At 35.1% G+C, this 72,089-nt stretch overlaps 3 protein-coding genes across 3 annotated transcripts; all 3 read left to right on the top strand.

Annotated features, from left to right (window-relative positions):
- Window positions 1-3,076: 3,076 nt before the first annotated feature.
- LOC132562435 (D-beta-hydroxybutyrate dehydrogenase-like) lies at window positions 3,077-7,556 on the top strand. The gene is made up of 6 exons (XM_060227176.1): window positions 3,077-3,225; window positions 3,806-3,930; window positions 4,561-4,683; window positions 5,996-6,006; window positions 6,292-6,345; window positions 7,464-7,556. Exons 1-6 carry the CDS (start codon window positions 3,077-3,079, stop codon window positions 7,554-7,556), a joined length of 555 nt encoding a protein of 184 aa, XP_060083159.1.
- Window positions 7,557-11,902: 4,346 nt separating this feature from the next.
- Window positions 11,903-17,348, top strand: LOC132562443 (D-beta-hydroxybutyrate dehydrogenase-like). The gene is made up of 8 exons (XM_060227185.1): window positions 11,903-12,051; window positions 12,625-12,749; window positions 13,368-13,490; window positions 14,159-14,262; window positions 14,461-14,533; window positions 15,483-15,544; window positions 15,831-15,884; window positions 17,256-17,348. Exons 1-8 carry the CDS (start codon window positions 11,903-11,905, stop codon window positions 17,346-17,348), a joined length of 783 nt encoding a protein of 260 aa, XP_060083168.1.
- Window positions 17,349-25,569: 8,221 nt separating this feature from the next.
- Window positions 25,570-36,839, top strand: LOC132562434 (glutamate receptor 4-like). Its single transcript, XM_060227175.1, has 7 exons — window positions 25,570-25,662; window positions 32,153-32,185; window positions 33,471-33,668; window positions 33,997-34,229; window positions 34,819-34,889; window positions 35,648-36,393; window positions 36,699-36,839. The coding sequence occupies exons 1-7, from the start codon at window positions 25,570-25,572 to the stop codon at window positions 36,774-36,776; spliced, it is 1,452 nt and encodes a 483-aa protein (XP_060083158.1). The 3' UTR covers window positions 36,777-36,839.
- The last annotated feature ends 35,250 nt before the right edge of the window (window positions 36,840-72,089 follow it).

Below are 72,089 nucleotides of genomic sequence, written 5' to 3'. Positions count from 1 at the left end.
TCAATGCACATGTACAGAGTACAATGTAGTTCTCTAGGGTTCTACAGATATCTATAGGCTAAAGAAACTCAATACACATGTACAGAGTACAATGTAGTTCCCTAGGGTTTTACAGATATCTATAGGCTAAAGAAACAATGCACATGTACATAGTACAATGTAGTTCTCTAGGGTTCTACAGATATCTATAGGCTAAAGAAACTCAATGCACATGTACAGAGTACAATGTAGTTCCCTAGGGTTTTACAGATATCTATAGGCTAAAGAAACTCAATGCACATGTACAGAGTACAATGTAGTTCTCTAGGGTTCTACAGATATCTATATGCTAAAGAAACTCAATGCACATGTACAGAGTACAATGTAGTTCTCTAGGGTTCTACAGATATCTATAGGCTACAGAAACTCAATGCACATGTACAGAGTACAATGTAGTTCCCTACGGTTCTACAGATATCTATAGGCTAAAGAAACTCAATGCACATGTACAGAGTACAATGTAGTTCCCTAGGGTTCTACAGATATCTATAGGCTAAAGAAACTCAATGCACAGAGTACAATGTAGTTCTCTAGGGTTCTACAGATATCTATATGCTAAAGAAACTCAATGCACATGTACAGAGTACAATGTAGTTCCCTAGGGTTCTACAGATATCTATAGGCTAAAGAAACTCAATGCACATGTACAGAGTACAATGTAGTTCTCTAGGGTTCTACAGATATCTATATGCTAAAGAAACTCAATGCACATGTACAGAGTACAATGTAGTTCCCTAGGGTTCTACAGATATCTATAGGCTAAAGAAACTCAATGCACATGTACAGAGTACAATGTAGTTCTCTAGGGTTCTACAGATATCTATAGGCTAAAGAAACTCAATGCACATGTACAGAGTACAATGTAGTTCTCTAGGGTTCTACAGATATCTATAGGCTAAAGAAACTCAATGTACTATAGACAGCTACTATTTCTTACTGAACTCGCCTGAGATTTATAAAGGTCCACAAAGATCTTCAGGGGCTGCACAAAATTTTCCATGTGCTCGAGTGAAATCTATAAGGGCTACTCACATCATATTTTTCAGAGAATCACGGTATACTCATAGTTTTTTAGGGACACAACAGATGATAATAAGCTAAACTACAGAGACTATATGCAGCACATTATTTAGAAGGTAATCAGGGATTTGTACATACATGCCTCTATATATCGTGCCTGAGTAACTAATCACGTGAGAGCCGTGTGTGTACCCGAATTTTTTTTTATTTTGTTTTTTTTTTTGTTAACTGCTGTGTAGTTCAACATTACGTAATACGACTCCATGTTTATGAGATAACAAGCATTCTGTCATAGTCTGAGGTTAGCAGATAAGGGTGGAACAAGAGAACCTGACACAGCTTTTGTTATTGAAGGACTATATTTAGTACAAAGTAAGTATATGCACCAAATAGCCGCAGTCTTTGAGGTTTGCATAAATATCTTCTGATTTTTTGTATAACGATAAACATGTCGTTTTGTCCTGTGATCATGTCGTCAATATAGGTATTCTGGTTAATGTAACCTTGACCTCTTATACGGGAGGTATTAACTCAAACTCGGTGTTTTTTGAAAAGGCAGGTATTTCTAAGGACATCATTTGTAGTAACGTCATTATTTATTCCACCTTTTAATGAAAATTAATCTGGATGGCGATACAACATTTTGAAATGCGATATACATATTTATCACAAAATCCGCCTGTTATTATGCTTATTCGCACATGTAATATATTTGCACAGATATGATATATCTGTTGTTTTTTCATTGATTGCAGCAGTCAGAAATCGATTGTTATATCATAAGATGTTACGTCATGAATTGAAAATGGCGCAACAAAATGGTTACCTCCGTTTGATTTTGTCCTCCACATTTTGACTTGTCAAAAAAAAAAAAAAAAAAAAATCTGTCAAAATAACATTTCTGAGGTTTATGGTGAAATGATCTCAAATTCCTTTCTATTTTATATGAAATTTTATGACACTAGGCTCAGAGCTTTTAATTTAGCTGTCATGGCTTTAAAAATATCCGAGAATCGTTTCATAAAATCTCATGAAATGGAAACTTATCTAAAATCATCTATACATTTATTCTAAGAACTCCTGACCCTAAGCTCCTGTGAATACACTTCCCCAGTACAAATATGCAATATGTAATGCATTCAGTGTAACACAGGGTTCATTGTGCCTCTTCTTCTCCAGGATGATAGTATCCTTGTCACATCACTTAATTCTTAAGAATTATTGGCATGTGTATTGTTTGTCTGATCATTGCCTCTGACAGGATTCAACTGATAGTGACTCTACTGTGGGACCAGAATAGATTTCTTGTTAAGCCATAATTTTATCACATTGATAAGTATACATTTGTGTATATGTGTGTGTACATATTGTTTTTGTTTTTGTTTTGTTTTGCTCTACGTGATTATCATAGGTGAACAATTAATCACTTTTGCTTTGAAAAAGTCTCGGCGTAGAGATTTGTTCTATCCTTAAACAATGTTTATGGTTAGTTTACTTAAGAGTTTTTGCCCTTTCTTTGTTGTTCTTGTTCGTAACATAATTTTATTTGCTTTCTATCCACATGAAGAATCACCAATCTTCATCTTCACACATTTAATACGTAGTATAAATATTTGGATAGAAAAATGCCTTGTGCCAAACTGGTGCCTCTCACACTCTCACACCATTACTTGTCTAACACAAGACATAAACACTTATCTGCTTAAGTTAATCACTTTTTCTAACTTACTAAATAGATGCCTATGGAGTGAAATGACGCTAATTTTCAAACAGTTTTCTATTTAATATACAGCATTAAAATGAAGGAATGTATGGTGGAAGATATGTATGGTGTAAGGAATGTATAGGTGAACTACCTAACTGGCATATTTGATATTTTATGTGGGAGTCAGTAAGAGCAACAACTAAGATAGAATTAGTTATCAAATGTCTACTTCATTAGTCTCCTTACTGGAGGTCTCTGTTTATGTATACTTTAAAATATTGGATTTAATGTCTTTACCGACAGGTTTTTGCTATGGAAACAAAGACTGCCTTAGTTACGGGTTCCACAAGTGGCATTGGCTTGGGCGTGGCCACATCTCTGGCACAGAAAGGTTACCATGTGATCATGTGTGGATCAAGGTCAAAGGAGGATGCACTTGAGGCAATTACCCAGGTGAAGAGGTATTCCTATGAAAACATTCTCCGCAGAATTACAATTATTTCAAGTCCAGATTGATGTTTTTTGTTTTGAGCTGTCTATACCCACTCCCCTCCGCAGTGTAGCTGTATGTAAAGAAGGCCAAGAAATATTGTTCTTTACCTTGGACAAGTAAATCCCCGCATTTTACCGTTGTGAGATTTATAGAATCTTTCACAACACTGGAGGTGAGATAAGAGATAGGTGGGTCTCAACCCAGGGGAAAGATGCCAAGTTAGGAGTTACAAGGCTTGTCATCCTGAGGATTGGGGTCACTCTATCTCACCAAAAAAGAGGTGAAATATTTGTTCTGTTTTATCTCATCTCCAAGGGAACGAGGTTCTGTTCGTGCCCATGTCATATATTTAGAACAATAATTGAAGGCAATCGATTTATAAGTGGTAGGAAGGGAGATAACTCCCATGTATTAGGCACAGACGATCGGCTTTCGTTTCTTCTTTTATCTCCTCAGTAATCAGTACACCTTATGCAAACATTCATTCACTTGTCGTATTAGAAACGAATTGTATCCGTTACCAAACTTGAAGACATTTATCGTTGTAGTTCTGCACTCCATAGTGTTCACTATGTGCAGGCTGACCTGAAGACAGAAGCCGGAATGGTCAGTTTATGTAAAGAGGCGGACAGTATTTGTCCTGGAGGTGTCGATATCCTAGTGAACAATGCAGGTACACATCCAATCCTTCTCTGATCTCTTTCCATGTGCATGACGTTTTTAGTCCCATCTTCGAAATCTAATTGATTTTTCAAAGATTCCGTTCTCAGCGGACACACATATGGACTTGTTCTGTGTAGCTGTGGTTGTGTCCTTGGGAAAGACACTTATAGTCCAAAATGTTTTGGAAGGTATGGGTTGCCACTAACAGCTATCAGGATACATCGCCTCAGTATGACCCTGACTGTTGATTGGACGGCAGCACCATAAAGAAACACTCTGGGCTCTGTTATTGCAATCCGAGGCTTACAATTAGGTGTTACATTGGCAACAGACAAAAGAATATTCGATCATTCGACTTTGAAAATAACGAAGACGCAACACATCAAAGTTCGTCGGCTTTTTTTCTCTTCTACCAAAGATATAAGACGACTCGTGTTATCCCTAAGATGACACACAAACCCTTTGGTCAGCTCTGACATAATTCAAAAGACGCACAGAAAATGTTTTCAGAATACTGCTTAATTAAACAATATACTGTCTATCCTTCTCATTGCATAGAACAGGTGGTTCATTGTGCCTTGTGATGTAAGTAAAGACAGTTTTATGTACATGCCGTGTAAGCAATGTATATGTTACACAGGAATGCAGCACGTCACTCCAGTAGAGGACTGCTCACTAGCGAAGTGGAATGAGATCGTAGCCATCAACCTGACGGCTCCCTTTTATCTCATCAGCCATTTTGTTCCTCGTATGAAGCAAAAGGGTATGTACTCTATCAAATAAATGGCTGGCGTTTGGATATCGTCTGGAAGTCATCAACGATTCGTCACAACCGGAAGTCAACAAAGAGTCTATGACGCTATACCAAGGAAGAGTCATGTGTCTTGTAAACCACGATATATTATTCTTGAATCCATATTAATGAACACGCTGTATATATCAGAATTTTCACATTTATGACCCTTCCATGTTCTTTCTTGAAAAGCTGTAGAAAAAAAACGAAAGACATGCAAGAGAGAGAACTTATCACAAACTTTACCACAGTTGTGCTTTCTTACCTTCACAATTTAGGGAGCGGATCAAAGTGAACTGAGGAAGAAATTTACAGTTTCACTCACGTGTTATGCTTTCATTTGTCTTACTTTATATTTAGAATTTTAAGTTAACAAATTTACGTCTATGAATAACTTTCCGTTGCCGTTGTCTTTGTGTAATGTCATACAACGTGCAAGTAATATGACCAACCAAGTCGTAATCTATTCTTGGAGATATGTTCACATCAAGAACGAGACCAAAATGACTGTATTTGATAAAATTTGGATGAGAAGCAGATCAAAGTTGCTACATGAAAATACAATGAACACATGACCTATATTTGGTATGACGCTGATTTGAATATCAGGTTGGGCCGTCTCATAAATGTCTCGTCCATGGTGGGATTGATAGCGATGGAAAATATTTCCCCGTACTGTTCCACTAAACACGGACTGGTCGGCATGACGAAGGTCTGTGTCTCGAAGTTAACACAACACGCCTTGTAAGTATGGCCGTCACGGTAACTATTTCAGCACCAAATATTTCAGTAGTACTTTATCCATGGTTAGGAGGTTTTGGAAAAGGGTACGAGACGACATTCCCCTAAAAAACAAAAACAAAATCACGGTAAAAATTCTCTCAGGGAATTGAGTTGCAGTAGCCATTTAAAAACCAGTTGTTGGGAAATTAGAATCTTCATAAAAACGGACAAATATGTCAATTGATTCACATTGGCTGAATTTCGACATAAGACATGGAGTTTTAAAATAGAAACAGTACGCACAAACCACGAAAGACATCCTTGAACGTGCATGTTGCTTGGAACAGGTTGAAGAAGGGTTTGTACATCATTATATATAAGTTATGATATCATAAAGAAAAAATTGTATATAATTACATACTCAGATGCTTTGTTTAAAGACACCTGTCAATGTTTTGTATATCTGTGATGCTGTTTCCATTATCACTGTATATGATTATAATTGCCGTCGTACAGCCCCAGGTGCAAGACGTTGTAAAGCAACACAATGTTTCTGTAGATGAAGCCAAGGTATTGATCAACACTGACGGTATCATACGTGAACATTAACTAAATGTAGGTTCTACCACATTAGAAATCTGTATGGTATTTCATGATAACTCTAAGTAAATGTTGATCTACAGGAAAGTTACGTCACAGTCTCATCTAACCTCTTTCTATTGTTTATTCTTCTTGTTTGAAGAATGTTCAGCCTTAATATAATCCCAACTATTACCAGTAGTTGACAAATTTTCCCCATTCCAGGTTTATTTATTTTGACAAATTTTCTAATCAAGCAAAACATTGGCATTTCAGAAACGTCTGTTTTGTGATTCACAACCAACCGGAAAACCAGTACAAGTTTCTCAAGTGAGTCTGCATTGGCAAAACAAAATGGAAACTTCCGATCTATGTATTTTATAATCCTGCATCCAAGGAAAGCAACGTTTAACTGTCTAATATAACAATCTTTGTGAAATTATGGGTTTAATCTACTTTTTTAGTATTTATTTTTTATCTTGCTTTCTAACTTTTCACATTTTAAGTCCCTGGCATCACTGTTGAATGTTAGAAAGACAAAACGATTGCATAATGGGGCATGATAATAGCAAAGGGGTATTGCGGATAAGGATGACTTAACACCTATTTCAGTTATCCGCACGGTCTATTATATCGACAGGTACACTTGTTATCGGTGTCGCAGTGTTAAGTAACTACATACATTAAGAGAGTGATTATTTCCACTTACCTAGAACAGAACAATCCCCAATTAATTCAAGGATCTAAAATTCAACACCACTTGATTTTTCAATTTTTACCACCACTGCAGTCATTAGTTATAAACATAGACGCGTAGAGATAAATTTGTATACTTGAAATTTGGTTGTTACCAACGCAAGTTTACCCCTCCAAGTCTCGACTTGTAATTTGGTTGTTACCAGAACAAGTTTACCCCTCCAAGTCTCGACTTGTAATCTGGTTGTTACAGCACAAGTTCACCTTCTCCAAGTCGCGATTGTAATCTCAATGTTACCAACACAAGTTTACTCCTCCAAGTCTGGACTTATAATCTAGTTGTTATAATTCATCTTAGCTGGTTTTATCGCGCAGGTGCTAAACTATTTCAACTACCGATTGTAAAAAACAAGCGTAATAATTCGTGCTTGAATTGTGTTTAGTTATCGATCTCAACAAAATGCTCATTTATCAACAGTTACCAAAAAGTTTTAGGACAATAAGACAAGAAATTTAAGAGAAGAAGAAAACGAACATGGTTTCTAATGACACCAGAAGAAATGGCTGACACCCTCTGAATAGTGAAGTGCAAATATTACAAACAAGCAGACAAAATACATCTATATACTTAAGTGTATTAAACTAACGAATCTTCACATTTCTGTTGTTATGCGGTGATTTGTTCTAAAAACAACTTTGGATTTTCCACATTTATCTACTTTTTAAAATTATTTTAGTACTCTCCATTGTAGATTGCCGATCTCGTACTGTTTCTGTGTTCTCCCGGAGCGGACAGCATGACTGGAACCTCACTGGTCATGGATGGAGGGACCATTGCTAAGTAGCGTCAGAGATGACGTCATAAGTAACGTCATTTACACCCGATTATGTCATTTAGATAGGGGTAAAATACACCAACAAGGAACAGAAAAACATTCCATTCAATATGGCGTAGGACTGAAATTGATTTAATTCACGTGTAACACGAATACTGTATATAGCTGTGATTCGGATAGGTGTAAGCGCGTGGGAAATGACAGTATGTTTGTATTACATGTTCAATTCTGTTCATGTATCATACGTTATTTCAAAATGAATGCATTTATGCAGGTATACAGTTGGTTCCTTCAATTACAGACCAATGAATGATCGTTTATATTCGCCTTTTTTTATTCTTTCCCAACGAAAGAGCATACAATGGCTCTAGGGAATCGGGCTGGTGTCGACGAAAGTGCTTACTGTTTTAACAATGTGAAACAGAATAGGTTATTGACAAACAGCAGACGCCACTGATGATTATTCCAAAGACTTTAAATCGTTTTTGAATTTATTTGTTGAAATATGTTGATCTCATATCTACCAAGACATTTGTCAATATAACAATAAAAAAATGAGAATTGATTAGTTTGTGCAGTAAAAATCGAAAGGAGACGTGTTTTTTAAATGGTATGCCTTACCAGCCTTAGCCAGGAATGATGGCTGCTTTCTTATCATCACAGATCTCTTTTGAAGTTTTTATATAAGACATTAAGGTATATCCTTACTACTCTCTATAAATACAAGGACAGCTAGAGATATTCATAAAAAACAGGACAACTCGCTGGTAGATTTCGGGACGATATCAATATGTCGATAATTTAGTCGATAATCAATAAAACAGTCAGACATAACAGAAAATATCAATTCATTTGGTGATCTGCAACAAGTAAACAATCCATAAAAATATTGAAATTACAGCTGGGACGTAATTGTCTATATAAGGACATATCTACAGTTGGGACGTAATTGTCTATATAAGGACATATCTACAGCTGGGACGTAATTGTCTATATAAGGACATATCTACAGCTGTGACGTAATTGCCTATATAAGGACTAAATACAGCTGGGACGTTATTGCCTATAGTCAGACATATCTACTGTTTGGCCGTAATTGCCTATATACTGGCATATCTACAGCTAGGATGCAATTGTCTGTACAAGGACATACTGTCTATATCATAGCATATCTGCAGCTAGGATGTAATTTCCTGTTTAAGGATACATCTGTTACTAGGACGTGGTTACCTAGATAAGGACATATCTACTGCTTGTACGTGATTACCTAAATAACAAATCTGTAGCGAAGACGTGGGCACGTGTAAGATGATAGATCTGTTGCTAGTACGTGATTACCTAAATAAGGACAAATCTGTTGCTAAGGCATAGTTACGTATGTAAGGATATATTTGTTACTAGGTCATAGTTATGTCAATAGGCTACAGAAACTCAATGTACATGTACACAGTACAATGTAGTTCTAATGAGTTTTACAGAGGTCTATAGGCTACAGAAACACAATGTATATGTACATAGAACAATGTAGTTCTTAGGAGTTTTACAGAGGTCTATAGGCTACAGAAACACAATGTATATGTACATAGAACAATGTAGTTCTTAGGAGTTTTACAGAGGTCTATAGGCTACAGAAACACAATGTATATGTACATAGAACAATGTAGTTCTTAGGAGTTTTACAGAGGTCTATAGACTACAGAAAATAAATGTATATAGTACAATATAGTTCTCTAGGGGTGCGACAGACATCTATGGGCAGCTACACACAATTCTACAAGGGCCAGACAGTAATATGTAGTCGCTATTTTCATTTTTAGAGGAACTCAAAATAGTTCTCTAGGGGCACGAAATAGGTCTATATACATTTACTAGTTCTAGTTGAACTCGACAGAGATCTATAAAGGCTACACAAAAATTTTCAGAGGCTGCACATAGTTCTGCAGGTGATCAACAGAGATCAGTAGCGGCCACACCCATCTCTTCATTGCTTTGACGGATATCTTCAGGGGCTACGCATAGTTTTCCATGTGCTCGGATGAGATCTATAAGGGCTGCACACATCATGGTTTTCAGAGAATCAAGGTACACTCATAATTTTACAGAGACACAACGGATGATAAGAGGCTTTCTACAGAGACTATATTTAGCACATAATTTAGAAGGTAATCAGGGATTTGTACATATATATCTATATATCATACGTGCCTGAGACATTAATCACGTGAAAGCCGTGCGTGTACCCGAATTTTCATTCATTGTTAAGCATACCAATAAATGTCTTAACGCAACACCAGTCACGTATTGGGAAACGTCCATTCCATTTACTCATGTATTGCCTTCATCTCTATAAGTAATTTTATCTTCAGTCATTCAGATAGTTTGAATTATCAAGGGATAGTAATGATAAAAACAAAGAAAAAATAACAAAAATAATAATTGCTGTAGTTCAACTTTACGTTATACGACTCCGTGTATATAAGATAACAAGCATTCTGTTATAGCAAGACTGAGGTTAGTAGATAAGAGTTGAGCAAGAGAACCTGACACGTCTGTTGTTATTGAAGGACTGTATTTAGTACAAAGTAAGTATATAACATCAATTAGCCTCATTCTTTGAGGTTTGCATAAATATATTCTGATCTTTTTGTATAATGATAAATATATATATATCGTTTTTTCTGCTATCTGGTCGTCAATATTGGTATGATGGTGTATGTAACCTTGACCTCATTCACGGAAGGCTTTAACTAAAGTTGATAAAGGACGGTCAAACATGTCTAATTCAATGTTTTATGATCAATACTAACGGGACCTCAATCTGTTAGTTATGTACACGTATTATGCCCTTGGAATACAGGGGAGTACAGGGTACCAAACTGATGTCCATTATCCTTTCACAGACTTACTGACGTGAGTTTATTGCCTTTGTTATTTCACACACACAGGTACCGTTGGAGTCACGGTGTTTTGAAAAGGTAAGTATTTCGGGGACAGCATTTGTAGTTATCATTTATTCCACCTTTGAATGAAAATTAGTCTGGATGACGATACAACGTTTTAAAATGCAATATACATATTTATCACAAAATCCGCCTGTTATCATGTTTATTCGCACATGTAATATATTTGCACAGATGTGATATATCTGTAGTCTTTTCATTGATTGCAGCAGTCAGAAATCGGTTGTTATATCATAAGCTGTTACGTCATGAATTGAAAATGACGCAACATAATAGTTACATCCGTTTGATATTGTCTTTCACATTTTGACTTAAAAATTCGTCAAAATATTTTTTTCTGGTGGTAAAATTATCTAAAATTCCTTTCTTTCTTATGAGATTTTATTAAATTAGTCTTAAAACTAAAGAAATATTTTTGCCGCCATATATTCATTCTGAGAACTCCTGACTCTACGTTACTGTTAATACATTTCCCCAGTACAAATATGCAACCTATAATGCATTAAAAAACAGTGTAACACAGGATTCATTGTGCCTCTTCTTCTCCAGGATGATAGTATCCTTGTCACACCACTTGGTTCTAAAGAATTATTGATATTTGTATTCTTTGTCTGATAACTGACTCTGCCAGGATTCAACTGATAGTAACTCTACTGTGGGATCAGAATAGATTTCTTGTTAAATCATAATTTTATTACGTTGATAAGTATACAGTTGTGTGTATAATGTGTGTGTACATATATTGTTTTTGTTGTTTTGTTTTGCTCTACGTGATTATCATAGGTGAACAATTCATCACTTTTAGTTTGAAAAAGTCTCGGCATAGAGATTTGTTCTATCCTTAAACAATGTTTATGGTTAGTTTACTTAAGAGTTTTTGCCCTTTCTTTGTTGTTGCTGTCCGTAACATAATTTTATCTGCTTTGTATCTACATGAAGAATCACCATCTTCATCTCCACACAATTTAATACGTTGTATACAATTTTAAATACAAAAATGCCTTGTACCGACCTGGTGCTTCTCACATCCCACCCTAATACTTGTCTCGGGCAATAGACACAAAAGTATCAGCTTCTGTTAATCACTATTACTTAATTGCTGAATTGATGCATATGGAGTGAAATGGCGCTAATTTTCAAACCGTTTTCTATTTAATATACAGAATGAAAATGAAGGAATGTATGAATGAAGGAATGTATGGTGGAAGGAATGTATAGGTGAACTACCTAAATGGCATATTTTATATTTGATGTGGGACTCAGTAAGAGCAACAACTGTGATAGAATTAGTTAGTTAGTTATCAAATGTCTACTTCATTAGTCTCCTTACTGGAGGTCTCTGTTTTTTGTATGTTGTAAAATATTGGATTTAATGCCTTTACCGACAGGTTTGCTATGGAAACAAAGACTGCCTTAGTAACGGGTTCCACAAGTGGCATGGGCTTGGGCGTGGCCACCACTCTGGCACAGAAAGGTTACCATGTGATCATGTGTGGATCGAGGTCAAAGGAGGATGCATTTGAGACAATTACCCAGGTCAAGAGGTATTCCTACGGAAAAAGTCATCGCAGAATTACAATTATTTCAAGTCCAGATGGATGTTATGTATTTCATGTTTTGAGCTGTCTATCCCCACTCCCCTCCGCAGTGTAGCTGTATGTAACGAAAGTTAAGAAATATTGTTCCTTACCTTGGACAAGTAAATCCACTCATTATACTGATGTGATATCTATAGATCTGGAGGTTAGATAGATTAATCTCAACCCGAGGGGAAAGATGTCAAGTTGTTAGAAATTACAAAGCTGGTCATCCTGAGGATTGAGGTCACCGTAACTTACCAACAAAGGTGAATGATGTTTTTCTTTTTCTTCTCATCTCCAAGGGAATGAAATATTTTATTAGTCCCCATGACATATGATTAAAATAATACTTGGAGGCAATCGATTTATAAGTGGTAGGAAGGGAGATAACTCCCATATATTAGGCACAGACGACCGGCTTTCGTTTCTTCTTTTATCTCCTCAGTAATCAGTACACCTTATGCAAACATTCATTCACTTGTCGTATAAGAAACGAATTGTATCCATTACCAAACGTGAAGACATTTATCGTTGTAGTTCTGCACTCCATACTGTCCACTATGTGCAGGCTAACCTGAAGACAGAAGCCGGATTGGTCAGTTTATGTAAAGAGGTGGACAGTATTTGTCCTGGAGGAGTCGATATTCTGGTAAACAATGCAGGTACACATCCAATTTTTCTCTGATCTCTTTCCATGTACATGATTTTTGTAGTCCCATCTTCGAAATCTAATTTACTTTCAAAGATTCCATTCTCGGCCGACACACGTTAGGACTTGTTCTGTGCAGCTGTGGTTGTGTTCTTGGGAAAGACACTTATTGTACAAAATGTTTTGGAAGGTATGCGTTGCCACCAACTGCTATCGCCTCAGTATGATCCTGTCTGTTGATTGTATGGCAACACCAATAAATACAGAAAACAATCTGGTGTCTTTTATTTCAATATCCCAAACTTACAATTAGGTGTTACATTGGCAACTGACAAAAGAATATTCGATTATTCGGCTTAAAAATGGCGTTTGAAAATTACGAAGACGCAACACATCTAAGCTCGGCAATATACAAGGCGACTTGTGTTATCACTAAAATGACACAGAAATCCTTTGACCATTAGCTCTGTCATATTCAAAAGACACAGAAAATGTTTTCAGAACACTGCTTAATTAAATAATATACTTTCTATCCTCCTCATTACATAGAACAGGTGGTTGATAGTGCCATGTGATGTAAGTAAAGACGGTTTTATGTACATGACGTGTAAGCAATGTATATGTTACACAGGAATGCAGCACGTCACTCCAGTAGAGGACTGCTCACTAGCGAAGTGGAATGAGGTCGTAGCCATCAACCTGACGGCGCCTTTTTATCTCATCAGCCATTTTGTTCCTCGTATGAAGCAAAAGGGTATGTACTCTATCTAATAAATGGCTGGCGTTATGATATCGCCTGGAAGTCAACAAACGATTCGTCACAACCGGAAGTCAACAAAGAGTCTATGACGCTATACCAAGGAAGAGTCATGTCTCTTGTATACCACGATATATTATTCTTGAATCCATATTAATGAAGACGCTGTATATATTAGAATCCTCACAGTTCTGACCCTTCCATGTTCTTTCTTGAAAAGCTGTAGAAAAACAACGAAAGACATGCAAGAGAGAGAACTTATCACAATCTTTATCACAGTTGTTTCTTACGCTCACAATTTAGATGACAGCTTAGACTTAAACTGATGTAGAGATCTATAGTTTCTCTCCCGTGTCATGTAGTATTTCGTCACGCTTGTATTTGTCTTACTTTATATTTAGAATTTTAAGTTAACAAATTTACGTCTATGACTATCTTACCGTTGCCTGTTACCTTTATGTAATGTCATACAACGTGCAAATAATATGACCAGCCAAGTTGTAATCTATTCTTGGTGATATGTTCATCAAGAACTTCACTAAAACGACTGTATATCTGATTTATGGTATAAGAAAAAATATGGTTTAGTAGCGGATCAGCGTTGCTCCATGAAAATACAATGAACACATGACCTATTTTTTGTATGATGAAGATTTGATTATCAGGTTGGGGCCGTCTCATAAATGTCTCGTCCAGGATGGGATTGGTAGCGTCGGCAAATAAGTCCCCGTACTGTTCCACTAAACACGGACTGGTCGGCATGACGAAGGTTTGTGTCTCCAATTTAACACATCAAGATTCTTAACTCTGTGTATGTGTCTGAATTTCCAAACACGTCCATTTTGTGAGAGGTGTGTAATTTACAGTTTGTAATTTTTGTTAGTGAATATACCATTATTTTCGTGTGACAAAATATTGAATATTGTAATTAAAACTGAAAACAACTGTATCGTTGTGTTATTCTTAGGCTGTCGCTTTGGAAACAGCCCCTCACGGCATCACGTGTAACGCCATCTGTCCGGGCTGGGTAGACACGCCTTGTAAGTATGGCCGTCACGGTAACTATTTCAGCACAAAATATTTCAGTATTACTTTATCCAAGGTTTGGAGGTTTTGGAAAAGGGTACGAGATGACGTGCCCCTAAAAAACAAAAACAAAAGCACGGTAAAAATTCTCTCAGGGAATTGAGTTGCAGTAGCCATTTAAAAACCAGTTGTTAGGAAATTAGAATCTTCATAAAAACGGACAAATATGTCAATTGTCTCACATTGGCTGAATTTCGACATAAGACATGGAGTTTTAAAATAGAAACAGTACGCACAAACCACGAAAGACATCCTTTTACGTGCATGTTTATTGTTACAGGTTGAACAACTGTAAACTAACACTCGACAAACCCAAATTTAGTCTTCCATTTAGACAAGATATTGCATCAAAACATGATTTTTATGACAAATATGGACAGTTTTGGATTTCCTGTGTATGATATGTTACTCTAATACATAATACCACTTGTAAACCCATGTGACTTCTAAATTCTGCTTAAGTAACGGATGACATAAGGAAATATCAGACGTGGAACATAATTAGCATTACCCAGACTAATTATTACTTTCTTCCTATGTAATTCAGATATCAATATCTGAATACGGTTTCCTCTTCACTTCAAATAACTATTGATTTTCAACATCGTTGATGATTATCTAGTTTTGTATCTGATCCACCTTGTCTGATGGCACCTGATAACGTTACTATATTTTTGAATCCAGTCCGTTTTCTTTTAGGAGGAAAAGTTATAATATTATAGTTTGTATATAATTATATAAAATTTATAATATCATAAAGAAAATTTTGTATATAATTTCAAGCTCTGATGCCTTGTATATAATTACATACTCTGATGCCTTGTTTAATACAGACACATGTCAATGTTATGTATATATATGATGCTATTTTTCTATTACCACTGTATATGATTATACTTGCAGTCGTACAGGCCCAGGTGCAAAACGTTGTAACGCAACACAATGTTTCTGTAGATGAAGCCAAGGTAATTGATCAACACTGACGGTATCGTACGTGAACATTAACTAAATGTAGGTTCTACCACATTAGAAATCTATATGGAATTTCATGATAACTCTAAGTAAATGTTGATCTACAGGAAAGTTACGTCACAGTCTCATCTAACATCTTTCTATTGTTTATTCTTCTCGTTTGAAGAATGTTCAGCCTCAATATTTTCCCAACTATTAGCAGCACTTGACAAATTTTCCCCATTCCAGGTTTAATTATTTTGACAAATTTTCTAATCAAGCAAAACATTGGCATTTCAGAAACGTCTGTTTTGTGATTCACAACCAACCGGAAAACCAGTACAAGTTTCTCAAGTGAGTCTGCATTGGCAAAACAAAATGGAAACTTCCGATCTATGTATTTTATAATCCTGCATCCAAGGAAAGCAACGTTTAACTGTCTAATATAACAATCTTTGTGAAATTATGGGTTTAATCTACTTTTTTAGTATTTATTTTTTATCTTGCTTTCTAATAATGGAGCATGACAATAGCAAATGGGTATTGCGGATAAGGATGACTTAACACCTATTTCATTTAACCGCACGGTCTATTATATCGACAGGTACACTTGTTATCGATGACTCAGTGTTGAGATTTTACATACATGAAGAGAGTGATGATTTCCACTTACCTAGAACAGAACAATCCCCAATTAATTCAAGGATCTAAAATTCAACACCACTTGAGTTTTCAATTTTTACCACCACTGCAGTCATTAGTTATAAACATATACGCGTAGAGATAAATTTGTATAATTGTAATCTGGTTGTTACCAGCACAAATTCACCCCCTCCAAGTCTCGACTTGTAATCTGGTTGTTACCGACACAAGTTTATCCCACCAAGTCTCGACTTATAAACTGGTTGTTACCAGCACAAATTTACCCCGTCCAAGTCTCTGTACGGCTTTCCTAGCCATGACTCGGCCGACATTAATAGACTCAATATATCATGTTGGTAGCTGGACTTTCAGGGTGATCATTTAATGGCTGCAACATCTATGAATATATAATAAATCAGTAGCAGAATTTTAACCACAATGTATTGTATCTGGTTAAGTTGGGCAGCGAGAGGGACCCTATTTTTCTTCCGTTTACCATCCTTTCCCAAACGGAAGTAGATCAGGATAATTGAAATGCTTGTATTAGCTAAGCGTCTAATTGAGAAATATTTAAATTAACTTCCTCAAGCTTGAACAGGACATTCAAGAGTTCGAGCAATACATCCATATTTCCCAATACACAAAATTTAAGTTTTACCCACTAGCTGACAGATTTTTACCACTTAATCTAAGTTGGTCTTACCGCGCAGTTGCTAAACCATATCAACTACCGATTATTAAAACAAGCGTATTAATTCGTGCTTGAATTGTGTTTAGTTATCGATCTCAACAAAATGCTCATTTATCAACAGTTACAAAAAAGTTTAAGGACAATAAGAAAAGAAAGTTATAAGAAGAAGAAAACGAGCATGGTTTCTAATGACACCAGAAGAAATGGCTGACACCCTCTGTATGGTGAAGTACAAATATCACATACAAGCAGACAAAATACATCTATATAAATGTGTAAAACTAACGAAACTTCACATTTCTGTCGTTATGCGGTGATTTGTACTGAAAACAACTTTGGATTTTCCACATTTATCTACTTTTTAAAAATTATTTTAGTACTCTCCATTGTAGATTGCCGATCTCGTACTGTTTCTGTGTTCTCCCGGAGCGGACAGCATGACTGGAACCTCACTAGTCATGGATGGAGGGACCATTGCTAAGTAGCGTCAGAGATGACGTCATAAGTAACGTCATTTACACCGGATTACGTCATATAAATAAGGGTTAAAGATACCAAAAAGGAAGAGAAAGACATTCCATTGAAAAAAAAATACATTTAATGATTTTTTTTCAGTTACCGTATAATGGCGTACGACTGAAATTTATTTAATTCACTTGTAACACTAATACCTTATATAGCTGTGATTCGGATCAGTGAAAGCGCGTGGGAAATGACAGTATGTTTGTATTAGATGTTAAATTCTGCTTGTGTATCATATGTTATCTCAAAATGAATGCATTTATGCAGGTATACAGTTGGTTCCTTCAATTACAGACCAATAAATTATCGTTTATATTCGCCTTTTTTATTCTTTCCCTACGAAAGAGCATACAATGGCTCTAGGGAATCGGGCTGGTGTCGAGGAAAATGCTTACTGTTTTAACAATGTGAAACAGAATAGGTTATTGACAAACAGTAGACGCCACTGATGATTATTCCAAAGACTTTAAATCTCGTTTTATTTGTTGAAATATATTGATCTCATAGCTACCAAAGACATTTTGTTTATATAACAATAAAAAAAAAAGATGAGAATTGATTAGTTTGTACAGCAAAAATCGAAAGGAGACGTGCATTTTAACGGCATGCCTTACCAGCCTTAGCCAGGAATGATGGTTGCTTTCTTATCATAACAGATCTCTTTTTAAGCTTTGATATAGGACATTAAGGTATATCCTTACTAAATTCTATAAATACAAGAACAGCTATAAATTGTCATAAAACAGGACAGGCCTCTCTGTCGTAAAATTGTATTTTTTTCAAACTTGCTAGTAGATTTCGGGACGATATCAATTTGTCGATAATTTTGTCCATAATCAATAAAACAGTCAGACATATCTGAAAATATTTTTTAATTTGGTGATCTGCAACAAGTAAACTATCCCGAAAAAATACTGGGAAAAATATCGAAATTTAGATGTAATCATCAGCATGGGTTATGCTCATAGGGCAGAAGCAACGTGAATCGGACACCAAAATAATAGTTTGCCTTGGCCGTATTTTGTATGGCACAAATGATACAGTAAATATTTGAATGAAACCCACTACTATTAAACGATGACCGCATCAATGTCCTAGATATGAATATTCAATAAGGGTCATGAGCGGTTATTTGATGGTCAATGGCTCCTGTGGGACCTTTTATCTTGCACGTGTCTAATAATGGCAGACCAACACCGGATATAGTTACTACGTTCATAGTCTATAATCGAACATTTATATTCTCAATGAAGCATTAGCTTCACTTTCTAATCTAGAACGCGTGAATTATTATCCATTAGACATTTCTGAATATGTGATTTGCTTATAACGTATTCATATCCGTTAACGTCATTCATTCATATTACAACTGTATGAAGCAGTCAGTGAAAAAACAGTTCAACCCTATTAACGGTAAACTGACTATGATACTATTCGAAAGTGACTTCAAAGATATAATATCTATATTCGCATGGCGATGTCACGATAAAAGCTAACAAGAAAACACGTGACCATTACAAAGCCTTTATTATTCATCAAGCAAAATCGTATGCTTGCCTGCAAAACACTTCCATTTATTGTGCCCATTTCGTTAGAACATCGACGATGTTGGTTTGTCATAACATCAATCCAGTTAGTTCAAATTCAACCATTGTTTAAAGACCGTTTAGAAATTTGACGATTCGTTTTAAATGCATTTTGTTTCATTTCAAATAATAACGACAAGAGGCCCAAAGGGCCTGTATCGCTCACCTGGATCTTTATGACCAACATTACTATATTTGTGCATATGTTCCACAGTAGATGCTTAAAGCAAAATGGCAAATTACTCCATATGGGTTCTGTCCCTTAGAAGTCCAAAATAAGTCATTTATATATAAACCTTTAATTACCAAATATGATGGGTTTTTGGTTAATCAGAAGAAGTTGATTAACTATTTTACCAAATCTAACCCTAATGACCTTAAATATCATTATGGGTCAAGCTATTTTTTCACACACTATGTGGGCACCATTAAGGGAACATTTTGGACAAATATTATGATCCTAAGCCTTTAGCTTAATCAGAAGTTGTTCAAAGGTTTAAGACATTTGACTGTTGTGACCTTGAATATGATTCAAGGTCATTTCTGTTCTCAAATATTACCGGGCATCATTGAGAACCTATTTTGGAATAATATCACTATCCTAGATGTTTTGGATCATCAGAAAATGTAATTTAAAGGTTTAACACATTTGACCCCAGTGACCTTGACTATGAAGCAAGATCATTTCTTTTTGCAACTTTCTTGGACTTCATAAAAGGAACATACTGGCCAAATATAATGATTCTAGGCTTTTCTATATTTCATAAGAAATTGCTTAAACGTTTTAACACATTTGACTCCTGTGACCTTGAAGATTGGTCAAGGTAATTTCTTTTAACAAACTTTGTAGGACACCATAAGAGCAGCATATTAACCTAATATAATCATTCTAGGCCTCCGGTATTTTGAAAGAAGTCGTTTAAAGGTTTTAACACATTTGACATCTGTGACCTCGAATAAGGGTCAAGGTCATTTCTTTTTGCAGACTTTTTGGGCTTTTTCGATGGAACCTTCCAGCCAAATTTAATTATCCTAGGCCTTCTAGTATTTTGAAAGAAGTCGTTTAAATATTTTAACACATTTGACCTTTGTGACCTTGAATAAGGGTCAAGGTCATTTCTTTTTGCAATCGTTGTTGGGCTTGATGAAAAAACTTCCAGACAAATATAATGATTCTGGGCCTTCTGGTATTTTGAAAGAATTCGTTTAAAGGTTTTAACACATTTGACATCTGTGACCTCGAATAAGGGTCAAGGTCATTTCTTTTTGCAAACATTGTTGGGCTTTATCAGAGGAACCTTCCAGCCAAATATAATGATTCTAGGCGATCTGGTATTTTGAAAGAATTCGTTTAAATGTTTTAACACATTTGACCTGGGTGACGTTGAATATGGGTCAAGGTCATTTCTTTTTGCAAACTCTGTTGGGCTTCATCAGAGGAACCTTCCAGCCAAATATGATAACTCTACGCCTTTCGGTATTTCAGAAGAAGTTGTTTATATGAAAAGTTGACAGACGCAGGACGGACGGACGGAGTGAGCTAATAATATCATATTAATCTGCATTGACAGCTGCTATACGCAACATACAAAATATAGAATGACACTCCTCTTGAGTACTTAAAACGCTCACAAACAACGAAGCTACCAGAAAAGTACACAAACTCCCATACAAAACGATTGAAGGAGCCGATCACATTGAAAAGGCAGAGAACAGAGGCTACGAAAACCACTATGTCAACGTATTTTCTCCATTCGGAAATCCTCTCTTTCCATGTGAATTTATCTCCTTAACAAAATCAAACGGCGACGATATGAGTTGTTTATGATAAATTACATTTCCCCTGCTTTATTTAATACTGACATATCTACAGCTGAGACGCAATAGTCTATATAAGGACATATCTACAGCTGGGACGTAATTGTCTATATAAGGACATATCTACAGCTGGGACGTTATTGTCTATATAAGGACATATCTACAGCTGAGACGTAATTGTCTATATATTGACATATCTACAGCTTGGACGTAATTGTCTATATAAGGACATATCTACAGCTGAGACGTAATTGTCTATATATTGACATATCTACAGCTTGGACGTAATTGTCTATATAAGGACATATCTACAGCTGAGACGTAATTGTCTATATATTGACATATCTACAGCTTGGACGTAATTGTCTATATAAGGACATATCTACAGCTGGAACGTCATTGTCTATATATTGACATATCTACAGCTAGGACGTATTTGTCTATATAAGGACATATCTAGAACTAGGGCGTATTTGCCTATATAAGGACATATCTAGAACTAGGGCGTATTTGCCTCTATAAGGACAAACTACAGCTGGAACGTCTAGAGCTTAGACGTAATTGACTATTTAAGGACATACTGTCTATGTCATACCATATCTGATGTTGGGATGTAATTTCCTATTAAAGGATACATCTGTTGCTAGGACGTGGTTAACTAGATAAGGACATATCTGCTGCTGGGAAATTATTACCTAAATAAGCACAAATCTGTCGCTAAGATATGGTTACGTATATAATAATACATCTGTTGCTGGGATGCAGTTACGTTTATAGGGACATGCTGGGAGGTAGTTACCTGTATCAGGACATATCTTCTGCTGGTACGTGGTTACCTATCTTAGAACATATCTACTGCTAAGACATTGTTACCTATATTAGGACATATCTTCTGCTGGTACGTGGTTACCTATATTAGGACATATCTACTGCTGGGAAGTAGTTACCGTGTATTAGGACATATTTACTGCTGGGACGTAGTTACCTATATTAGGACATATCTACTGCTGGGATATGGGTACCGTGTATTAGGACATATCTACTGCTGGGACGTAGTTACCGTGTATTAGGACATATAAAATGTTCGGACGCCGTTACGTATACTAGAACATATCTACTCCTGGGACGTAGTTACCTATATTAGGACATATCTACTGCTGGGACGTAGTTACCTATATTAGGACATATCTACTGCTGGGACATAGTTACCTATATTAGGACGTATCAACTGCTGGGACGTAGTTACCTATATTAGGACATATCTACTGCTGTGACATAGTTACCGTGTATTAGAACATATCTTCTTCTGGGACGTAGTTACCTATATTAGGACATATCTACTGCTGGGACGTAGTTACCTATAATAGGACATATCTACTGCTGGGACGTAGTTACCTGTATTAGGACATATCTACTGCTGGGACGTAGTTACCAATATTAGGACATATCTACTGCTGGGACGTAGTTACATATATATTAGGACATATCTACTGCTGGGACATAGTTACCTATATTAGGACGTATCAACTGCTGGGACGTAGTTACCTGTATTAGGACATATCTACTGCTGGGACGTAGTTACCTATATTAGGACATATCTACTGCTGGGACATAGTAACCTATATTAGGACATATATACTGCTGTGACATAGTTACCTGTATTAGGACATATCTACTGCTGGGACGTAGTTACCTGTATTAGAACATATCTACTGCTGGGACGTAGTTACCTATAGTAGGACATATCTACTGCTGGGACGTAGTTACCTATATTAGGACATATCTACTGCTGGGACATAGTAACCTATATTAGGACATATCTACTGCTGGGACATAGTAACCTATATTAGGACATATCTACTGCTGGGACGTAGTTACCTATATTAGGACATATCTACTGCTGTGACATAGTTACCGTGTATTAGGACATATCTACTGCTGTGACATAGTTACCTATATTAGGATATATCTACTGCTGGGACATAGTTACCTATATTAAGACGTATCAACTGCTGGGACGTAGTTACCTATATTAGGACATATCTACTGCTGGGACATAGTTACCGTGTATTAGAACATATCTACCGCTGGGACGTAGTTACCTGTATTAGGACATATATACTGCTGTGACATAGTTACCGTGTATTAGAACATATCTACTGCTGGGACGTAGTTACCTATATTAGGACATATCTACTGCTGGGACGTAGTTACCTATATTAGGACATATCTACTGCTGGGACATAGTAACCTATATTAGGACATATCTACTGCTGGGACGTAGTTACCTATATTAGGACATATCTACTGCTGTGACATAGTTACCGTGTATTAGGACATATCTACTGCTGTGACATAGTTACCTATATTAGGACATATCTACTGCTGGGACATAGTTACCTATATTAAGACGTATCAACTGCTGGGACGTAGTTACCTATATTAGGACATATCTACTGCTGGGACATAGTTACCGTGCATTAGAACATATCTACCGCTGGGACGTAGTTACCTGTATTAGGACATATATACTGCTGTGACATAGTTACCGTGTATTAGAACATATCTACTGCTGGGACGTAGTTACCTATATTAGGACATATCTACTGCTGGGACGTAGTTACCTATATTAGGACATATCTACTGCTGGGACATAGTAACCTATATTAGGACATATCTACTGCTGGGACATAGTAACCTATATTAGGACATATCTACTGCTGGGACGTAGTTACCTATATTAGGACATATCTACTGCTGTGACATAGTTACCGTGTATTAGGACATATCTACTGCTGTGACATAGTTACCTATATTAGGACATATCTACTGCTGGGACATAGTTACCTATATTAAGACGTATCAACTGCTGGGACGTAGTTACCTATATTAGGACATATCTACTGCTGGGACATAGTTACCGTGTATTAGAACATATCTACCGCTGGGACGTAGTTACCTGTATTAGGACATATATACTGCTGTGACATAGTTACCGTGTATTAGAACATATCTACCGCTGGGACGTAGTTACCTGTATTAGGACATATCTACTGCTGGGACGTAGTTACCTATATTAGGACATATCTACTGCTAGGACGTAGTTACCTGTATTAGGACATATCTACTGCTGGGACGTAGTTACCAATATTAGGACATATCTACTGCTGGGACGTAGTTACCTATATTAGGACATATCTACTGCTGGGACATAGTTACCTATATTAGGACGTATCAACTGCTGGGACGTAGTTACCTGTATTAGGACATATCTACTGCTGGGACATAGTTACCGTGTATTAGAACATATCTACCGCTGGGACGTAGCTACCTGTAATAGAACATATCTACTGCTGGGACGTAGTTACCTGTATTAGGACATATCTACTGCTGGGACGTAGTTACCTATATTAGGACATATCTACTGCTGGGACGTAGTTACCTGTATTAGGACATATCTACTGCTGGGACGTAGTTACCTATATTAGGACATATCTACTGCTGTGACATAGTTACCGTGTATTAGGACATATCTACTGCTGTGACATAGTTACCTATATTAGGACATATCTACTGCTGGGACATAGTAATCTATATTAGGACATATCTTCTTCTGGGATGTAGTTACCTATATTAGGACATATCTACTGCTGGGACTTAGTTTGATATGTAACAACATCTATTGCTCTGTTGTGATTACATATTTACAGTACATAGAACCTTTCAGTAATTCACAGCTCGCCAACTCGCACCATTAACGTTTAAATTACACGGTTTTAATTTATCATTTAACTGCTTTGTATTTATTCACGCATTAAAACGTGACATAGCAGATAATATTACCACTATGATTTATGTTGTTTGAACGCAAGCAGAATCCTGAATATCATCGGTCAGACAAAACCAAGAAATAGGCGGAACAGAGGAGGCGAAAAAATCAGCCAACCGATCATATAACCAGCAAACAAACAACCGACACCCTAAACAAGACAAACACCTTTCACAACAAACACAAACCAACATTCCCTCTAAACCATTCACGCACTCCCGCACTCACTCAACAACCAACATCCCCTCCAAACCAATCAATCGATTACTTGTTTGATTTGTTTTATTGAATAATTAATTGATTGATTAATTGATTGATTGATTGATTGATTGATTGATTGATACTTAAGGTGTCATAACAATTTATTTGAAATTAACATATATAGAAGCTGATTCTATACTGCCATTCTAATACGTTGTTTAGATGCACTGAATACTCTCATTATTTCATTACAGAAATATTACATGCTTCAAACCTACTTAACGTACAACCTGATTTAAGAATTTAAAGATAAAATGCCAGTTTAGATGAAAACATATCTACAGAGACTTGCCTTTGAAACTAACCACACAAGTGTCGTGAATCTACATTAGACCCTAGCATACGCTGTCTGCATTCTGAACACATACACATATATTTTCTTGTATTACGTATGCACATAATTTCCAAACTTATCTACATTTCATTTGCAGAAAAGGTCAAACTTCTAAAATTTGTTCAGTTTTGCTTATCGCTGAATCACCACGCGAAATATTTCCCGCTTGAATAGTTGACCTCATCTCCGCTACACATCATAATTTACATATTGGGCTTACCACATTGACAGCTGCCTCAATAAAGCCATCATTTTATCTCATTTACATATCGCTGTAATACCGCATTAACACGGATGAGCATTCAGTGAATCAAAAACAACACGGCGGGACAAAGGATACCAGTAATTAATTAAAGATGGCGCAGTGCCGAGGTCCGGGCGTGTCACTATGCTTGGTGCTACATCTTGTGTTATGGAGTAACGTATCCGTCCTGGCTATCACACAACAGGTAGGTGTTGATTCAGTAACAGACTGTTCTGCATTGTAAATAAGGGTTTATATATACCCCTTAGATTTGATGTTTAAAGAGAACATCTATGTCTATACTAACACAGTACAACATACATGTACTTAACATTGTAGTACGTTGATGTAGAATGTACCTTATATCTGTCACACGAGCTCTAATACAATAGATCTATATCATTATTTTGTTAATATGAAATTAAATTAAAACTAATTTCCATATGAAAATCATTATAAATTTTATCAAATGTACCTACAATTTAAATAGGAACTTTTGATAAACTTCCTTATATGTGTTGTATGCATCAATATTTATTATTTCATATGACACTGGTGATATATTCTCTAAACAAATATGTATCCTGTCATACTCATGGAAAGTTACACACCTGACAATTATAGTCGGTCAGAGTCTGTATGGTCTCTTACTGTGAGAAAAAAAACTTAGTGTGTGGTTTCTTTACCTGTCTCATAAACCGGTACTATTGTCAACGTTCTTTCGGTAATGTTGAATATGTTATAAACATGATTTCCTTTATATATGATAACTGACAATAGACGTGAGCTAACCTATCGCCGCTAAACATGTTTGAATTCTAAAAACACGGAGCCTGGGATTCTGACGACTGTGAATTCTACATGAGTAGTGTATTTCATCATTAGAACAATTCTAAGCCTAGGAAAGGTTTTCTCGAACAATATATTCTCGTTACCTTCCTGCCAGTCAGCATGTTCCCAAATTAAACTGGAGGTCATCCGTGTGTCACATTATCACTGTCGGGTTATGTTACGCCCAGGTCTAATATTTTCTTAAACAACATTGGTCGGGGCAGGTGAATTCAGAAGATTAACATACGGGAACTTCAGTGTACGTGATTCGCCCAGACATACCTTTTTTCACCCGTTTTCTGCTAAGAAGAGAAACCCTCCAGGAACGTGGTTCTGTTGATTCATGTCTATATGTAAATGTACTTAATAGATTTTATTAAATGAAAAATCTAAGAAAAATGGATACGTATTTCGAATAATTGTATAAGACGAAAGCTGTTTATAAGTAAACAAATAATGCGGATGTCATAGACTTGTATCCATAGATAGTCTAAAAAAAACATCAAATCAATTATACATGTTCCAAATTTTATTTCAAGTAGAATTGATGTGCAGGGCTTTATCATCGAACCCCGATATATTTCTATTGATCATACAGTTCGGCGTCACCCGGAATTCATTGATGGAGTGGTGCCTCAAATATAATTATCAATGTTTTAGATACATCATTGTCACTGTTAATGGTTGTAGATGTATGTTGTCGTAATCTTTGTTTCACACACACAAAAAAAAATTCATTAGTTACCATTCGTCTCTGTTACACCAGCAAGACAAGGTGATACAAAATATCACGAGCTCTCATCTCGCTCTAAATAGGTAGCATGATACGTGCGTTCGCCGTTCTGTAGTGTCTGGGATATTAACAAGTCTGACATATAGATATGATTAGATAGTTTGGCGTTGTTGATTTAAAGGCTTTCCAGTTTTATGTCCGTATATTTTTTATGTGTGATGTCGAGCCCGTATTTGTGCTGTTTTGGTGTGAAGATGTGCGCGTAATAAGATCGTTTTTGTGCCAACAAGATAAATGGCGGATGATGTAACATGAAGGCACCAGTATTACTGTGTCTGTTTGTGATGTAATTGACTTGCGATAATGTTTCATGAACACATGGGTTGATATATGTATTAAAATATCACTTGTTTACAGTGTTAGACGGATGGAACATATAAAATAGTTTACATATATAACGTGTTTCCCAGAAACAGGACCTCTGCAACAAACAGCTTCTCTTCACAACTCAATTAGCGAGCTCATTACTCATTCCCGTCACAGATATCTGTGTAGCTGTGTTTTACTAAGAAAACGTTGTTATTGATATTACAATCTTCCTCTGATTTATTTTATTCTCTCTGTTTGGTATTCCTCAATTACTGTATGTGTTTTTTGAGCTGTTTTGGTAAACTTATTTCCGTTATCTCGTCATTGGGTATAGAGGATGAGAGACATTATGATGGGTATACTATAGAGGATGGGAGACATTATGATGGATATGCTATAGAGGATGGGAGACATTATGATGGGTATACTATAGAGGATGGGAGACATTATGATGGGTATAGAGGATGGGAGACATTATGATGGGTATAGAGGATGGGAGACATTATGATGGGTATACTATTGAGGATGGGAGACATTATGTTGGTTACTATAGAGAATGGGAAACATTATGATGGGTATAGAGGATGGGAGACATTATGATGGGTATACTATAGAGGATGGGAGACATTATGATGGGTATACTATAGAGGATGGGAGACATTATGATGGGTATAGAGGATGGGAGACATTATGATGGGTATACTATAGAGGATGGGAGACATTATGATGGGTATATAGGATGGGAGACATTATGATGGGTATACTATAGAGGATGGGAGACATTATGATGGGTATAGAGGATGGGAGACATTATGATGGGTATACTATAGAGGATGGGAGACATTATGATGGGTATACTATAGAGGATGGGAGACATTATGATGGGTATAGAGGATGGGAGACATTATGATGGGTATACTATAGAGGATGGGAGACATTATGATGGGTATACTATAGAGGATGGGAGACATTATGATGGGTATACTATAGAGGATGGGAGACATTATGATGGGTATACTATAGAGGATGGGAGACATTATGATGGGTATAGAGGATGGGAGACATTATGATGGGTATAGAGGATGGGAGACATTATGATGGGTATAGTATAGAGGATGGGAGACATTATGATGGGTATACTATAGAGGATGGGAGACATTATGATGGGTATAGAAGATGGGAGACATTATGATGGGTATAGAGGATGGGAGACATTATGATGGGTATACTATAGAGGATGGGAGACATTATGATGGGTATAGAGGATGGGAGACATTATGATGGGTATACTATAGAGGATGGGAGACATTATGATGGGTATACTATAGAGGATGGGAGACATTATGATGGGTATAGAGGATGGGAGACATTATGATGGGTATACTATAGAGGATGGGAGACATTATGATGGGTATACTATAGAGGATGGGAGACATTATGATGGGTATACTATAGTGGATGGGAGACATTATGATGGGTATACTATAGAGGATGGGAGACATTATGATGGGTATACTATAGAGGATGGGAGACATTATGATGGGTATACTATAGAGGATGGGAGGATGGGATAGAGGATTATGATGGGTATGATGGGTATAGAGGATGGGAGACATTATGATGGGTATAGAGGATGGGAGACATTATGATGGGTATACTATAGAGGATGGGAGACATTATGATGGGTATACTATAGAGGATGGGAGACATTCTGATGGGTATACTATAGGGATAGGAGACATAATGATGGGTATACTATAGAGGATGGGAGACATTATGATGGGTATACTATAGGGAATACTATAGAGGATTGGAGACATTATGATGGGTATACTATAGAGGATGGGAGACATTATGATGGGTATACTATAGAGGATGGGAGACATTATGATGGGTATACTATAGAGGATGGGAGACATTATGATGGGTATACTATAGAGGATGGGAGACATTATGATGGGTATACTATAGAGGATGGGAGACATTATGATGGGTATAGAGGATGGGAGACATTATGATGGGTATACTATAGAGGATGGGAGACATTATGATGGGTATAGAGGATGGGAGACATTATGATGGGTATACTATAGAGGATGGGAGACATTATGATGGGTATACTATAGAGGATGGGAGACATTATGATGGGTATACTATAGAGGATGGGAGACATTATGATGGGTATACTATGGGAGACATTATGATGGGTATGGGAGACATTATGATGGGTATACTATAGAGGATGGGAGACATTATGATGGGTATACTATAGAGGATGGGAGACATTATGATGGGTATACTATAGAGGATGGGAGACATTATGATGGGTATGGGAGGGAGACATTATGATGGGTATAGAGGATGGGAGACATTATGATGGGTATACTATAGAGGATGGGAGACATTATGATGGGTATACTATAGAGGATGGGAGACATTATGATTGTTTTAGAGGATGCGAGACATTATGATGGGTATACTATAGAGGATGGGAGACATTATGATGGGTATAGAGGATGGGAGACATTATGATGGGTATACTATAGAGGATGGGAGACATTATGATGGGTATACTATAGAGGATGGGAGACATTATGATGGGTATACTATAGAGGATGGGAGACATTATGATGGGTATACTATAGAGGATGGGAGACATTATGATGGGTATAGAGGATGGGAGACATTATGATGGGTATACTATAGAGGATGGGAGACATTATGATGGGTATAGTATAGAGGATGGGAAACATTATGATGGGTATAGAAGATGGGAGACATTATGATGGGTATAGAGGATGGGAGACATTATGATGGGTATAGAGGATGGGAGACATTATGATGGGTATAGAGGATGGGAGACATTATGATGGGTATACTATAGAGGATGGGAGACATTATGATGGGTATAGAGGATGGGAGACATTATGATGGGTATACTATAGAGGATGGGAGACATTATGATGGGTATACTATAGAGGATGGGAGACATTATGATGGGTATACTATAGAGGATGGGAGACATTATGATGGGTATACTATAGAGGATGGGAGACATTATGATGGGTATAGAGGATGGGAGACATTATGATGGGTATACTATAGAGGATGGGAGACATTATGATGGGTATAGTATAGAGGATGGGAGACATTATGATGGGTATACTATAGAGGATGGGAGACATTATGATGGGTATACTATAGAGGATGGGAGACATTATGATGGGTATACTATAGAGGATGGGAGACATTATGATGGGTATAGAGGATGGGAGACATTATGATGGGTATACTATAGAGGATGGGAGACATTATGATGGGTATACTATAGAGGATGGGAGACATTATGATGGTATAGAGGATGGGAGACATTATAATGGGTATACTATAGAGGATGGCAGACATTATGATGGGTATAGAGGATGGGAGACATTATGATGGGTATAGAGGATTGGAGACATTATGATGGGTATACTATAGAGGATGGAAGACATTATGATGGGTATACTATAGAGGATGGGAGACATTATGATGGGTATACTCTAGAGGATGGGAGACATTATGATGGGTATACTATAGAGGATGGGAGACATTATGATGGGTATAGAGGATGGGAGACATTATGATGATAGGGATGGGAGACATTATGATGGGTATAGTAGAGAGGATGGGAGACATTATGATGGGTATACTAATATAGGATTATGGAGACATTATGATGCTGCAAATAAGATCTGTTTTAATCTCAAACAACACTGTTTACCTACCGATGTCGAAAGATATTCATTGTGTTTGCTATTAATTGAAAACTTGTAGCAATACATTATTGTAATATCTTGTTGTATCTTATCTAACTCATCAATTGGGCCTAGGAATTTTCTCTTTTATAATCAGAGTTTGGGTTTATCTAGATCTTCAACTTAATTACTGGATGGTGATGTATTAATTGTCATTGTCTTTTGTCTTTTCGAATATATCTCAACTACAGGACATTTTCTCGTAACGAAAAGGTTCTTTTTCTTTACCGTTATACAACTTACAAAATGTTCAATGGGGAGTTAAGGAGGTATGTCTAAAATAAAGCATAAAAGCGAAACACGAAGAACCGACTTATCAACAATTTTTTAGTTAAAAGTCGAATTCGTTTAAACTACAGCAACATATTAACAAATGAAATATTGACAATCCGGCTCCTTAGATTAAAAGTTATCAAAGCCAAGTGTTCCGGAAGGGTACGCTTCTTGTGCTTCACCAACAACACCCAATGTGTAAATATATATCAATGCAAATTAGTCATGACACGTCCCCAAATGAGTACAAGGCTTACAAAAACGTAGCTACAATAGGAATACTAATGAGCATCAAATACTCTGTCATCATATCGTACATAGATAGGCCCCGTCTGAAGTTCAATCCTTTGGAATCGAAACTGAAGGAAATAAAATGAGATCATTATGCAAACTTTAAAAATGACAAATGAGATGAGATTGCATCTGTGAAATGTTGGAATCTTGCAGGAACACAAGAACAGATGTTAGCATGAAATGATTATGGAGATTGAAAATGAAATAACAATACCGTACTATCTTTTGGAATATCAGACAGTGATGATTATTTATGTGATGTCGGGGTTGTATCACTTGGTTATCAATTATTTTATATGTTTATTGTTCTACCATTGTACCGAAAATTTTGTCATGATTTATTTTGATTTTCGCTATATTTTATGTAAGCGAATGAGTTTTATCGTGCTTATTTGCAGGGAAGAAAAGTTTACAGAGTTACAGTAAAAGAGGTAAGCATGCTATGAAAATTCACAGAAAGCATCAAAATATTAGAGTATAACTGAAAACTACCATTCTACATAGTAATCATGTTTTGATTATTTACATAGATATTTTTCTCGTGTATAAAATCAATTTGCTTTGCTGTGTTGTAGTCCCATATTCCCTCAATATAACGTGTCCTGGGGAAACACGATAATAACTACAGATATTAATTAATTCTTCTACTATTGATCCAAACAGCTGCTGCCTCTCATAAAAAATATATATTTGAATCAACACAACACTAGGTGAGATGTATCATCATATTATCACATATTGTGGCTAATCATATGTCATCATGTCATATGATACAAAAAACACCTTTCACAGACGTGAGGTCAGGTTTAACTATCACACAGTCCGTTTTATTATATTTAGAAACATTCACAAATAAGAAAATTGTTGTCTGTAATTCTTACATCATACCACTGAAAGTACCGACAGCTTGTCTGACACAGCTATGTAAAAATATTGACAGGTCATTAGCACATGTTAACATAATCGTTTCATGTTTTTTTCTTAACATACTATTCCACGATAATTTTTCATTGTCTTTATATTTTGTTATTTTCCCCTTTAAAAATGTATATTCTTTGTTGTTTCTTTATTTATAAAACATCTTGTGTGAATAATGAAATAGTGTGAATATTGAAAAAAGTAATGTTTGTGATGCGTTCCCTTTACGTCTAGTCAATGAAGATTACTATTTGGAAAATGGTATTTTTCGCTGTGGCAATTTGTTACCCCCGGAATTCTCTCCAAGTAATTATTTTCCTAAAAAGATATATGAATTGACAAAGTATTCTTACGTTTGCGTCTACTGCAGATGTGTTGGATCACTCTATTGGTAATACTACCGACATCGTAAAATTTGGATTTCAATTTGAAGCTAGCACATTACAAAACGGAAACCAATAACTGATATGTCTCTTATCTTCATGTCATGAATCAATTGTACGTCCTTGTCTCTATTTCGTTTCTTTCGTTTAGTTAAACCATGTATTTAACCTTTCTTCAGATAAGTATATTTTACAATAAGTTAACTTTCGTAAAGATATTATAAAATTAATGATTTTCAAAGGGAATGGGTGAACGCAGATTTTTATTGTTCTGGCCTTACATGTAGACAGATCAATTATGTTCAATACAATTTAATATGTGATGGCTTAATATTGATACTAATAAAATCACTCCTACAAATCCTCAATAACATGTATACTACACTTTAAGTTCCAATGTTCCACTATGTTGCAGGAGGTGCCGTATATTTTCCAGAAGCCGGGATCACCTGAAGGACCGAACAGCTTTGAAGGATTGATAATAGACGTCCTTCATCAGATTTCTCAAATACTTGATGTTAAGTTCTCACTTAATCACGTCGGTGATAACGAATTCGGCGAGAGGAGAGATGACGGAACTTGGACGGGCATGATCGGCGAACTTCAAAGAAATGTACGGAACTTTAGGACATCATATTGTCTTATTTACTTGAGAAACTTATACGAGTGTCGATGTAATATTGAAAACATTAACTAAGTTCAGTCGTTTCAGAATCGAAGCAATATAGAGTGGCATTGGCGGTTTTGATAAATTTCATGTTACCTGTACAACATTGCGAGATTCTATTTCTCATATAATTAATATCTATGAAAAATATACGTACGTGCTCCATTGAAAGTTCCATTTTTAAAATTGGATTTATGATTTATTAGTTACATTGTTGTTTCCGTTGCAACAATTGATATGAACAAAGTAGGAAAAGGATGCTTTCTTTTCTCAGGAATCGGATATAGCTGCCGGACCATTGACCGTCACAGCTGATCGGGCCCGTATAGTAGATTTCTCGCAGCCATTTTCCAGCGCGGGACTTAGAGTGCTGGTCAAGCGGCCTGAAAACACGCAAACGTCTAGCGACCAAGTGGAACTGTTCCTTCGTCCGTTCAGTGTTGGTGTATGGATTCTGGTTCTCATCACAGCAGTCGTGTTACACCTACTCTGGTGTCTTAACCTAAGGTATGTCGAAATTGAGTTTGTTACACCAACTCCGGTGTCCCAACCTAAGGTATGTCGAAGTTGAGTTTGTTACACCTAGTCTGGTGTCTCAATCTAAGGTATGTCGAAGTTGAGTTTGTTACACCTACTCCGGTGTCTCAACCTAAGATATGTCGAAGTTGCGTTTGTTCGAGGTTTAGACGGCCCCAAGAACAAGAACAAAATTGAAAGAATGGGAAACAGAAGACAGTAAATAATGCATTGAAATGTATTTAACTCTACTGTATTGTTGTATTTGGGAAAATTCTGCAAAAGGGAGGAAAATAAAGTACAGAAGTACAAAAGATACCATTAAAACTCGAGATAAGATTTGTAATATCCGCTATAGCGGTAATCCTATATTTTCAATAAGTTATGTATTCAATCATTATACTGCCTTTGGTTTTTCTCATAATTTTATTTATTAGTTTCACTTAGTTTGTTATAGGTAATCCTCGTACTAACCATATAGCTAATAATCTATGGTTGTCACTGTGTTTACACGATGTTTCACACCTAATATTTCTTACATCATGTATTACTGGATTGAAAGTTATTTTCATTTCCACAGATTTAATCCTAAAGAGAAACTACATACCAATGAGAAAAACTACGAATATGAATACTGCACTGACATAAACGGTGAGTACATGGTGATGACAAAAAGTATTTTATTGTATTGGAAGATTTGGAATATTTGAAATGTGTTTAAAATAAATCCAATTTCATTTTATTTAAAGAATGTTAGACATATCTATTCTATTTTGTCCAAATCTCTTATTTGTTGTATCTATCATTTGTCAAAGTTTGTACAAAAAACACTAAGTTAATTGACCTTTTAACACAATATTTGAATTAGTTACAGTTGAGCCAAATAATGAATTAATAGTGATGCTAAGGGCCTTAATTGTGAACTCTCGATGGCAAGAACTTTAAAAAATCTAGATGTGAACCTTATGCCTTCCGATCTGTTCTACACCAATTCTAAGTTCCAGTCATCATGCAAATCTTAGCTGGCTGTCTACTGTGACTATTATAACTATTATAACTTTATTCTGGAGAGTACTTCGTAGCCATGTGATTGGCTGTAAGGCATCACATCGATAAGTGTAAAAGGACACAAGCATTCTCTGTAACAAAACTTTTCTGTCTGTGAGAAAAGATTGATGTTTAATCGGCAAACACATAACGCGATATACATATGATAAAACAAGTTATCTCCCATCTTATTCAAGTAATGTAACGCTAATCTTAGGCAGCCACACAGATACAACCATGTAAATACAAAGATAAATCAATATGGTCTTTTTTGAAATTTTTTATTTGTTTTTTCCAAAATAGCCTAATCTCTAGAGAACGATTGAAACATGAAATTAGTAGAAGGCTAAATTTTCTTTCAGAGAAAAAAATGTGTACATCAAAAGCAGCCTGGATTTTGTCGGTTTCTTCCAAGATATTTATGATATCATCGGTGACAGTCTACACAGCACAGCTGACGAGCATATTGGTTAAGTTGTCCACCTCAGAGAGACAGTATCTTCCTTTCGTCACGTTTGAGGGACTTCTGAATCATCCAGATATAAACTACAGTTGCTTGGACAAAAGTTTCGCTTGTAAATATTTTGAAAACTCAGCGCAACCTTTGGAAAAGTCAATAGAACTCCATCTTAGATCGGGCAAAAAAACAAGATACAGTGATTTAGATACAGCAATTAATGATTTGCGAAAAAGTACAAACAAACAACAGGCGTTGATTATGGAGTCAGATTTTGCGTACTTTGTTGCAAGTAAAGAACCATGTGACCTCATTGTTGTAGGCGAGGAACTTGGGGACATGTCTCATTCTTTCGCTTGTAGGCCTGGACTAAGCATATGTCATGACCTTGACATTGCTATCCTGACATTGAAATCCATTGGGGAGTTAAGAAGGCTGCGTGATAAATGGTTAAGTGGACCATGTGGAAAGTATTCGGAGACTGCATCTCCTTATGCGCATGCAAATAAATATACTACTGACAATAAATTGGCTGTACATAGCGAGAGAACGGTGAAGAGCTTCGTAATACCACTACTCCTAGTGTACAGCGGGATTGTGGTTAGCATTCTTGTAATGTTTTGGGAAATTTATCGCCCAAAATCGAAAGAGGTAAGTATTTACGAGTTCTGGACCCTCATTCCAAATCTGACTGTTTTTCCGAAGTCAGTATTACATCTAACTTTGAAATAAGGATATATTTGTCGTGATGGATTAATTTAGAGTTTTCATTTCCTTTGTAATTGTATGTTAATTTATCTGTATATTTTACAATTAAATCTATCGGTAAATTTAAACGTCTGCATAATGAAATCATACTGACAATTTTTTAATTGAATGGTTTTAACAAGATATAACAGCAATCCATATATTTAAACTGTGTAATCATTGACCCATTATCTCACCTTTACTTGTAGGTTAAGATGTTCCGAATTGAATACCATGACCGAAGTGACGGCATTGAAATCGAATCAGGAAGTGACGTCATTAAATGAACTGAAGGTTGAAGGTTATAAGAGCTGTTGATTCTACCTCAAGAGAAACAAATTTTCCTTGTAATCAGTGTGTCTCACGGAATGGATTTCACCAGTAAATAATGGCTATCCGCTTCGAATACTTCAAGCTGTATCGTCACGGTTGAATAGAAGGAATCTGTGAATGTCGACAGATATGCGTTCATAGTAACAGATATAACAAATGGATACTGGAAACCATTGAACGGTCAGTGAATAGGGATGTACGTAGGAAATTGAAGGGATGCTGCGTTTTTGTTCTACACATAATCAATTATGATGCTAAATCATCAGACTGGCAACACTAGACAACATACCAAATGAAACCCTCCAGTCCACATCGACTTGCTTCTGTTGTTTCCGTTGACTTCAGCTAAAACACTAATAAAACCCGTTGTGTGATTGTTACGATCATGGAGATTTATAGGACGAACAGTGTATTTGCTGAACAGAACAAGAAAGGAATTTCAAAGTAGGATGATGGGAATTATGTGCAATACCACACTGATATAACTCTTTTTTTCATATGTTAACTTACCAATAATAATTATCAACGAAATTGTCCAATAATTACATGAATCATGCGCGTCATCATTTTTAAACAGGCACAATTAGCAATAGTTTATAATAAAGACTTAGTAAAAGAAATATGTTATTGTACATCAAATATTTCAAACTTCAGTAAAACAAAGCTAAGGATGAATTGTCTTCATCTTTTAGTTAATCGTTTTCTGAAAAATAAAATTTAAACAAGATGAAATTATGATTTCTAGATAAAAAGAAAAATGAATGATATTTAAACAAGGAAATATCTAATACGGAAGATGATCAGAACTGAAAATGCCATGACATCCTTCCTAGAACAAATATCAACATAAGAAAACAGTTTGCCTATTGAAATCGCGAATTTAACCCCCGCAGATATAACCACGTTTACAATACACTGGACGCTACTAAATAACTACTAAGATTTTGAAATTCAATAATTATCATCTTATTTCGATTATCTTATTATCAAAACAGCAAGTTAAATTTTTTGCCGACATAGTTATACCGTTCGAACACCTTCGTTGAACCCTGACCAATATTTTTTTTTTAAAAACCAAATCATTCGGATTACAACGTTAAGATATTGCATAAACAATGTCATTGCCGTCAATATTATTTCTTGAACAGTGACCAACTTTAATGTAGTCAACTAAACTATTATCGTAAAGTGACGTCATTGTCACTGATCAGTTTACAATGAATAGGTTTATCATAATGAGATAATTAGTACACTACTGTAGTTAAGCTCACGATTGTCATGTTGTTTACTAGTTCATAGTGCACTACTTACTTCCGATTTAACCAATCTTGGATGTCGGTGATTAGGTAGTCGACACTTAAATTCCAGGTTTTAATATATTTGGCCTTCGTTTTACTCCATGTTGAATTTGGAATTATGTTGTGTTAACATATTTTTGTTACAGACTCATTTGAATATATTCCTTACATAGCTAGATAGTACCTACTGTTAAGTTAGCTATGGACAATGAAACAACACCAAAGGATTATATATTTATATCCACATAAAAAAGAGATTCCATACGAATTCTACAACTGTTGTTACACACGTGATGTGACAATAGTAAATAGTCTAGACGAATGGAAGTTGCTCCTTCTATACCGACCACAGCAGCATACTAATGTGTTAATGTATTTACGTCTCATGGTCTTCACTGTCAGGGCATACACAATGAAATTTACAGCATTGTTAAACACCATCAAACAATAAGTTAGCAGCAAAATCGACTGGAAGAAAAAATTCCCCTCGTAAGCGATAATTTTGTTCTTATCACATACCAATATCACATAGCACACATCATTTGGTAAACAACACACGACGTAAGTTATACTCATCGTTAATAACATACGGGTTATTTTCCGTTGTTTTTGCCACCGACGTCTATTTTTCGTCAATGTTAATTTTGTTGTATTTGACAGGACCTTTTTAACTCCGGTAATGATGGCGACATTTAATCCCATTATCAGTAAGACAGTCAAAATTCCGTACACCAAATGTAACACAACACTATACCAATCGATAAATGTGTTATCATCACTTGTCGTTACTATTGCCAACTCGTAGGTAGAAAAAGACGAATCATCTCCAATAACATCGATTTGAAACAGCTCCACTGAACACGATGATAATGTTGCTAAATACACTGATACCGTCACAATGAATCCGACACGCTTAGAACACAATCTGTGTATCAGAAATGGACGAAAAACAGCCAGACACCGTTCTATTACTATGGCAACAGTTAACGTTTTAGAAGCCGATTCAAAAGAGAAAACAAGACGTGACATGAAGAAACTATCTATGTTTAACGATTTCAGTTGTTTTTTGAAGTATAAATTCCGTATCTGTATGAAGGTAAAAAATCCCTGTCCAATCATACACAGTTCGTCTGCTAGAGCTAGTCCTAACAGTAAGTGGGTGGTGGACGTTTTCTTTTTTTCTCGATAAAACACAGAAAACGTCAGTGCGTTTCCGAATGTCCCAATAACGCATATTATTGGTAGAATGCCACAATAAACAGCGGACATCAGCTGGTTCATGTCTTCAGCAGAAAACACACCCTCCTCTTCGGAGTACATTCTATTTAGTGGTCATCAGCCGGTTCATGTCTTCAGCAGAAAACACACCCTCCTCTTCGGAGTACATTCTATTTGACAGACATCGACTAGATCATGCCTTCAGTAAAAAAACACCTTCCTTTTCGGAATACATTCTATTTAGTGGTCATCAGCCGGTTCATGTCTTCAATCAAAACACACATCCTCCTCTTCGGGCTACATTCTATTTAGTGGGCATCGGCCGGTTCATGCCTTCAATAAAACACACCCTCTTGTCTGGGATATATTCTATTTCAATGTTTACATGAAAAGAAAGCAGATATTTCCCTTTGTGTCTCACTTATCTATTAGAGATGTATTCATCAGGTAAGTATTTCTTCTGCTTACACACGTCTCTAAGGACATAAGGAATTAACGCAACCACATGTAAAGTCGATCACAGGCTACGACAGACAGCATACTATTATCGAGACAAAAAAAGAAAGCAACTTTGATGATTGACATTGCGTCAGGTGATCACTTTCATCCGTTTCAGGGATACAATTTAATTACCTACCAAGGTGTAAAAACATGATAAGCCTAATGATTATGTATACACACCTAACAAACAAAACATTCCTGCCCTTCCTAATTTTGTATTTTGCACGTGCCACTAAATATATAATTACCTTTTATCAGTATACTATTAAACTTCCACTCCTTGACTACTCAGCGGGCGATAACATCCACCGTAATAGATCGTTATCGATGTGTTGGTAATCTAATTACACTATTTTTACAACCTGTAGATGTTTAAACCGTTCACTCTATCAATGTTTTACGGTCACTTGTTTAACAATATTCTTCTAATCTTTCCGGTTTCTGGTCATTTTGTTTCACAACAACAAACAGGCATCAAGGTAATATACTATATTGGGTTATCTCTGTTGTGATAAATAAGAAACAGGGGTGCTCAGATTGTACGAAAGATACACAAATGACTAGCACCTTTTGAAACAAATTAGATTTATAAAACGTTGAGCCAAAAAAAAGGAATTAAACTTCGTCATACAGCTGTTTCGTCCTGATATAACTGGAAAGTATGCTAATGCTATGGGTCTAAATTTTATGGAGAGAGTTGGGAAAATCTACTGTGATCGAAAGAAATGTTAAAATCTAGATTGGAAGATACACTAATCTGTAATGAAATAAATCCATTATCTTTGATATATAATAATGATTTTCCTAAGACCGTTTAGTCATGTTTTTATTCTGAACCGCACCACTATTTGCATGAATTAAAACTTCGCATACAGGTTAAGTCTAACCTCGGGATTTTAAATGCCTCCAGAATTGTATACGGCACATTCTTACATATAATGTCAAATACTGTGTAGGCCGATTTCCCACATACGTGCACCTCCCTTTCTATGTGAAAAATTAAAATTGTAATGGTACTTCACGGCACTGAGAAAACAATAACACTATTCCGTGCATAACTGATAAAAGGGTTAAGTAAGAAACAAATTGTTTCATACAGCTGTTCCGCCCTTCTTATACTCGCCTGTGGTGTATATAGCCTCAAATGTTGAAACTTAGGATGCGAGTAAAGGAAATTCAAATTGGGCGAAATTAATGACAAATATTTTCAGGTAGCAAAAACTAAACATTAAAAAAATCACATATACTCGTGTTTTCATTTCTTTCAACTCACTTATTTATTTTATAGAAACTTAATAACTTTTATTTTCATAACGATCTTAAAACACGATCTTTTTCTGATGTGGATCAATGTCCTATAAGAGTCAACAAACAGCTAAACATGGGAGAGTTACATTCTTCATTATTGAAATTATTGGGTACATTTTAATGATAACATGCACTGTTCACCATTTCACTCCAAGTAGGGAAAAAACGCCTATCATTATCTATCAAAAATCATACTTCCTGTATAAGCTATATGGAAAATCCTATGCAGATATTGTACGCGAATAAAGAGCAGTTTTCCGGTTCTTGTCATTTCGTTAAAGTTGATGCAGTTAGGAAGTTTAACAGGAATCCGATGGCCCATTATATAGCACAGTAAAACAGAAGTGTCGCCGAAGATTGTTATTGAACCAAGCTATTATAGTACGTCATGATACATTTCTAAACCATCACTTAATGCATTAGCTAATACGTGTAACTTAGAGATATTCCGGATGTCTCTTACATGGAAAGAATTCGTAATGCCTCTTTGAAAGCAAGTGCTTGGCAAAATATTTATTTTTAACGTGGTAAGCTAAATCCATGAGTAAGACGTTGACAATATAAAAAAATAAAAAGAATCTACAAAGTGTAGGTTTTCGACGGATATCTAAAACTGAACTTGACCAGAGGTAATCACCTTGGTCACCTGATCAAATAGAACAATTAATCTTTAAACAAAAATCCTCGTTAACACTTTTGAAATATACATAACTTAACAATACAACAAATTGATGCTGTATACATAAGTATTTGTGTATATATCGTTTGTAAAATACATGTTAAAATACATTTAAATTAAAAGTGCCATGAAAGAAGATAAAAGATGTATACCTTGCAAAAGCAGCTTATTCCACTATCACTATACATATAAAATATTGAAATGAACATTTTGCAAATGGAAACCCATTCACAATGGTAAGCAAAGACATTAGGGTAAACTTATCACAATAAACATTACAATGAAAATGATCTAAACACGACACACGAAACACATATTTACATTTTCATGCTTCCAATTATTACACTGATATTTTCGTTAAACATTTCAATAGCACAGATATGATAATTAATGCATTAATTCATAATTTCCCTAACTGCTGTCTTATATAGCCGCTGTCATGTAGTCACCCATTTCATTTTGAGGTTTCACGGGACTCGCATTGCTACCGTCAATACAATGGTGTCTCGGCAGTACCACATTAGACATTTTTTCCTCTGAAATATAGGGAGTTTCTTCCACTACAGGCATCGATATTGACAGTGATTCCTTCAATGACAAGTCCTCAGGTTGTAACATCTTTGTTTCTGGTGTACCCTCCCTGTTCTCGGGTCCCAGGTCAGCAGACGCATTGTGTTCGTCACTCCTCTCAGAGTTTACCTCCTTGTTCGATTGGACATAAACAGTCTTATCAGGATTTAATAGTTGTGTACTTATCACATAGTCTTCGTACACGTTCGGATGTCTCTCCGAAGTATTGTTATCGCGATCAGTGGAGGAATCGGCGTAAGCCTCGCTGTGAGATTTGTCCGTTGTATGATAAATTCCTATCAAGGGAATGTCTTCACGCGATTTGCATTTAGAAATTCCGGAATCACGTAACGTGTCCATGGTATATTCCGCACTCTTTGGTTGAAGCAATGGTTCACCTGGAATACCGATACCTGAATCTCTCTCATGTAAAAATAAAGAAAAAACAAATAATTACATAAAAATCACTGGATTATATAGTACTAAATAAAAATCAAATTAAAATCTGTTAACTATACAGAATTCGATTATCAAATTCGAAGAAAAACTTTCCACGCCCGTATTTAGCAAACATTGATTGCATAGAAAAAGCAATTTCAACGATAAACATTTAAAGTTATTATATACACCATCTGGTGTAAAGCAACATTCAACCGGTTTGAGTCAGCAACTATCAGATGACATCTTATGATGACTTACAAATCGTAATGCATTTTATATCATACTTAATATGTTTCAAATGTGAAACCATCAGTAATTAAGAAACCCATTTTATGTACTAACTTTTATGGAAATACTTTTGTATCAATGCGCACGCAGCGTTATTTTATCCTGGTAGACATGTAACAAACATCCTGTAAACATGGTTAGGAAAGAGGGAATTTTAAATCATGTGTATGTAGGATGGATTTATTCCAACCGCCGGTTTGTGGTTAAAAACCTTCGGCAGTGCCTCAAAGTCTGACATTTCTTCTAATCCATGGGTGGAAAAGAATACGCAAATATTATATTGAGTCTAATATTGCGCTCAGTATACTAACAACATATGTATTAACTAGGATCATACTGTATTAGTCTATTGTCACGTGGTTTGTGGAAACATAGCAATATGTTCGAACGAATGTGTTGAGGTAAGATATGAGAAATATTTAAAGAAATGAGTATTGTACAATAAAGAGGTTAAACCCCTTTCTTTGGCTGCCTGCTGAAGGTGAAACATAATACAATGTTTATTGGAGTTTAGTAACGGACGATGAATAATTACTGATTAATTCACAAACATTCCATTGTTACTTACTAGGTCCTTTATATATGGAGTTTGTATTTGTTTCATATCGGAATCAACCTTGTCCAAGTATTGTCTGAAATGTAAAATTACATTTTGTTGTATCCTCCACATGTATATACTATACATTATTGGTTTTATTTTCCCGTACTCCCAAAATTTTGTTATACTTGTTCGTGTTTATAACATAATTTATTGCATCACATTAAAATCCATCTCTCCCTGATTCATAATTTTGTATGATTTCTGTACAATAGTTAGACACTTACCTGCATTTCTTGCAGAATGACACTATAACGACAACAAGCACGATGAAGACTAAAATACCAAACGAGAGGAGAAGATACTGCAAGTAGTTTGGAACTTCTGAAACACATACAAAGTGACATTTATCCAATATACCAGCTTTCTGAAATTGATCATAGTTTACTTGAGTTAGCTCACATACCCATTAGTATTTTATTTTAATTTAATGATATACCACATAAATATCTATTTATTATTCCTGTATCTATTTAAGGACTAGACTTATCTTGACATAATTATAAAGAAATTAACACGCATTAATGATAACTGATGGCAATGTTGCATTTTGCATTCAAAACTTAACTCAAGATTTTAATGTTTATGTGTTAATGGTATTTATTTTTTATCATTATATAATTTACTGCTTATTATTGTTGTGTCTGTTTGTCTGTTGTTGTATGGAGATGGCTTGTTGCCCAATTTCTTTTGTCATCGAAATCGAGACAATACCATATCAATAAAAAGAGATTAATAGTTATTTTAAAAGCATTATATGCATATTGTCAACTGATTATGTGTATTTGACGAAGTGTTTATACATCTATAAGTATTAAGGTATACATATACATGTGGTTCAACATGTGTTCTGCTTGTTACTGGTCGTATTTGCAATACATTAATACCACCAACATTTCCGTATAAGTTCTGTGGCGAGGAATGCCACATCATCATCTGTTTAAACATAAGATAAGAACTGTGATTAATGGTTGTCCTTGTCGTCCATGTTCTACATCACTTACCTGGAATGACAAAGGCACTCCCTCTACTTGGCCGACTCAAATTCCCTTGGAATAAACCTTGCAGCTGCCAGTTATAGCGTCCAGGAGGTAGGTATTTCACTTCGTAAGTCCCGCTCGCCATTGCAACTATTTTCTCTGAAAGTAATATTTGATACCAATAAACTTAAAAGATAATGAGAAACCATGTAAAACAGCATCTACATGTAAGTGTAGGGAAATGCATTATGAAAATACTGATGACGTTATTTAAGTGTAGGGAAATCTGTTCTCGTGATATTGATGACGTTATTTAAGTGTAGGGAAATCTGTTCTGGTAGTATTGATGGCGTCATTTAAGTGTAGGGAAATCTGTTCTCGTGATATTGATGACGTTATTTAAGTGTAGGGAAATCTGTTCTGGTAGTATTGTTTAAGTGTAGGGAAATCTGTTCTGGTAGTATATTCATTTAAGATGAAATCGTTATTGATGACGTTATTTAAGTGTAGGGAAATCTGTTCTGGTAGTACTGATGACGTTATTTAAGTGTAGGGAAATCTGTTCTGGTAGTACTGATGGCGTCATTTAAGTGTAGGGAAATCTGTTTTGGTAGTACTGATGACCTCATTTAAGTGTAGGGAAATCTGTTCTGGTAGTAATGATGACGTCATTTAAGTGTAGATAAATCTGTTCTGGTAGTAATGATGACGTCATTTAAGTGTAGGGAAATCTGTTCTGATGTCATTTAAGTGTAGAGAAATATGTTGTGGTAGTATTGATGGCGTCATTTAAGTGTAGGGATAATCTGTTTTGGTAGTATTGATGACGTGTGTAGGGAAATCTGTTCTGGTAGTATTGATGGCGTCATTTAAGTGTAGGGTAATCTGTTCTGGTAGTATTGATGGCGTCATTTAAGTGTAGATGAATCTGTTCTCGTGATATTGATGACGTTATTTAAGTGTAGGGAAATCTGTTCTGGTAGTATTGATGGCGTCATTTAAGTGTAGATAAATCTGTTCTCGTGATATTGATGACGTTATTTAAGTGTAGGGAAATCTGTTCTGGTAGTATTGATGGCGTCATTTAAGTGTAGATAAATCTGTTCTATTGATGACGTTATTTAAGTGTAGTATTGATGATCTGTTGTGGTAGTATTGATCGCGTCATTTAAGTGTAGGGAAATCTGTTCTGGTAGTATTGATGGCGTCATTTAAGTGTAGGGAAATCTGTTCTCGTGATATTGATGACGTTATTTAAGTGTAGGGAAATCTGTTCTGGTAGTATTGATGGCGTCATTTAAGTGTAGATAAATCTGTTTAAGTGTGTAGATAAAGTGTAGATAAATCTGTTCTCGTGATATTGATGACGTTATTTAAGTGTAGGGAAATCTGTTCTGGTAGTATTGATGGCGTCATTTAAGTGTAGATAAATCTGTTCTCGTGATATTGATGACGTTATTTAAGTGTAGGGAAATCTGTTCTGGTAGTATTGATGGCGTCATTTAAGTGTAGATAAATCTGTTCTCGTGATATTGATGACGTTATTTAAGTGTAGGGAAATCTGTTCTCGTGATATTGATGACGTTATTTAAGTGTAGGGAAATCTGTTCTGGTAAATCGTTGTTCATATTAAGTGTAGAAATAAATCTGTTAGGGAAATCTGTTCGTGATATTGATGACGTTATTTAAGTGTAGGGAAATCTGTTCTGGTAGTATTGATGGCGTCATTTAAGTGTAGATAAATCTGTTCTCGTGATATTGATGACGTCATATTTAAGTGTAGGGAAATCTGTTCGTTATTTAAGGTGTAGGTTCTCGTGATAATCGTGATATTGATGGCGTCATTTAAGTGTAGATAAATCTGTCATTTAAGTGTAGATAAATCTGTTCTCGTGATATTGATGACGTTATTTAAGTGTAGGGAAATCTGTTCTGGTAGTATTGATGGCGTCATTTAAGTGTAGATAAATCTGTTCTCGTGATATTGATGACGTTATTTAAGTGTAGGGAAATCTGTTCTGGTAGTATTGATGGCGTCATTTAAGTGTAGGGAAATCTGTTCTGGTGATAATGATGACGTGATTTAAGTGTAGGGAAATCTGTTCTGGTAGTATTGATTTAAGTGTAGATAAATCGTGTGTAGGGAAATATATTGATGACGTTATTTAAGTGTAGGGAAATCTGTTCTGGTAGTATTGATGGCGTCATTTAAGTGTAGATAAATCTGTTCTCGTGATATTGATGACGTTATTTAAGTGTAGGGAAATCTGTTCTGGTAGTATTGATGGCGTCATTTAAGTGTAGATAAATCTGTTCTCGTGATATTGATGACGTTATTTAAGTGTAGGGAAATCTGTTCTGGTAGTATTGATGGCGTCATTTAAGTGTAGATAAATCTGTTCTCGTGATATTGATGACGTTATTTAAGTGTAGGGAAATCTGTTCTGGTAGTATTGATGGCGTCATTTAAGTGTAGTTATTTAAGTGTAAATCTGTTCTGGTAGTATTGATGACGTCATTTAAGTGTAGATAAATCTGTTCTGGTAGTATGTATGATGACGTTTTAAGTGGCGTCATTTAAGTGTAGGGAAATCTGTTCTCGTGATATTGACGTTATTTAAGTGTAGGGAAATCTGTTCTGTGTAGATAAATCTGTTCTCATGATATTGATGACGTCATTTGAGTGTAGAGAAATATGTTGTGGTAGTATTGATCGCGTCATTTAAGTGTAGGGAAATCTGTTCTCGTGATATTGATGACGTTATTTAAGTGTAGGGAAATCTGTTCTGGTAGTATTGATGGCGTCATTTAAGTGTAGATAAATCTGTTCTCGTGATATTGATGACGTTATTTAAGTGTAGGGAAATCTGTTCTGGTAGTATTGACGGCGTCATTTAAGTGTAGATAAATCTGTTCTCGTGATATTGATGACGTTATTTAAGTGTAGGGAAATCTGTTCTGGTAGTATTGATGGCGTCATTTAAGTGTAGATAAATCTGTTCTCGTGATATTGATGACGTTATTTAAGTGTAGGGAAATCTGTTCTGGTAGTATTGATGGCGTCATTTAAGTGTAGATAAATCTGTTCTCGTGATATTGATGACGTTATTTAAGTGTAGGGAAATCTGTTCTGGTAGTATTGACGGCGTCATTTAAGTGTAGATAAATCTGTTTTGGTAGTATTGATGGCGTCATTTAAGTGTAGGGAAATCTATTCTGGTAGTATTGATGGCGTCATTTAAGTGTAGATAAATCTGTTCTCGTGATATTGATGACGTTATTTAAGTGTAGGGAAATCTGTTCTGGTAGTATTGATGGCGTCATTTAAGTGTAGATAAATCTGTTCTCGTGATACTGATGACGTTATTTAAGTGTAGGGAAATCTGTTCTGGTAGTATTGATGGCGTCATTTAAGTGTAGGGAAATCTGTTCTGGTAGTAATGATGACGTCATTTAAGTGTAGATAAATCTGTTCTGGTAGTAATGATAACGTCATTTAAGTGCAGGGAAATCTATTCTGATCATATTGATGACGTCATTTGAGTGTAGAGAAATATGTTGTGGTAGTATTGATCGCGTCATTTAAGTGTAGGGAAATCTGTTCTCGTGATATTGATGACGTTATTTAAGTGTAGGGAAATCTGTTTTGGTAGTAATGATGACCTCATTTAAGTGTAGGGAAATCTGTTCTGGTAGTAATGATGACGTCATTTAAGTGTAGATAAATTTGTTCTCGTGATATTGATGACGTTATTTAAGTGTAGGGAAATCTGTTCTGGTAGTATTGATGGCGTCATTTAAGTGTAGATAAATCTGTTCTCGTGATATTGATGACGTTATTTAAGTGTAGGGAAATCTGTTCTGGTAGTATTGATGGCGTCATTTAAGTGTAGGGAAATCTGTTCTCGTGATATTGATGACGTTATTTAAGTGTAGGGAAATCTGTTCTGGTAGTATTGATGGCGTCATTTAAGTGTAGATAAATCTGTTCTCGTGATATTGATGACGTTATTTAAGTGTAGGGAAATCTGTTCTGGTAGTATTGATGGCGTCATTTAAGTGTAGATAAATCTGTTCTCGTGATATTGATGACGTTATTTAAGTGTAGGGAAATCTGTTCTGGTAGTATTGATGGCGTCATTTAAGTGTAGATAAATCTGTTCTCGTGATATTGATGACGTTATTTAAGTGTAGGGAAATCTGTTTTGGTAGTATTGATGGCGTCATTTAAGTGTAGATAAATCTGTTCTCGTGATATTGATGACGTTATTTAAGTGTAGGGAAATCCGTTCTGGTAGTAATGATGACGTCATTTAAGTGTAGATAAATCTGTTCTGGTAGTAATGATGACGTCATTTAAGTGTAGGGAAATCTGTTCTGATCGTATTAATGACGTCATTTGAGTGTAGAGAAATATGTTGTGGTAGTATTGATCGCGTCATTTAAGTGTAGGGAAATCAGTTTTGGTAGTATTGATGACGTCATTTTAGTGTAGAGAACTATGTTGTGGTAGTATTGATGACGTCATTTGGTAGTATTGATGGCGTCATTTAAGTGTAGGGTAATCTGTTCTGGTAGTATTGATGGCGAGTTTGGCGATACAATGGGCCACAACTGTGGTCATACTGTAAAAAGGCATTTATTTACTACAAGTATTTGTTGGGACATGATAATCTCTTCATTTACTGCAGGTATTTTGTAGTGGATAGGATGCGTCTCCAGTTTCTGAAGATAATGTGAGAAACGTCTAAGGGAAGGTCAGCCTTAGAAGTATATACAATACACACTCTGTTACCTCACGTGGTATTTAAGAATTCAACATACCTGTCTTGTTGCCTTTGCTTGCATCCATTATCGTGAGTTTTGCTAAATTGGCTACACCGTAGTCATGGTTACACTTGGAATATGGGTGCCATGTCAGAATGACACCATTTTCGGTATAGTTGACGAATGTGGGCATGGTAGTGTTTGGTACTAGCAATTAAACAAAGAACATTGTGTTTGTGTTTACAAGACTATACTTATTACCATCTGTTCTAAATTTCAAAAACATGATGTTTATAAATATATATCTCATCATGGCCTTCGTGTTGAGTATAATTGGTTTAAAATATTCACTACAACAACATCAATTTTTAATAATATTGAACAAAAGACACATAAAAAGTAAGAACGTTTTCTATCAAATTAGAATAAAATCCATCACAGTCAAATTACTGTGTCCTTGAAATGGGATATCACTTCACAAAAATATTCTGTATTAGATTAGTTGTGATTATTAAAACGTATCATTGAAAGTATTTAGATATAATTCAACTCACGACCATATTTTCGGTTTCTGCACGTGCTCCACATGATTCCCGAGCTGATTATAGGTCCGCTGTCTGACTGGGCTTCAGTGGAAACGCCAAATTTGTAGGATCTACGCGGGTCCTTGAGTTGTATATATACACTGCTTTCGTTCCGATACAATGTACGATTTTGTATTGCAAACTGAAAGTCATAATGAATTCGTCAACAGTACGCTGTCATATTTCATCACGGAATAATTCATATAGCACAGATGTTTTAAAAAAAATAAACCTATCAACGGTGATAAACATTCTGTCAATATAAACTGGTCCAATGCTGAACAATACTTCCATAGAAATATCGTTATTGGAACACTGTCTGGGACAATAGACATTTAAACCGCAATACCTGTTTAACATGTTACTGTATAAAAGTCCATTCAGTGATGCCCTGATGTTGCCTGTCTACAGCGTAAATGTACAATTCTGCTACCAAAGTTGAAGATTCAACAATGACTATCTATCTCACACCAGTGAACGGTATGATATGTGCCTTAATTAATCATTATTTATTTTACATAATAAATGCTTACCGCACATCTCTGGTTATTATTTATCTCACACCAGTGAACAGTGTAGTCTGTGACTTTGGATTGGTTGTTCAGATCCCAAGATATCTGTACCATAGTATCATTTATGACGGTCGTAGTCACATTTGTAGGCTTGGCTGGACCTGCGAATAAAGATGTAAGAAAACAAAACCAGTATGAAATAAGTGGATAAGTATACTGTTAATAATATGACCATTATCTATTTACATACTCTAAATAAACACATTTTCTTTCCCTTTGGTATATCTCCAAAAGAGGAAATATGTAGATGATTTATTGTTGTGAATGTTATTAGTTAACGTTGAATTAATAAATGGTTGCAAATTTATTATTAATGATTAAAGAGAACTTTCTTCATTCTTTAATATATATGAAAATCGTTAACCATATGTCTGAAGATTGAAAGCTAAATGATGTAACGATATTCCCTATATAAATCTTTGTCAATCCAAGAAAATAATTGTATGTTCCCATGCGAGAAGAACATAGCAAAACACCAGACAAACCAGCGAGTAGCAAACACATCTAACTTCATATCACACAACGGAACCCACCAGACCTACTAACGAACATCACACACATCTAACTTCATATCACACAACGGAACCACTAGACATACTAACGATCATCACACATATCTAACTTCATATCACACAACGGAACCACCAGACATACTAACGATCTGTCACATCTAACTTCATATCACACAACAGAACCACCAGACATACTAACGAGCATCACACACGTCTAACTTCATATCACACAACGGAACCACCAGACCTACTAACGAACATCACACACATCTAACTTCATATCACACAACGGAACCATCAGACATACTAACGAACATCACACATATCTAACTTCATATCACACAACGGAACCATCAGACATACTAACGAACATCACACACATCTAACTTCATATCACACAACGGAACCACCAGACATACTAACGAATATCACACACATCTAACTTCATATCACACAACGATAAAACACTTCTCAATTATCGATTAGTCCAGTATGAACTATTAAACAATTATCTATTCTTGATATTTAAATGTTCATTTACGGATGTATAATGTGTGTTGCAATAAAGAAACTTACGCTGGTTTGAGATGGTCAGAGACGACGCCTGGTCGTTCGCGCAGCCTTTCGTATTACATGCCCGTACATCAATAGTACCGTTGGAGTCTGGTGGCAAATCAACATAGAAACCTTCAGCCAACCATTCTACTGTTGTTCCGTTTTCAAACTTGCGGGTGACTTGGTAATGAAGTCCTGGTCCGTTTTGTTGACATCTAGTGATAGGCTGTTGAAAACAGAACGTCATTCATATTATCAGCCAGTTAATGATATTGTAATATCGTGATATTTTGTAAGGAAAAGACAATATTATTTCGAAGTATATCATCTCATGTTATCAAATCATAATTTAGAAAAATACTGTTAGTACTTATAAATGAAAAGGAAAAAGGATTTGATCCGTAAGTCGTATAGAACAACGTCGGGTTATCAATAGTCTTTTACTTGCCGTCCATGATATCTGTAAACCACTATTATTGACATCTAGATAAAATGAGCCGAGGTTTAGGTAGGGATTCATTTCCGGCACTGAAAAAAAATGAAATATATATTTTTATAATAGATTAATGACTTTTAAAACTGTGACATTCTAAAAGATATATTTGTTCTTTCTCAAATTTCCATTAGATATCAAGTGTTTCTAGCAATGTTACTTGTATAATATTTATTACTGGTAAACATACACAAATGTTGTTTTCAATTGATTGAAGGGATGTAGAAGTGTGAAAACGTACCATCTGCCAGTGTGGTGACATTGACGATAGTGGGGTCGCTGTGCTGAAGCTCTCTTCTGCCATTTATCATCGGGTAAGAGATGATGAACAGTGTGTAGTTGGTGAACGGTAAAAGACCCGATATTATCACCGAGGTGCGATTGGTTGATATATTCTAAATAGATAAAAATAATTGCATATTCTAGCAGTTTGTTTTCAAAACGATTTGCATTTTGTTGATAAATTTTATGTAAAATGATATCTTAAGCTGAATCTGGTGTAGTTAAATCCTTTTGCTTATGAACGATGTTATTTATCAACACATATACTTAATTTGAATCAGACGTTTAAAGAAGTATTGGCAATGCTAAAACATCCTGATGAGTTTTCAGAACATCTATCAACTCTTGGGGATAATAATTAATATGTGACTGCTTATTTCCGTCAAGATGAAATGAGTGTCTACAGTAAAATCAACCTGAAGTATTGCAGAACCACATGACGTATCCCAGGGTTGGATGGCCACTTCATACGTCACAGCACCAAACACGTTGTGCGACCAAAGAACCATAGTTGAAGTACTGTTTTTATTTTTTACAACAACATCCGTGACAGGGTCTGGTTTCACTGGAATAAACAATAAATCTTGATATAATTCGTTGAGCACGTAAAACGGATGTTTCCGTTTTCTTCCATGTCCTTATGTATTAGGAAACAAATAATGTGATGCCTATATCGTTACTATAAATATCATAGAATTTTAAATTTACATCACATATGTTTTATTTGATAAAGAGAACCTTGCAATAATTCCCTTTTTTTGGTAAGTAAAACGCGTTGGAAGGCCCGGTGTAAGGAAATTTTATAGTATCGCTCTATGAATCAAATGAAATTAGAGTAAAACAATGTATTTTCCCGTAAATAGTTACAATGATCACTAGAGTGTTACTGCGTTCGTTAAAGGCTCCAATCACGAGGAAAGGATCTTAACTTTCTCATAAAAAGCACTGGGAACGATATTTCTACTTTACAATGTCCTTTGAAGGGAGCGAACTGTTACGGAGCTTCATGTGCAGTTTTGAGTATATCACATTACTTAATATTATTTAAACGCTGTCTTTAGAAAGAAAGAATCTAATTTTGATTTCTTACACAAAAATCTCATAATACTATAAATTACGTATTGCAAATATCTCAGTCAGAGCAGTGTGCAATTACACTAAACAAAATAAAAAGCCTTGCCCTAACGCTTTCACCTGCCGTGTGTAAGACCATAATTCCCTTTTTATCTCCATTATAAAACCCTTATCCACTTGATTATATATAGCAAATTCCAAAATTCTGTTCTTTTAGTGGGGTTTTATGAGGTGTAGATGCTTGTTGATATCCTGTCAAAATGGACAGAAACCATTGTAGACGTTTCAGTTGTTATGACCCTCTAGACATATCAGCCAGTTGTTGAAATGCCGTACTTACCTGAAACCATGGTTTGAAAACTCGACATGACAGTATCCTTTCGATATAGATTGGTGACATTGACCCAGAACTCATAAATATCTGGTTTCCACGCCGAGTCCTGACCGGCATCCCAGCTACAAGTCACAGCGTCCCTAACCGTCTTGTTAGTGAAGGATAAGAACGGACACTTTATCCAGCTTGATTTGCTAGAAATAACCAAATCATACACCAAATTATATCGGCAAAACCATTACATTGTATGTTATCACTCGAGACGATGGAACATAAACATGCGCATTATGTGCACGGGATTAATTTAAATATTAACAACTCTCGCCTCATTGGTTGTATCTAATAAAGATAAACAAACAACAAGAGAGTACCGTTTTGGTAACAATATCGAAATTCAAACTCAAATGATGGCCGAAATATGAACAAAAATTACACACTGATCTTTCATAACATGCAAGATTATTTGACCAGGTGTTCCGAAAGGGTCAGTGGCAACACTTGACATATAACTCTTAGTCAATACACACAAGTATTTACTGTACCGGGACCCGTTACACAAGTTCCACAAACTACTGAAAGATGCTTATGAAAGTACTTCATCATAGTAAAGGGAGATCTACAGAACAATCTGGTGTTAAGTTCTCATTTCAGCAATACCTGTGACAATGTCAGCAAACCATAATACCATAACACTACTCTCCCGGACATTTATTGTGTCTTAGTGTAAATGTCGCTTTGGTTCATATTTTGCCCTATCGTCTTCAAATCAAAATTTTAATATGTTGACTTACTTATTGGTATTTTCTTTGTTTTTATCACACATATTCAACATTACGTTTAGAAATTACACGGAATTTATACAATTCGCCATCCTGCGATGATTGTGTACATTTTTGTAATGACTGATATCTTTCATTCTGTTTATCTCATCCGTTCCGATAGATCTATATGTTTTTAACCTGTTTTGACGCTGCCCTGAGATATTCGAGCCTAGTATAGGAAGCATACAATATTTAGTCCTCTTCCACGCTGGATATGTCAATACGCAAATATAAAAAAACATATCAATTATATCTTCCATTGTATTGGTTTCTTAATCTGATCACGACGTTGGAAATTCCAACTTCGTACACAATGGTCCTAGTCCTGATAAAGTCTAACTGCGCAACGCTGGCACAAGAGATAACAATATCAATTAAATACAAGAATGCACACGTGTCAAATGTCGTACCTGTTTGTTCTGTGTCTATTTTAAACATAATCGATACCTTATCACTCAACTTCTGAAATGTTAAGGAGGAGTGTTTCTATACAGGACAAAGAATGTAACATTATTCGTCTAATAGTTACAATGTATTATACCCGTAACATGAATTGTCAAACATCAAATTGACTTTATGCCTTGAGACTATATCAACCAGAAAAGCGGTATATAAACCAACGTGAAGAAAACATTACACACTGTTAAAAAACAGACAACACGTTGGGTGGTAAGAAAGCATTAGATAACTATATGATGTCAAACAATCAACCAACATTGACAAAAATTAAACCACATCGTCAAGTTAATTGATGTCAAATAATCAACCAACATTGACAAAAATTAAACCACATCGTCAAGTTAATTGATGTCAAACAGTTAACCAACATTGACAAAAATTAAACCACATCGTCAAGTTAATTGATGTCAAATAATCAACCAACATTGACAAAAATTAAACCACAACGTCAAGTCACATGATGTCAAACAATCAAATACAATTGACAAAATATTTAACCACGTCGTCAAGTTAATTGATGTCAAACAGTTAACCAACATTGACAAAAATTTAACCACATCGTCAAGTTAATTGATGTCAAACAGTTAACCAACATTGACAAAAATTTAACCACATCGTCAAGTTATGTGATAAAAAACATCAGCATCCATGTTGATAATGTGAGAGGTTTAGACAGACTTTTAACATTATTGTGAAATTCACTTTAGTATCATACCTACCTTGGTCCATCAACAAAGGTATCCTTCATCTTCATATCTATAGACACACCGTAAAAATTCGTATTTAGTCGATGCCTGTAAAACTGTCCAAGGTCAATGACGCACGTGATTGTTTGCCAGTTGTAGATGATACACGACACATTCCTAATGGCTTCGGGGTAGTCTGAGAAGAGAATTTGGATGCAGAATTAGAGAGTATGCAACTTTGATAAACTATCTACAATGATTACGTGGAAGACCCCGTGTCCATTCAAGTGGGATTAAGGAAACAAATTGTTTGTTTGGGTTTTTTCACCTAGTTTCGTGGGAGGTAAATGAAAAATCCATGACTTTTTTTAATAAAACTCTTATGCAATGAAAACAAATCACATTACTTAAATACCTGAGGGAATATTAGTTATGACCGCATATTACAGTGTATTAGACAGACACAGAATCAATATTGCCCATATTTTCAGTCTCTATCCCTTTTTCTAGTGACAATGTGTAAGACGTCAGGAGTTCATGTCGTCACTGCGGAACCAAATGGAACATTCAGCTAATCACTGCTCACATCTGCCAATCACTGCTCACTTCAGCCAATCACTGCTCACTTCAGCCAATCACTGCTCACTTCAACCAATCACTGTTCACTTCAACCAATCACTGTTCACTTCAACCAATCACTGCTCACTTCAGCCAATCACTGCTCACTTCAGCCAATCACTGCTCACTTCAACCAATCACTGTTCACTTCAACCAATCACTGCTCACTTCAGCCAATCACTGCTCGCTTCAGCCAATCACTGCTCACTTCAGCCAATCACTGCTCACTTCAACCAATCACTGTTCACTTCAACCAATCACTGTTCACTTCAACCAATCACTGCTCACTTCAGCCAATCACTGCTCACTTCAGCCAATCACTGCTCACTTCAACCAATCACTGTTCACTTCAACCAATCACTGCTCACTTCAGCCAATCACTGCTCGCTTCAGTCAATTACTGATACAGATCGCATCAAACGTGTGATAACAGAAAACATGAGTGTTATCACACTGATGACCATGTAATGATAATATAATTCTGAATTTCTAAACATTTCTATAATCGGCATCAAAACTTTAAATAACGTATCCGTTATCATCTCCTAGGAGAACTGAAATGTACCAGATTATATCTTCAGGTTGAAAAAGCCGGCTAAGATAAACATATGCCGTCATTATTTTAGATTGTTTCCTGTACAATTCCAATCACCGTGATTACTACCTGAATACGGAACAAAACACTGGATATACATCTCGCAATGCCTACTGTTAGCATGATACCAAACAGTCGTAATGTTACTTCGCTTCCTCAATGAAAGTAATAATGCTGATGTAATTTATGATAAAACAGTGTCGTGCCTCACCCCATACGATTTAAAGTATTATATTTACATGTACATTATAAAAGTCATTAAAATCAGTTTGTCATTGTTCTGTTAACACTAACATTCGACAGTTTTACACCATTGCCTACTATCTGACAGTTTTACATCATATCGAAATATTCTTGATTTTTACATCATACTCATCTAGCTGGCAGTTGATCGTCATACTAAATTATCTTAAAGTTGTACATCATACCAAATTGGCCGACAGTTTTACATCATAACGAATTATTCTTGAGTTTTACATCATACTCAATTAGCCGGCAGTTGTACATCATATCGAATTGATCTAGAGTTTTACATCATACTCAACTAGCCGGCAGTTGTACATCATATCGAATTGATCTAGAGTTTTACATCATACTCAACTAGCCGGCAGTTGTACATCATATCGAATTGATCTAGAGTTTTACATCATACTCAATTAGCCGGCAGTTGTACATCATATCGAATTGATCTAGAGTTTTACATCATACTCAATTAGCCGGCAGTTGTACATCATATCGAATTGATCTAGAGTTTTACATCATACTCAATTAGCCGGCAGTTGTACATCATATCGAATTGATCTAGAGTTTTACATCATACTCAACTAGCCGGCAGTTGTACATCATATCGAATTGATCTAGAGTTTTACATCATACTCAACTAGCCGGCAGTTGTACATCATATCGAATTGATCTAGAGTTTTACATCATACTCAACTAGCCGGCAGTTGAAAAAAATCTTAGGACTGAGGAAATCCGAAGTTATAGGGAAAAGACGTCATTTTCAAGATCGGAAGTTGCACTTGTCCCAGATTTCAATATACAATAGCGTTTAATAAAGTTTTCCTATTGATTAAGCTACCAAAATAAACTGCTTCAGTTGTTGAGCTATGATATAAAAATAACTTCATATTTTTCTTTCTCTGGTTAAAAGGAAAATGGTGTCCTGTTATGAATAAAATATGTATGGTAAAATACATTTTAAGGTTGGACCGACTATATGTATGTATATCGTATGATTGGATTTCACGCAAGTCATCATAAAACGTTGTACCTAGACACTGTAAACTCGGTGGTGTACTGAAATAAACAGGACACAATACCCCAGGATGAAACATTTAACAATTAGATAACGTTCAACAAAACATATCGCAGTTATATAGGAACAATCTTATTCGGAATCTTTTGAGATGTTCCTAATAATGAATAAATGACAACACCACGTGGTGTTTTTTTTTTTTTTTTTTTTCTTTTTCTTCTTTGTTTGTTAATATATATACTATTTACTCTGATTTGGTGTTCAACTGCCCTCTAAAAGTACACTTCGTATGGCTTACGGACATGTTTCATCTTGAGCTTGATATTTGATATTGCATAATCAATAATACAAAACCTGTATATTTGAACTGAACTTTGTATTTTACATAGTAAACACTTGGTTAATATTGTGATTTATTAACATAGTAAACATTTGTTTAATATTGAGATTTATTAACATAGTGAACATTGGGTTGATATTGAGATTTATTAACAAAATAACATTTGGTCAATATTATAACTTATTAACATAGTAAATATTTGGTCAATATTGTGATTTATTAACATAGTAAATATTTGGTCAATATTGTGATTTATTAAATAAAGTAAACATTTGGGTGATGTTTTGATTTATTAACATAGTGAACAATTGGATAATATTGTGATTGATTAAAATAGTAAACATTTGGTCAACATTGTGATTTATCAACAAATTTAATATTATGTTAATATTGTGATTTATCAACAAATTTAATATTATGTTAATATTGTGATTTATCAACAAATTTAATATTATGTTAATATCATGATTTATTAACAAATTTAATATTATGTTAATATCATTATTTATTCACAAATTTAATATTATGTTAATATTATGTTTTATTAACAAATTTAATATTATGTTAATATTTTGATTTATTAGTAAACATTGGTTAATATTGTGATTGATTAATATAGTAAACATTTGTTTGATATTATGATTCATTAACATAGTAAATATTAGTTTAATATTGTGGTTTATATATTTGGCTAATGTTGTGATTTTTATCGTAAATACTTGAGCTTTAATCAACCTATTGGTTTTATATTGTTAATATATGGTAAATCATGTGACTTCTTATTTCTAGTATTAACTTTATCTGATAAATACCTCTGCCATAATGATTATGATAATAAAAAGACTGTATTTAATGTCGATTACGCTCGTATAGTCGTATTTCTGTCAACTGAAAGTAATGTCATTTGCACCACTCTTAAACAAGAAGGATTAAAGATAAGATAAGTTTCGTTCCATGCACTCTCTCATAGTTAAGCTGTAATTTTATCCTAGGTTTAAAAACCTTGTCGAAATAGCTTTTTTAAACCATAGAGCATAATAACACAACACATTCTCATAGTGAACGATGTATCTACACACAAGTCCTGTTAAACTTAACCTATTGCTTAAAAAGTTTTCAGGATCAATGTTAAAATATCGATTACACAATATTTTCAAAAACGTTATACTATATCGCCATTATAATTTTAGATACTAAATTAAATTTTATTATATATATATATATATATATGTATATCACAAAATCAATTTTTAATGTACACAGCATTGTCAGAACTGACAAGCCATGCTATAATGATGAGTATTTAGTCGCCTTGATTATTTTCTGACCAGCTACATAATGTTATTACTACTTTAGATACATAATACTGACTTTTGTTATCTATTAGCAATTGAACCTTTGTCTTAATTACTCTCTGTTGATAACACAGTGTAATTATCACTTCAATTATATTTGTATTGTTCTATATTTATATATATCAAATGTTTGTCCTAATCCATCTCTGTCACAGCAATACAATGTCACACTTTGTAATACTCACTGTCTACTGCCACCAGCGTGAAATCCCTGAATGTGTTTTTACACTCAAAAGGTTTAAAAGAACATATATATTCAATGTCACTTATTTTTCTGTTCGTGGGAATTATGACGTCCGCAGTAGAATGTAGTATAATGGAAGTTGAGTTCTGAACAGAAATGACTGAGGGACATTCTGTCAGATTCCCGTCAACGTTTATTGTTAACAGTTTGGTTACGCCTTTTCCAAGCGTCTGGCCATCCTGGGAGTGAACAATACATTTCATATTCAGAGATTCTCCTTGGTACCGGAAGGGACTTCTGGGGAGAATATCTGGAACGAAAAAAATTATTGGTCTTGTTTATGTTTATGTTTAAAGTCCTTATTCACATCTGAGTCCATTTTCTAGACTGGTATCAACGCAACCTGATAACGTTGACGTGACAATATACTAACCCTTATGGTAATAAGTTGTATACTAAATTTACATTAAACGTAATAAGTAAATAATAACAATAAGTAATAATTTCCACCTTTTTTATTATGAAGTTATCTCATTCCAATACTTAGTTCAATAATTAATTTATTACAATAAGGGTAGCAATATGGCAAGTCAATTGGGCACTTATTGATGAGAAATAGTAATACAGTATACAACTGATTGATATAAGTAATGGTATAATCGATTACCTATATATGATCAACAACACGACATAATATATATAGATTTCTCATTCATTATTCTTTGGAAGATATATTGATATATTGTATAAGATTGCTGAAATAAAATATAGGATATCTCATGAAGAGAAAGTAGAAAGATAATGTTGTATCTCATATAACTTTACGATGAACTTGACCAACATTGGTTTTAATTGCTTTTTTATTACAGTATACCTGTACATCTTAGTATGGTCCTATGTGGAGATTTATGTGTAGTATCCTATACCGGCGTTAATTTCGAAATGTTTAAAATTGTATGGTCCAACCAATTCGTTTGTAGTTTGACTATAGCTGTGCGTTTGGAAGAAAGATGAAGTGGTGTAGACATATTCCAACTTACAGACATGTGGATTTGTGTCGCAGCTGCAAGTTCCGTGTCGAAGATGCCATATTAAAAGTATAAGGCACGAGACGAGTAACTGCATGTTCATCAGTTATTACAAGTTAGGCAATCTGGTCAAGCACCTCTCCTCGCTGTGATAAAATCGGAATTCTTCAAAAAAAGTCCCTTTTGTTGTGGAGACACATTTTCCGACACTTTAACTAGATACGGAAATAAAACGGATATTTGATAGTAAACCTTTTTCTTTTGGCATTCTTTGGCAATATAAATGCCAGTTGGATAACGACAAATCAGATAGAGCATGTTTGCACTCACAATGACAATGAAGGATTAGGTCAATACTTATATCTACGATTTCTTGTGTAAGCAACTACATTCTGTTTACATCACTAGCTTATATTTCTTCCTTGTTGTCAATTCAAGACTTGGTAATATACCCAGGACTAAGATAAGTTTACGTAATAACAGTTACATCTAACTCAGATAGTAGTTTAAAAATGTATATATTCTCACAACCGACAAATTCCTAAAATTCACTAAATTTACAACAACTTTGGTTACAGGCCTTAACCTCTTCATTTAACTAACAAGCATGGTTTAATCTGATATTATCTTATGTGTACCTCGTTTGCGTTCTCAATCCATTAATCTAGTAATTAGTGCGCCAATGAGTACCAAAGGTAAAGGTTGTATCTGGCGTTAAGTTGTGTACTTATGATGTCCTGGTATCTGACTTTAATTTGTGTACTAATGATGTCCTGATATCTGACTTTAATTAATGTACTCATAATATCCTGATATCTGACTTTAATTAATGTACTCATAGTGTGCTGATATCTGACTTTAATTAATATACTCATAACATCCTGATATCTGACTTAAATTAGTGTACTCATAGTGTGCTGATATCTGACTTTAATTAATGTACTCATAGTGTGCTGATATCTGACTTTAATTAATGTACTCATAGTGTGCTGATATCTGACTTTAATTAATGTACTCATAGTGTGCTGATATCTGACTTTAATTAATATACTCATAACATCCTGATATCTGACTTAAATTAATGTACTCATAGTGTGCTGATATCTGACTTTAATTAATGTACTCATAGTGTGCTGATATTTGACTTTAATTAATGTACTCATAGTGTGCTGATATCTGACATTAATTAATATACTCATAACATCCTGATATCTGACTTAAATTAATGTACTCATAGTGTGCTGATATCTGACTTTAATTAATGTACTCATAGTGTGCTGATATCTGACTTTAATTAATGTACTCATAGTGTGCTGATATCTGACTTTAATTAATGTACTCATAGTGTGCTGATATCTGACTTTAATTAATGTACTCATAGTGTGCTGATATCTGACTTTAATTAATGTACTCATAGTGTGCTGATATCTGACTTTAATTAATATACTCATAATGTGCTGATATCTGACTTTAATTAATGTACTCATAGTGTGCTGATATCTGACTTTAATTAATGTACTCATAATGTCCTGATATCTGACTTTAATTTGTGTACTAATGATGTCCTGATATCTGACATTAATTAATGTACTCATAATGTCCTGATATCTGACATTAATTAATGTACACATAGTATGCTGATATCTGACTTTAATTTGTGTACTAATGATGTCCTGATATCTGACATTAATTAATGTACTCATAGTGTGCTGATATCTGACTTTAATTTGTGTACTAATGATGTCCTGATATCTGACTTTAATTCATGTACTCATAATGTCCTGATATCTGACTTTAATTTGTGTACTAATGATGTCCTGATATCTGACGTTAATTTGTGAACTAATGATGTCCTGATATCTGACATTAATTAATGTACTCATAGTATGCTGATATCTGACTTTAATTTGTGTACTAATGATGTCCTGATATCTGACATTAATTAATGTACTCATAGTGTCCTGATATCTGACATTAATTAATGTACTCATAGTGTAAAATGTCTTTCTATGAATGTAAGGGGTTTATATTCCGATACCACTAAAAGGAGAGATGTGTTCCACTTGTTTAAACGAAAAAAAGCAGACATTATTTGTTTACAAGAAACGCATTGTACAGGTGAAGCAGAAGCGTTATGGGAAAGGGAGTAGGGGTATAAATGTATATTCAGTAACTTCAATTCACGATCAGCTGGGGTAGCAATTTTGCTTCGAAATACGTTTGAATTTTCTATTCACGGTAGCAGAGTAGACAGAGTGGGTCGTTTCATCCTTTTAGATATATCAATAAACCAAAATAGATTAACAATAGGTTGTGTCTATGGTCCTAATCAGGATTCTCCTACTTTTTTTAATACATTTTTTAACACTTTACAAGCTTTCAATAATTCATCAGTGCTATTATGTGGGGATTGGAACTCTGTTCAGGACAAGAATATGGATACCTATAACATATTAAACATAAATAATCCAAAAGCACAAGAAGTAATTAGAGATATAATGGACAAATATGATTTGATTGATCCTTGGCGGCAGTTTTATCCTGAATTAAAATCTTTTACATGGAGGCAAAGAAATCCAGTTCGACAAAGTAGATTAGATTACTTTCTTATTTCTAATGATATCTATTCAAGAACCAAAGATTGCAAAATTATACCAGGTTATAGAACTGATCATTCATGTATTATTTTAGAAATAAATTTCAAAAATTCTGAAAAGGGTAAAGGGTATTGGAAACACAGTACATCATTATTGAAGGATTTAACTTACATACAACAAGTAAGAGATTGCATTGAGGAAACCATTGAAGAATACTGTAGTTCAGGGAATAAAGAAAGGCATGAAACATTAGAGTTAAGAATTAATGACCAATTATTTTTTGAAATTCTGAAAATGAAAATAAGGTCTATCACTACCTCATACTCATATCTAAAGCCAAAAATACTAGGAGGGAAGAAAACAGTCTAGAAACTGAAATATCGGTATTAGAAAATCAAATCAATGAGTCGCCCAACAGAGAACTATGTTTACAATACGAAAAAAAAAAACAACAGTTGGAAAATATTAGGAAAACAAAGATAGAAGGATTAATAATTAGATCCAAAGCAAATTGGTATGAAAATGGAGAAAAGGCAACAAAATATTTTTGTGACTTAGAAAAAAGAAACTTTGTAAATAAATCTATAGTAGAGCTTATTGCAGATGACAGTAGAATTCTTGACAGTCCAAGGGATATAATTCAGGCTGAAGTTGATTTTTTCAAAAACCTTTATAGTTCTAGACAAGTAGACAATACTCATGTTGATAATTCTTATTTTTTAAGACATGAAATTAAATTAAATCAAACTGATAGGGATAGCTGTGAAGGAATTATAACTATAGATGAATTGTCAAAAGCTTTAAAAAATATGAAAAATGACAAGAGTCCAGGTTCAGATGGTTTTGGTGCAGAATTTTAAAAATTTTTCTGGAAAGATATAGGAATACTTTTATGCAGGTCAATTAATTATGCATACAGTACTGGTCATCTTTCGGAATTTCAGAGTCAAGGAGTTATCACATGTATTCCAAAGACAGAAAAAGATAGACGATATTTGAAAAATTGGAGACCAATATCACTCTTGAACATTGATTACAAAATAGCGTCTGCAGCAATAGCAAATAGAATCAAACAAGTACTTCCGAATATTATTAGTGAATCTCAAACTGGTTTTATTAAAGGTAGATTTATTGGAGATAATACTAGGCTATTGTATGATGTAATGCAATTTCTAGATGAAAAAAATCAGCCTGGGTTATTGTATCTTTTGGACTTTGAGAAAGCTTTCGATTCTGTAGAATGGAATTTTATTGATAAAGCTTTGGAATCTTTTAACTTTGGTTTATCTTTACGTAAATGGTTCAAGACTTTGTATAATGATTCAAAAAGTCGTATTATTAATAACGGTCATATATCGCCTTTCTTCAGTCTCGAACGTGGCTGCCGCCAAGGGGACCCATTATCACCGTATATTTTTATTATTGTTGTTGAATTATTAGCACTATCATTGAAATCAGACAATGGTATCAAAGGTTTGGTAATATCTGGGAAAGATTTTTTACTTGGGCAATACGCAGATGATGCTTATCTCCTCTTAGATGGATCCAGCTATTCTCTTTCTACTGCTGTACACATTTTAGAAGATTTTGCTATTTTATCAGGGTTAAAGGTTAATTTACAAAAGTCAAGCTTATATTGGATTGGGAGTAAGAAATTTTCAGAAGACAGAATATGCCCAGAATTGAATTTGAAATGGTCAACAGATAAATTTAAGTTACTTGGTGTAACTTTTTCTCTTAATATTCAGGATATGGAAAGGATAAATTTTGATAGTAAATTGCACCAAATAAATAAAATTTTCAGACTCTGGTCATGTCGTGATCTCACCTTAATAGGTCGAATAACTATTGCAAAGACTCTTATTATACCAAAATTTGTACACTTATTCACCTGTTTACCAAACCCTTCTAGCCTGTTCATAAATAAACTCAATCAGAGTATTTACAATTTTGTATGGAATTATAAAAGTGAAAAGATCAAACGAGATATATTAATTGCTAGCTTAGAAGATGGAGGACTAAATATGCCACATTTGGTTTCTTTTATTAAATATTTAAAGGTTAAATGGATAAAAAAAGTTTATGGAGAATTCAATGCATCATGGAAATCACTACTTAATGAAATCTTTCCTGTTGATATTGATATCTTATTTGATCTTGACAGAGTAAAACTGAGAGAAATTGGAAAAAATGTAAAAAAATCAATTTTGGCAGGATGTATGTTTTGCATTATCTGAAATTCAATTTGAAGCAACAACTATTCAGGAATATTTGGGCAAGAGTTTGATAAATTTAGTTCCATACAAGAAAATAAAAAAGGCTGTTCTCTGGAGTCAGCATGGGCTGAAAAGCATTAGTGATCTTTATGAAAATGGGGTACTTAAAAACTACGTTGAATTCTCTGATGTACCATCGTTTGATTTTATTGAGCATTTGTCTTTAGTTAATAAGTTGGAAAGAAAGTGGAAGTTAGAATTAAGACAAGAAGTAGAAAATGCTAACACTATCACTCCTATTAAAGGAAAGGACATCATTTCTTCACAATTATGATTGAAAAGAATTTAAAGTATGTGTATAAAATGTTCATTGAAAAGATAGTTATTAAGCCATTAAGATGTCAAGTAAAATGGGCAACAAAAATTAATTTTAACGAAAATATTAGTTGGGGTGATGTATACACTAGTTGTTTTAAATGTACAAAAGAGACCAAACTTCAAGCATTTCAATATAAAATTTGTCACAGAATACTTCCTACAAACTATATCTTATTCAAAATGAAAATAGCATCCAATGAACTTTGTACTTTCTGTGAAAGAGAACCAGAAACAGTGGAACACATCTTCACCCAGCGTTATTTCACCATCCGACTAATTGAGGAATTTACTGCCTGGTATGTACAATACAATAATCTACATATATATACATCGTTTAGAGAAGTAGATATTTTGTTTGGAAAACCTGAATTCGGACTCTGTTTGAATCATTTAATACTATTGTTAAAACAGCACATTTACTCTTGTCGAGTTAAAGAGTGCATACCTAACTTTGAAATTTGTAAAATTTTATTCAAAAAGACAATGAAAACTGAAAAGTGGGTTAGTATAAAGAATAATAGATTAGCGGAATTTCAACAAAAATGGGGATGTTTTGAAAATGCGTTGGACATATAAAAATACTTAACGTTGCTAATATATATTCCCCTTTTTATATTGTAAGATCATTAGTAACAAAACACATATCAAGAGTGATGTTTCAGTTGGGTAAGGCCCTCTGACAATGCCCCGGGGTACCCTTTTGCACACAATGTCACTCTTTTTTCTTGGGGGAGGGGTGGGGGGAATCCTGTAAATGTGAATTGTGTACATGTGGTAACAGTGAGAATGGTGAGAGGTGTACAGTTATGTTTAGATTTAGCTTATTGTTAGCAGTCGTAATGTTGAATGTAAGGAATGTTAGTATGAACATTTAAGACTAAAAGTATGTGTGTAGGTGTGTGTACATGTATTTCATAGTCTGGAATATGAGAAGTCTGAATGATGTGTGAAAGTATGAGAGCCCTCCTGTGTGAGGACACATTTGTAATCTTATGTATGTCTCGTCTTAGTCAATAAAATGTTTGAAAAAAAAATAATTAATGTACTCATAGTGTGCTGATATCTGACTTTAATTCGTGTACTAATGATGTCCTGATATCTGACTTCAATTAATGTACTCATAATGTGCTGATATCTGACTTTAATTTGTGTACTAATGATGTCCTGATATCTGGCTTTTAATTGTGTACTCATAATGTCCTGATATCTTACTTTAATTTGTGAACTCATAATGTCCCGAATTACGACTTAATTTGTGATGTCTTCCACTATGCATGTCACTGTATATATCATGTATATTGTACATCTCATTATCTGTTCCTTTTTATTTTTGTTTTGTTTTGTTTTGTTTTGTTTTTGTTCGTGATGAAGTATGTTTGAAGTGACTTCAGATTCTATATGTACAGTGCGGTGTTATGTTTACCAGTATTGTTATTTCAGAGTCCACTTAAACAATTCCCGCTTTTGTTAAATGTATGCATATAAGTATTTCGTATTAAGACAACACATTAGAACTAAGTACACGTTTTCCCTTAACGTTGTAACAAAACATGGACACGTGACGTTAAACAATAAATCAATGTGTGACCACTTTGTACTATGAAACAACATACATACATGTACTTTCATAAGGTATCATTGGAGACTGAGGGGTTGGAATCAGTATTCAATTAAAAATGCACTCATTTTTTTATTGTGTACAAACTGACAGTACCAAAATCCATTGTCCGCGTTGACCTTACCATTTACCAACGAGAAAACTAAGCACTTTAAATTCGTAAACGTGATTTAGAGAAAAGACGTATTTTTCTACCGCGTAACGTTTACCTGATTGAATAGCACATCTAACTATTAACAGCTTTCTTTAATGTACATCCATTGGTGTGAATGTTTTTTCAACACGGACATACAGATTATGTAGTTGGTAGAGGATAACACATGACCATGCCTAATAAAATAAAACTTACCTCATATTTGCACGTCAACCCTGTCGGTCCTTCAGACAAACCTATGTTACAAATACCGCTATTCACATACTGCCCAGTTCCAACTCAGTAGGCTTGACACGGTGAATAACCACAATAATAACTCTAGTTAGCTTTATTTGTGCAAAACAATTGCTTCCTCGTCGAACAATAGTATTGAAATAATCACACAAGTTAATTGTACATTGGAGGATATATGTGATTGCTCTAACTTCAGTTGCTGTTTTGAATACAATGTATAGTATCGTGAATAAGTGGATAGTGTGGAATTTTGGCGAAGCTGTTGATGGTTCTCTTGAGAAATGTTTGTGTTCAACATTGCTGACAATATTAGTAGGTCTATCTGGCAGGTTGCTGCCTAGACCGACAGGTCATAACATACCCATAGTTTGATCTTTATCTACAGAAATGTTTTCTAATTATAAATCAGGATTTCCATTGCTTACAAAATTGAAAATTTTCACAGCACTAAACATGTAATAACCATAACAATGTTTTATTGATACAACCTAGAGTTTTCTTGTTTTATACTTGATATCGGGCCGTTCTTTGGGTTGGCTTGATCATTTTATATTTATATCAAACGTTAACGCAGACAAGTTCATAATATCATTTCGATCATATTCGCTTTCGTTTTGAAAATCCTGCAGGTCAGCAAACATTAGTACCAGGCTAGAACGGACCAAATCGTTTCATACCAAAAAAGTTGACAAGTATAAGATATAAAACTGGATGTTCTGGAAACATTATAACCTAATCATCTTACGTATGCATGTCAATGAAAATAATGTCGCGCTACCAAAATAAGAATCGTGTTTAAAACTATGAAACCGCCAAGTATACTATGAAGCATTGTAAGAAACGAACTGACTGAATGAAAAACTTGAGAGAGACATTTTGAAAACGACATTGTCATCTGTGTAATATGTCGTTATATATGATATGTCTGATCTGACGTCTCTTTATTAACTTTGGAAGTGTATACAATACTCTATCCATACCCTGACTCTTATATTAGGACGCGAAGTAACTTACTTGGACGAACCAAAATTTACATATCTACGTCGATGAAACTGGTGCTACTCACATTTCCGGAACGTCTGCTCTAACTTCCCATTGTGTTTTAGTATAGATGTAATATTTCGTTCACATTTGGTCCCGTTTAATAGATATTGATTTTTAATTAAGATTTTGTAATCATGTCGTTATTCTTTTGTTTATACATACAACACTGACCTTACTGTAGCTAATGGTTTTTAATGAATTGACACTAACAGTATATTTTGCTAGAGATGTTGAATCTTCTTGTATATTTATCATATCATATATTTGTTCTTTGTGTGTTGATGTTTTTTGTATATTTTCTGAATAGTCTTTGATGTCTTTGGTTTTTCCTGGTTAACTAACACGCAAGTATTTTCTTTTTAAATCATGTAACCATAGCAACAATGTCTTTGTGCGGGCGACATCTCTTCCTGACGAATATATGTTTAGAGAAAGAGTCACTTGTCATCCCAAACATGTCTACCATCAAAACCACGGTAAGAAATAGGAAATGTGAGACAATTAGATAGAGAGGACGGAACTGTTCGTAACAATTGATATACTTAAATCAGATAACAATGCAAAAGATAACAATGGCAGGTTTCGTGTGAATACGCCAAATACTGTATAAAACAGCAGTGTCTTTATTGTGTTAAATCCCTGACTTGGTCCGTGGTGATTGTATCTCGGCCGTTTAGTGACATCACTGAAATAAATGTCCCTAAATTGTCAACACGTCATAGGACGTTACACATATATTGAAAATAATGATATAAAGTCCTTATCATAACAGGAAAAGGGCGCGTGACATCTAGAGATCAGGTTTTGAAACGCTAATTATGAGTGACATTTCATCAGTACCTGGTCCATTTTGAATTTAAATATTTATTGAATAGTTGCTTAAGACACTGGAACTACGTAATAATTCATCGCTTTCAATTTGTCAAGTTTTAGCGGATCACAAAAATGGTTCAAAAGTGTTATGTGATCATAAACGTTTGAATGGACTTACGGACAAACATGTAATATAAATGTTATGTATCAGTCTTTCATGTCACGCGCCCTTTATCTCTAGATAGTTTGGTAATCAACTGTGGTCATTTAAATTTCTCAATGAAGCCAACGATAAGTGATATCCATCCAGAAAATAGAGCAATATCCCTGGACTGGCTTTACTCTTACAGTACAATATAGCAATATACCTGGACTGGCTTTACTCATACAGTACAATATAGCAATATCCCTGGACTGGCTTTACTCATACAGTACAATATAGCAATATCCCTGGACTGGCATTACTCATACAGTACAATATAGCAATATCCCTGGACTGGCCTTACTCATACAGTACAATATAGCAATATCCCTGGACTGGCCTTACTCATACAGTACAATATAGCAATATCCCTGGACTGGCCTTACTCATACAGTACAATATAGCAATATCCCTGGACTGGCCTTACTCATACAGTACAATATAGCAATATCCCTGGACTGGCCTTACTCATACAGTACAATATAGCAATATCCCTTGACTGGCCTTACTCATACAGTACAATATAGCAATATCCCTGGACTGGCTTTACTCATACAGTACAATATAGAGACATGCAGAGACATTGTTTAACACATAGGGGGAAATATGTCAAGTTTCATAGCATAGCATGTCATTTAGACCTAGCCATGGCCAGGTCAACAACTTCTATTACCAAGTCGCCTATTATAATACATGCTCGCTCGAATCTGCATGCTTTCAGCAGACTTTTCAAGAAAGCGTACGCTGGAACAGTACAGATCAGCTACATAACATTTCTTTTCGAAGCGATTGTAGAGCGAAGCGCCACGCTTAAGTAAGTCGAAAGGGGTAGGAACACTGCTCTGATAATTCAGGGGCATTTCCAACGTCATGTAGCCCAGGTGTGCATGAGAACAATATCCTGTTTATTTCGGCGTCTCAGAGCCACTGGGAGATTGGGTGACCGTCCCAGGAGCGGACGCATGCGCGTTACGTCGCGACATAATGATAGAGGCATACGTCTCTTTGCGCCTCAGAGACCGATTTCAGACGGAGACGACACGAATAGTTTGTCCAAGAACGGTTAGAAATCGTTTTCTAGAGTTTCATTGAAGGCCACGACGTCCCTATGTTGGTCCGCCTCTTACGCAGAGGCGACTCCAACATCGAATGCAGTGGCTGCTTGCACATGCACCTAATCGGTTTCGTTTGGTCCATAGGAGACGCGTGTTGTTCACTGACAAGTCACGCTTCACGCTTTACGGGTAAGATCGACGACAACGTGTCTATCGACGTCATTCTAACGCTTGCGGAAAGGAAAGCGACAGATTCGGGGAAGGGTCTGTTATGGTAAGATAATAATATAGATAATTCTTTATAGAGGATAAATGACTTAATGCAGTAAAACAAGTTATAGACTAATACTTAGTCATATCCTCAGAAATTAATTATAGGCAGGGATATCTCAAGGCTTGAAAACGCGTCCTTCCTCTTATCCATCAACGTAACCTTACGTTGCAGTGGGATAACTCGTGGCCTCATATTGCTTGGGTTTGTCATGACTTTCTGGCTTTAAACAACGTCTCGGATTTTGATTGGCCACCATACAGTCCAGACTTGTCCCCAATCGAGCA

The sequence above is a fragment of the Ylistrum balloti genome, unplaced genomic scaffold (assembly GCF_031769215.1).
Source record: "Ylistrum balloti isolate Yb309-2 unplaced genomic scaffold, AGI_CSIRO_Ybal_v1 Utg371416, whole genome shotgun sequence".
Classification (NCBI taxonomy): Eukaryota; Metazoa; Mollusca; class Bivalvia; order Pectinida; family Pectinidae; genus Ylistrum; species Ylistrum balloti.
Note: the sequence above shows the minus strand (reverse complement) of the source record. Positions and strands in the feature narration are given on the sequence as shown.

What these genes read in the sequence shown, in the direction of transcription:
- LOC132562434 (XM_060227175.1), top strand. Translation starts at nt 25,570, where the DNA reads ATGGCGCAGTGCCGAGGTCCGGGCGTGTCACTATGCTTGGTGCTACAT. An exon ending in ACAGAGTTACAGTAAAAGAG is followed by an intron (nt 32,186 to 33,470) that starts GTAAGCATGCTA and finishes ACTATGTTGCAG; the next exon opens with GAGGTGCCGTATATTTTCCA. An exon ending in ATCGCCCAAAATCGAAAGAG is followed by an intron (nt 36,394 to 36,698) that starts GTAAGTATTTAC and finishes CTTTACTTGTAG; the next exon opens with GTTAAGATGTTCCGAATTGA.
- LOC132562435 (XM_060227176.1), top strand. Translation starts at nt 3,077, where the DNA reads ATGGAAACAAAGACTGCCTTAGTTACGGGTTCCACAAGTGGCATTGGC. An exon ending in GCAATTACCCAGGTGAAGAG is followed by an intron (nt 3,226 to 3,805) that starts GTATTCCTATGA and finishes TTATCGTTGTAG; the next exon opens with TTCTGCACTCCATAGTGTTC. An exon ending in TATCCTAGTGAACAATGCAG is followed by an intron (nt 3,931 to 4,560) that starts GTACACATCCAA and finishes TATGTTACACAG; the next exon opens with GAATGCAGCACGTCACTCCA.
- LOC132562443 (XM_060227185.1), top strand. Translation starts at nt 11,903, where the DNA reads ATGGAAACAAAGACTGCCTTAGTAACGGGTTCCACAAGTGGCATGGGC. An exon ending in TATTCTGGTAAACAATGCAG is followed by an intron (nt 12,750 to 13,367) that starts GTACACATCCAA and finishes TATGTTACACAG; the next exon opens with GAATGCAGCACGTCACTCCA. An exon ending in TTTCTGTAGATGAAGCCAAG is followed by an intron (nt 15,545 to 15,830) that starts GTAATTGATCAA and finishes TTGGCATTTCAG; the next exon opens with AAACGTCTGTTTTGTGATTC.